At 40.5% G+C, this 72,089-nt stretch overlaps 1 pseudogene; it reads left to right on the forward strand.

The window, feature by feature from the left end:
* The first annotated feature begins 46,821 nt into the window (after positions 1–46,821).
* LOC126945882 (glutaredoxin-related protein 5, mitochondrial-like) lies at positions 46,822–47,754 on the forward strand (annotated as a pseudogene).
* Positions 47,755–72,089: the final 24,335 nt, after the last annotated feature.

Genomic DNA, 72,089 nt, shown 5'->3' on the forward strand with positions numbered 1-72,089 from the left:
AGGTCTCCTGCGTAGAGTCATGGATCATGCATCTCACCCTAAAGCTCAACCAAGCAGCATCTGATGAGAATGTGACAAAGGCTGAACTAGCACAATGAACCACCATCATCCTTGTGCAAAAGCAAAACTGGAGTTGCTGGCACTGTTTTTTCAGGTCCCCTATCAAAATGCCCTTGAGCTGCGTCTGGTTCTGTTTTGGCTTCTCACTTCAAATAGAACCATTAACACAGACACAGCAACTGCTTTTTTTTTTTTTTTTTTTTTACTGTGGTAAAATACGTATGAAATAGACTGCTATTTTAAACTTTTAAAGTGTAAAACTCAATGGCATTAATTACATTCAAAATGTTGTACAACCATTGCCACTATTTCTAAATTTTTTTCACCCCCACAAACGGAAACTATGAATCCAGTAAGCAATAGCTCCTCATTCTTCCCTCCCTCCTACTCCCAGTTTCTGATAACCTTTAATCTACTTTCTGTCTCTATGAATTTACCTATTTAAAATCTTTCATATAAGTGGAGTGACATAGTATTTGTTCTTTTGTGTCTGGCATATTTGACTCAGAATGTTGTAGTATGTGTCAGTGCCTTACTGCTTTTTATGGCCGAGTGATATTTCACTGTATGGATATACCAAATTTTGTTTATTCATTCGTCTATTGATGGACACTTGGGTTGTTTCCACATTTTGGCTGTTGTGAATAATGTTGCTTATGAACATGAATGTACAAGTGTCTGTTTGAGTCTCTGCTTTCAATTCATTTGGGTATATACCCCAAAGCAGAATTGCTGGATCATATAATAATTCTACAATTAAATTTTTGAGTGAGTGCCAAACTGTTTTTCATAGTGGCTGCATCATTTTATATTCCCAACAGCAATGCCCGAGTGTTCCAATTTCTCCAAATCTTCAGCAATGCTTGTTATTGTCTAATTTTTTTATTATAGCCATCCTAGTAGGATAGAAGTGATATCTCATTTTGTATGTGTGTGTGTGTGTGTGTGCGCGTGTGTTTGAGACCAGATCTCACTCTGTCGCCCAGGCTGGAGGGCAGTGGCACAATCTCAGCTCACTGCAACCTCTGCCTCCTGGGTTCAAGTGATCCTCCCACCTCAGCCTCTCGAGTAGCTGGAATTACAGGCGCATGCCACCACATCCAGCTAATTTTTCTATTTTTAGTAGAGATGGGATTTCGCCATGTTGGCCAGGCTGATCTCGAACTCCTGACCCCAAGTGATCCACCTGCCTTGGCCTCTCAAAGTGCTAGGATTACAGGCGTGAGCCACCACACCTGGCCCTCACTGTGGTTTCGATTTGCATTTTCGTAGTGACTAATGATGTTGAGCGTCTTTTCATGTGCTTCTTGCCATTTGCATATCTTATTTGGTAAAATGTCTATTCAAGTCCCTTGCCCATTTTAAAATTGGGTTGTCTTTTTGTTGTTGAGTTGTAAAAGTTCTTTATATATTTTGGATATTAAGCCTTTGTCAGATTTGTAATTTGCATGTATTTTCTCCCATTCTTTGGGTTTTCTTTTCACTCTATTGATAATGTCCTTTGATATACAAAAGTTTATAATTTTAATGAAGTGCAATTAATATATTTTTTCTTTTGTTGCCTGTGCTTTTGGTGTCAGATTTAAGAAACTATGCCCAAATTCAAAGTTGTCAAGATTTGCTCCTCTGTTTTCTTCTACAAGTTTTATAGTTTTAACTCTTAAATTTAGGTATTTGATCCGTTTTGAGTTAATTTTTGTATATCGGGTAAATTAAAGTCTACTGCTTTTGACATTCTCGATTCATAAGTTTTCTTGGCTCTTTATTCAAATTTGGTTTTATAAAATTCCTACCAATTTTTAAAAATTTACACTCTTGGCTTTCCTATGCAGCTAGGACCTTGGACCCATCATGTCTCTGAAACCATGGGTAAGGTTCACTTAACTTATGTGCTCTCTGCCGGTGTGTCAGAGACAGATATCAGACATAAACATAGAGTATGAGATGATTGACCATCAACTCTAGGAGGAAGTTTTCTTACATTATTATGCAGGAGAACCATGTGCTTAGCACATACCTGACTGAATCCAACATAGCAGACTATTGTAATACAGAATTCAAGAGGCTTGAAGAATCACAGGTTGCTTACAAAAGAGCTATAAGAGCTGATATCTGGCTCTCTCCACTTGGCCAGATGATCCTAGCTCTGCTACGTGTTCACCCTTGATAGAAAAAAAACAAAAAAACAAAACAAAAGAAAACCTAATCCTTTAAAGAGTGAAAACTATACTAAGAAGATAAGGCAGCATGACAGGCAACTGTTGGGGGCCACTTTGGACAGGAAGCTCTTTTGGTGCTGTTAGGTGTCCACCATACCATGCTGCCGGTGGTTGACTACAGAATGTTGAAACTGTCTAGAAGTAGTAATGACTTTGTATCTAATGTGAGAGAAAATTACTTGAATGAAAGCCTTGCCATATTCCCATTCATGCTGTAGATGACAGCCTCTCTCAGATTCTTTACTGGCTGATGCTTTGGCATGTGCTAAGGAAGGCTGAGAATTGCTTCTTCCTTCTTGTGTTGTATAATACAATGAAATTTCACTGAGCATCTATTTCAGGCCAGGTCCTGCACTAGACACTGGGGAATGAAACACGAAAAAGACTTGGTTCTGGCTGGGCGTGGTGGCTCATGCCTGTAATCCCAGAACTTTGGGAGGCCGAGGCAGGCAGATCACTTGAGGTCAGGAGTTTGAGACCAGCCTGGCCAACGTGGTGAAACCATGTCTCTACTAAAAATACAAAAATTAGCCAGGTGTGGTGATGCACAACTGTAATCCCAGCTACTCAAGAGGCTGCTGCATGAGAATCGCCTGAACCTGGGAGGTGGAAGTTGCAGTGAACTGAGATTGCGCCATTGCAATCCAGCCTGGGTGACAGAGCAGGACTCCATCTCAAAAAAAAAAAAAAAAAAAAAAAAAAAAAAAAAAAAAAGACTTGGAAGGATTCTCATCATAGTCTTGTTTTGTTGCTGTCTTTATGGAAAGTTGAGTGTTTCAGTTGGTACTGGCCTATGGGGACATTTGAAGGAACTTACATGGTAAATAAACTCAGGATTATATACCCAGGTTTCCATAGTAGAAATGGGCTTTAAGGATGCATGTGAGAAATACTTAGATATTTTTTACAAGTCTCAATAAATTTATTATTTATTTATTTTATTATAAATTGATAATTTATACCTGTATATGTTTATGAGGTACGAAGTGATATTATGATTTATGAATACCATGTGTAATAATTAATTCAAAGTAATTCAAAGTGATTAACATATCCATCACCTCAAATACTTATCATTTTTTGTGATGAGAACATTTGTAATTTACTGTCTTTACAAATTTGAAGTGTACAATACACTATTATTAACTATAGTTACCATGCAGTGCAATAGATGTAAAAAAAAAAAAACAACCCTTATTTCTCCTAAGGAATAAGCTGGTGCTTATGTGTGTGAGTGTGTCTTTTTAAGACAAGGTCTAGCTCTGTTGCCCAGGCTAGTGCAGTGATGTGATCATGGTTCATTGTATCCTCGACCTTCTGGGCTTAAGTGATCCTCCTGCCTCAGCCTCCTGAGTAGCTGGGACCACAAGTGCATGCCACTACACCAAGCTAATTTTTTCATTTTTAGTAGAGATGGGGTTTTGCTATGTTACTCAGGCTGGTCTCTAACTCCTGGCCTCAAGCGATCCTCCCACTTTGGCCTCCCAAAGTGCTGGGGTTATAGGCATGAGCCACTACACCTGGCCTATTTATATTTTTTAACCATCATCTCCCCATGCGCCCCACCCCCAGCCTCTGGTAACTACCATTGTATTCTCTGTTTCCAAGAGTTCAAATTTTTTAGATCCCACATATAATTGAGAACATGCAGTATTTGCCTTTCTGTTCTGGCTTATTTTACTCAGCATAATGCTCTCTAATTCCATCCATGTTGTTGTTGCAAATGACAAAATTTTCTTCCTTTTTTAAAGGAATGGGGTCTTGCTATGTTGCACAGGCTGGACTTGAACTCCTGGGCTCAAGCAATCCTCTCATCTTAGCCTCCCATGTAGCTAGGACTACAGATGCATACCAACATGCGTAGCTAGAATTTCCTTCTTTTCTTTTCTTTCTTTCTTCCCTTCCCTTCCCTTCCCTTCCCTTCCCTCCTTCTTCTCTTCTCTTTCTTTCTTTCTTTCTTTCTTTCTTTCTTTCTTTCTTTCTTTCTTTCTTTCTTTCTTTCTTTCTTTCTTTCTTTCTTTTTTTTTTTTTCTTTCTTTTTTTTTCTTTTCTTTCTTTCTTTCTTTCTTTCTTTCTTTCTCTCTCTCTCTCTCTCTCTCTCTCTCTCTCTCTCTCTCTTTTCTTTCTTTCTTTCTTTTCTTTCTTTCTTTCTTTCTTTCTTTCTTTCTTTCTTTCTTTCTTTCTTTCTTTCTTTCTTTCACAGAGTTTTGCTCTTGTTGCCCAGGCTGGAGTGCAATAGCGTGATCTCCCCTCACTGCAACCTCCGCCTCCTGGGTTCAAGCAATTCTCCTGCCTCAGCCTCAGCAGTAGCTGTGACTACAGGCACCCGCCACCACGCCCGGATAATTTTTGTATTTTTAGTAGAGATGGGGTTTCACCATGTTGGCCAGGTTGATCTCGAACTCCTGACCTTAGGTGATCCACTCGCCTAGGCCTCCCAAAGTGCTGAGATTACAGGTGTGAGCCACCATGCCCAGCCAAATTTCCTTCTTTTGAAAGGCTGAATGATGGAGTTGGGAGCGGAGGGGAGTGTCCAAGATAGCCGACTAGAAGCGGCTACTGTGCATGGCTGTCAGGTAGAGGAAAAGAAGGGGCAAATAAATACAACACCTTCAACTGAAACATCCAGGCATTCACATTGGGATTTATCAAGGAAACAACCTGACCCACAGAGAACGAACAAAAGCAAGACAGGACAACAGCCTACCTAGGAACAACATGGAGCCAGGGGATGCCCCCGCCCCCCAGGGAAGCTGTGAGTGAATGAGCGACCCAGGGAAACCGTGCTTGTCCTACAGATCTTTGCAACCAGGAGATCTCCTTGGGAACCCACTCTGCCAGGGTCTTCAGTCTTCAGTCTGACAGACAGAGCTACCTAAAGTCTTGGCAGAGCCGCCGCTCAGGCATGTGTGAGGAGCCTTGGATATCTGCGCTTTCTGGCAAAAGTAGCTGCTGTTCTGGCAGAATGGGAGTTTAGACTCCTGTACATACCCCTAGGAAAGAGGCTGAATCCAGGGGGCTGAGCTGCAACAGCCCACACACTCCACTTCCACGGCGCCTCACAAGATAAGACCCACTGGCTTGGAATTCCAGCCAGCTACCAGTAGCTGCATTGCACCTCCTTAAGAAGGAGCTCCCAGGGGGAGGGGTGGGCCACCATCTTTGCTGTTTGGATGTCTTGGCCATTTCAGCCTTCAGGCTTTGGAGTCTGAGCTGAAGGCTGAAGGGATCCCCCAACACAGCACAGCTCCTCTACCAAAACATGGCCAGACTGCTGCTTTAAGCAGGTGCCTGATCCCATTCCTCCTTACTGGATGGGACCTCCCAATGGGACCTCTGGCCACCCCTGCCTGAGCTCTCCAGCTGACAAAGATCTTAATTCTCCCTAGGATGGAGCTCCCAGAGGGAGGCGTGGGCTGCTTCTTTGCTGTTTGGGCCACTTAACTATTCCAGTCTTAGGGCTTCAGAGGGTCTGAAGTGATCGGGGGCTGAAGTGCCTCCAGGGGCATCTGAAAGCTTCTCTGCCATGTCCTTGCCACCCTCAGACTAACAAAGGAACAAAGACTCTAAGTGCCTTATCCATACCTCCAAGAAGCAGCAGTCAACCCAAGGAGAGGTGGCCAATCTGTATCCCACGGGTCCCACACACCCACCATGGCTCATCACCAGGCAGGGAACCCCTAGCTTGGGTCCACAGCACAAACCCTCCATCTTGGGCTGACTGCACTGAGCAATTGCTGACCTGCATCTCTCTGGCATAGAGGCTCCAGGAGTTGAACAAATGACCCTGGGCCACAACCATTACTAAGATCTCTTCCTTTGCTGCCTCTAAGCTGGAGAAGGAACACAAACACTGAGATTGCCCCAGAGCTGCAGTGGGCAGCCCAAGAGTGCCAAGTCGTGAACTACAGCCAGCACTTAAGGGGGAGAGGACCCCACACTTTCAGGGCACTGAGAGGGAACACAGCTGCAACTGAGAGGAAACATAGGGGAGCCACACAACCAGACAAGAGTTTACCAACTGACTAATAAGCCTAAGTGTCACCTGCTGGATCACACCCCAAAGCTTCAACACCAAAAATACTTCACTAACATATCTCCCTTTGAAACCAGAGACAAGATGTCAGCTTCAAATAAAGACTCTACACAAAGCCTTGGCCCAGTGAAAACATCCAGAAAAGAAGTCTATTGTCTGTACTCTATCTATACTGCAGTTTCATGTTTCTTACTGTTTCCTTTTCTTTGAAATGCCAAAGAGTTGCACAAATTGAAAATGTCAGGGTTGGAAGTCCCCCTAAATGCTGTCAACTCCAACAGTGCATCTGGCTTTAAATTTCCTATACAGTTTCTCTAAGTGGTTGCCCACATTGTGATTAAACACAGCCAATGTGCAGAAAGCAACCACCTGATAAGTAGCCCATGCCACCTCTCAGCTGCTGGGAAGCTGTCTTCCCCCTTTAGCAGCCATCAAATCACCACCCCTCCACAGCTGACACCAGACCCTGTCCATCTACCCTACAGGACATCTCTTGCAGGGTGTATTGATCTTCCTGGGCATCTTTATTGCTACCAACATGCAGAGATGAGAAAGAACCAATGCAAGAACTCTGGTAACTCAAATGGCCAGAATGCCATATGTCCTCCAAACAACCGCACCTCTTGTTCTCTAACAAGAGCTCTTAACCAGGCCGAACTGGCTAGAATGACAGAAATAAAATTCAAAATATGGATAAGAACAAAGACTATTGAGATTCAGGAGGATGGCAAAACCCAATCAAAGGGAAATAAGAACCATAATAAAGTGATACAGGAGCTGAAGGGTGAAATAGCCAGTTTAAAAAAGAACCTAGGCTGGGCATGGTGGCTTGCACCTATATTCTCAGCACTTTAAGAGGCCAAGGCAGGTGGATCACCTGACGTCAGGAGTTTGAGACCAGCCTGGCCAACATGGTGAAACCCCGTCTCTACTAAAAATACAAAACTTAGCTGGGCATGATGGCAGGCGCCTGTAATCCCAGCTACTCGGGAGGCTGAGACAGGAGAATTGCTTGAACCCAGGCAGTGGAGACTGCAGTGAGCCAAGATTGTGCTACTGCACCCCAGCCTGGGCGACAGAGCAAGACTCTGTCTAAAAAAAAAAGGAGAAGAATAACATAACAGGTCTGACGGAGCTGAATAACACAATACAAGAATTGCACAATACAATCACAGGTATTAACAGCAGAATAAACCAAGCTGAGGAAAGAATCTCAGAACTTGAAATAAGAGAGTCAGACAAAAATAAACAAAAAAGAATAAAAAGAAATAAGCAAAACCTCCGAGAAGTATGGGATTATGTAAAGAGGCCAAATATATGAATCACTGGCATCCCCAAAAGCGAGAGGGAGAAAGCAAATGACCTGGAAAATCCATTTTGGGATATCATCCATGAAAACTTCCCCAACCTTGCTAGAGAGGCCAACAGTCAAATTCAGGAAAACAGAGAACTCCTACAAGATTCTCCATAAGAAGATCATCCCCATGACACATAATTGTCAGATTTTCCAAGGTCAAAATGAAAGAAAGAATGTTAAAGGCAGCTAGAGAGAAATGGCAGGTCACCTATAAGGGGATCCCCATCAGACTAACAGCAGATCTCTCAGCTGAAACCCTATAAGCCAGAAGAGATTGGGGGCCTATATTCAACATTTTTAAAGAAAAAAAACTTCAACCAATAATTTTATATCCAGCCAAACTAAGCTTCCTAAGTGAAAGAGAAATAAGATAAGCAAATATCGAGGGACTTCATTACCACAAGATCTGCCTTACATGAGGTCTTGAAAGGGACACTAAATATAGAAAGAAAAGACCACTGCTAGCTAATACAAAACCACACTTAAACACACAGACCAGTGTCATTGGAAAGCAACCACACAAACAAGCCAACATAATAATCAGCTAATAGCCCAATGACAGGATCAAATCCATACATATCAATACTAACCTTGAATGTAAATGGGCTAAATGTCCCACTTAAAAGGTGCAAAATGGCAAGCTGGATAAAAAATCAAGACCCAATGGCATGCAGTTTTCAAGAGATCCATCTCACAAGTAATGACATTCATAGGCTCAAAATAACAGAATGCTGAAAAATCTACCAAACAAATGGAAAACAGAAAAAAGAAGGGGTTGCAATTCTAATTTCAGACAAAACAGATTTCAAACCAACAAAGGTCAAAAAAGACAAGGAAGGGCATTACATAATGGTAAAGGGGTCAACTCAACAGGAAGATCTAACTATCTTAAATATATATGCACCCAACACAGGAGCACTCAGATTCATAAAGCAAGTTCTTAGAGGCCTACAAAGAGACATAGACTCCCACACAATAATAGTGAGAGACTTCAATACTCCACTGACAGTATTAGATAGATCATCTAAGGAGAAAATTAACAAAGATATTCAGGACCTAAACTCAGCATTGGATCAAACAGATCTGATAAACCTTTACAGAAGTCTCCACCCCAAAACAACACAATATACATTCTTCTCATTGCCACATGGCACATACTCTAAAATCAACTACATAATTGGACATAAAACAATCCTCAACAAGTGTAAAAGAACCAAAATCATACTAGACATACTCTCGGACCACAGTGCAATCAAAATGGAAGTCAACACAATGAAAATTGCTCAAAACCATACACTTACATGGAAATTAAGCAACATGCTCCTGAATGACTTTTGGGTAAATAATGAAATTAAGGCAGACATCAAGAAGTTCTTTGAAAATAATGAGAACAAAGACACAACATACCAGAATCTCTGGGACACAGGTAAGGCAGTGTTAAGAGGGAAAATCACAGCACTAAATGCCCACATTGAAAAGTTAGAAAGATCTCAAATTAACAACCTAACTTCACAACTGAAAGAATTAGAGAAGCAAGAACAAATCAACATGAAAGCTAGCAGAAGATGAGAAATAACAAAAATCAGAGCTGAACTGAAGGAATCAAGACACAAAAAAATTCAGAAGATCAGCAAATCCAGGAATTGGTTTTTTGAAAAAGTTAATAAAAAAATAGGCCACTAGATAGACTAATTAAGAAGAAAAGAGAGAAAAGCCAAATAAACACAATTTGAAATGACAAAGGGAATGTTACTACGGACCCCACAGAAATAAAAACAACCATCAGAAACTACTATGAACGACCTTACACACAGAAACTAGGAAACCTAGAAGAGGTGGATTAATTCCTGGACACGTACACCCTCCTGAGACAGGAAGAAATTGATTCCCTGAACAGACCAGTAATGAGCTCTGAAATTGAATCAGTAATAAATAGCCTACTAACAACAAAAAAAAGTGCCCAGGACTGGATGGATTTACAGTTTAATTCTACCACATGTACAAAGAAGAGCTGGTACTATCCCCTATTGAAACTATTCCAAAAAATTGAGGAGGCAGACTTCTCCCCAACTTATTCTATGAGGGCAGCATCATCTTGATACCAAAACCTGGCAGAGTCACAACAAAAAAGAAAACTCCAGGCCAATATCCTTGATGAACATCAATGCAAAAATCTTAAACAAAATACTTGCAAACTGAATCCAGCAGCACATCAAAAAGCTAATCTACCATGATCAAGTAGACTTCATCCCCAGGATGCAAGGTTGATTCAACATATGCAAATCAATACTTGTGATTCATTACATAAACAGAACTAAAGACAAAAACCATGATTATCTCAATAGATGCAGAAAAGGCTTTTGATAAAATTCAGCATCCTTTCATGTTAAAAACTTTCAATAAACTAGTTATTGAAGGAACATACCTCAAAATAATAAGGGTCATCTATGATAAACCCACAGCCAACATTATACTGAATGGGCATAAGCTGGAAGCATTGCTCTTGAAAACCAGCACAAGATAAGGATGCTATCTTTCACCACTTCTATTCAACATAGTATTGGAAGTCCTAGCCAGAGCAATCAGATAAGAGAATGAAATAAAGGGCATCCTAATAGGAAGAGAGGAAGTCAAACTATCTCTGTTTGCAGATGACATGATTTTATATCTAGAAAACCCCATAGTCTCAGCCCAAAAACTCCTTCAGCTGATAAACAACTTCAGCAAAGTCTCAGGATACATAATCAATGTACAAAAATTACTAGCATTCCTATACACCACCTACAACCAAACTGAGAGCTGACCCAGAAAGGAAATCCCATTCACAATTGCCACAAAAAAAATAAAATAACTAGGAATACAGTTAACCAGGGAGATGAAAGATCTCTACAATGAGAATTACAAAACCCTGCTAAAAAAAAAATCAGAGAAAAACAAATGGAAAAACATCCTGTGCTCATTGATAGGAAGAATTAGTATTATTAAAATGGCTATACTGTGCAAAGCAATTTACAGATTCAATGCTATTCCTATCAAACTACCAAAGACATTCTTCACAGAACTAGAAAAAATTATTTTAAAATTTATATGGAACCAAAAAGATTCTGAATAGCCAAGGCAATCCTAAGCACAAAGGACAAAGCTGGAGGAATCACATTACCCAACTTGAAACTATACTACAAGGTTACAGTGACCAAAATAGCACGGTACTGGTGCAAAAACAGGCAAATAGACTAATGGAAGAGAATAGAGAGCCCAGAAATAAGGCTTCACATTTACTACCATGTGATCTTTGACAAAGCTGACAAAGACAAGCAATGGGGAAAAGACTCCCTATTCAATAAATGATGCTGGGATAACTGGCTAGCCATATGCAGAAGATTGAAGCAGGGCTCCTTCCTTACACCATAAACAAAAATTAACTCAAGATGAATTAAAGACTTAAATGTAAACCCCAAAAGTATAAAAACTCTGGAAGACAACTTAGGCAATACCATCCTGGACATAGGAGTGAGCAAAGATTTCATGATAAAGACACCAAAAGCAATAGCAACAAAAGCAAAAAAAATTGACAAATGAGATCTAATTAAACTTAAGAGCTTCTGCACAGAAAAAGAAACTATCAGCAGAGTAAACAGACAACCTACAGAATGAGAGAAAATATTTGCAAACTATGCATCTGTCAAAGGTCTAATATCCAATAAGTATAAGGAACTTAAGCAAATTTACGAGAGAAAAACAAACAATCCTATTAAAAAGTGGGCAAAGGACATGAATTGACACTTCTCAAAAGAAGACATACATGCGATCAACAAGCATATGAAGAAAAGTTCAACATCACTGATCATTAGAGAAATGCAAATCAAAACCACAGTGAGATACCATCTCATGCCAGTTAGAATGGCTATTATGAAAAAGTCAAAAAATAACAGCTGCTGGTGAGGTTGCAGAGAAAAGGGAACACTTATACACTTTTGGTGGGAGTGTAAATTAGCTCAACCGTTGTGGAAAGCAGTATGGCTATTCCTCAAAGAGCTAAAAGGAGAACTACCATTTGACCCAGCAATCCTGTTCCTGGGTATATACCCAGAGGAATATAAAGCATTCTATCATAAATACACACACACGTGAATGTTCATTGCAGCATTGCTTGCAATAGCAAAGACATGGAATCAACCTTAATGCCCATCAATGACAGATTGGATAAAGAAAATGTGGTACATATACACCATGGAATACTATGCTACCATGAAAAAGAATGAGATAGCATTTTTTTTTTTTTTTTTTTTTGCAGGAACATGAATGGAGCTGGAGGCTATCCTTAGTAAACTAATGAAAGAACAGAAAACTAAATACCACATATTCTCACTTATAAGTGGGAGCTAAATGATAAGAACTTATGAACACAAAGAAGAAAACAAAAAACACTGGTGTCTACTTGAGTGGAAAGGGTCGGAGGAGGGAGAGGAGCAGAAAAGATAACTATTAGGTACTGAGGTTAATACCTGGGTGATATAACATGTACAAGTAACCCTCGTGACACGTGTTTACCTATGTAACACACCTTCACATGTATCTCCAAACCTAAAATAAAACTTAGCATGCACACACACACACACACACGACTGAATAGTATTCCATTATGTATATATACCACATTTTCTTTATCCATTCATCTGATGATGGACACTTGAGTTGATTACATAACCTAGCTAATATGAACAGTGCTGCAATGAACGTGGGAGTGCAGACATCTTTTTGACAAACTGATATAAAATATTTTGGGTAAATACCCAGAAATGAGATTGCTGGATTAGAAATGTATAGATATGAATGACATAAATTAGCTAAGCTCCTAAAAGGAAATCTCTCTGCCAACCGCTATGTGGTTGTATCTTGTTAGATTGTTGGGCTTTGATAATGTATTAATCTAACACTAACCATAATAAATAATGAAAAAAATAGTTAATACTTAATGAGCACTTACTGTTGTTAGAAGCTGTACTCAGCATTTCACATATATGAACTCATTAAATCTTTACCTCAACCATACGAAGTAGGTGCTGTTATCTCCATTTTACAGATGAGGAAACAGGCACAGACTGATACATGGATTTTGCTGTCTGTAAGTTTATATAAATAAAGCAGCATTCTTGGGGATGGATGTTTTCTCTCAAGAGGATGCCAGTCCAGTCAAGCTCTGCCTAAATTGGGGTTGCGTTTATCATCTAAGAATCTCTGGTGGCCGTGTTGATCCTGATGGTGTGGATGAAAGGCTGGAGACTATTTGAACTTTTTAAGGAAACCATTCCCCTTCTGCTTTTACCAGGACTGCCTCTGCTTAAAGGGGCTATCAGAAGTCTTAGAAACATGTTGGTTAATTTTAAAATGTTACCAGAAAGGTGAAGCTAATGTTATCTTTTGGGAGAACAGCCTTAACTCCACAATTTGTTTTAACGGACTTAGCATCAACTAAGAGATCCAGGGCATGAGAATTTTAAGTCATAGATACTAACTCTGGAAACTCTGATTAACCAAGCAAATTTACCTCTAGTTGTGCTTAGAAATTTCTTACTTCAGTCACATTTCTCTGGCTATGAACTTGTTAACTGTTAATGTTGAGTGTTTTTTAATGAAATTAACATTGTAACCTATATAACTATTGGCTAAAGGCTATCCTAGACAGCTCTTGGAGTGGGGATGAGGGGCTGAGTAACAAATTAAAACATCCCTGGGATAGACTGTTTCCTCTTTATCTTACTCCTCCTTATTCTCTCCCGCTTCTTTTCTTTCAAGCAAATGCTCTCAGTCCAAAACTCTTACCAAAATACACAATCAGCTTTGTAACTGGATAGAAAGAAACTCTGTCTGTTTAGATAGCTTCCAATCTCCTTTTTAGTTGCAACGTGAACAGCCAGCTAATGAAAAGTGGGAGACATTTTGCAAATTGTATCAATTGTACAAAAACAAAAGGTACACTTCTTCTTCTTCTTCTTCCTCTTCCTCTTCCTCCTCCTCCTCCTCCTCCTCCTCCTCCTCCTCCTCCTCCTCCTCCTCCTCCTCTTCTTCTTCTTCTTCTTCTTCTTCTTCTTCTTCTTCTTCTTCTTCTTCTTCTTCTTCTTCTTCTTCTTCTTCTTCTTCTTCTTCTTCTTCCTCTTCTTCCTCTTCTTCCTCTTCTTCTTCTTCTTCTTTTTTGACGGAGTTTCGCTGTTGTTGCCCAGGCTGGAGTGCAATGGCGCGATCTCGGCTCACCGCAACTTCCACTTCCCAGGTTCAAGTGGTTCTCCTGCCTCAGCCTCCCAAGTAGTTGGCATTACAGGCATGTGCCACCACGCCTGGCTAATTTTGTATTTTTAGTAGAGACGGTGTTTCTCCATGTTGGGCAGGCTGGTCTCAAACTCCCGACCTCAGGTGATCCACCAACCTCGGCCTCCCAGAGTGCTGGGATTACAGGCGTGGGCCACTGTGCCTGGCCAACACAAGGTAAAATTTTAACGTGGAATAGAAAAAATAATTTTATTAAATCCCTGGGATGGAAATAAAATAGTGACCAAAAGAGTACATCTTTCTCTCACATACAAAGTTTTCTGCTTGATGCTACAGTATAAAACTATAAAGCATGGTTTCAATCTTCCACCAGATGTTTAACCCCAATCCCCACTGTTGTTTTTCGTGAAGCCTCTGGGATCACCTGTTCCACTTAATTCTCACTGCTGAGGGCAGTGTGGTCTGCTATTCCACTATACCTGCTTTGCTGCCAATAGTCTCCTGGCTCAGGTTCATCTCACTTCAAATTCTCTTACACACCTTTGCCAGATCAACCTCCCTAAAATCCTGTTTCTCAACCTGTGCTTTGGGGAACATTAGCCCTGATACATCCTCCTCATTAAAAGGAGGATTTTGTGCTAATGTGAGTTTAAGAACCAGGGCACATTCAAATCCCTCCTGAACATTCACTATGTTTATTACCATGTTAAAGTGTCTGAGAAGTCCTGCAATAAAGAACCATCTCTAACTTTAACCCTACATTCCCCAAACTTAGTTGCCTACATAATTTTTTCATGTAACATCAATTAATATTACATACAACACCTTTTTTTCAGAAATGCTGTACTAAAGCATTGCTTTAGTCACGTTATTTTCCCAGTTATAATGTGTCCAGTGGCTCCTCATTTTCCCATGGTGGAAATATTCACAACAAAAAACCTTACTTCAAGGACCTTTGGAACTTGATCTGAACTTAATCCAGTCCAATTTCATCTCTCTTTGCTTCACTCCATGAACCATTTTTTTTCCCAATTAGATTGCTTTCTTCATCATTCTGTACTCATCAGATGCTGAGGGCCAGGTGAGGAACTCAGACCAAGAATTGTTAGGGACAGAGATCTGAGACTTTAGGTAGGGATCATTTGTTAGTAGGTATGCTTGGAAGGACCACCAGCAGGAACATAGGATTGAGACAACCCAAGTAGGATGAGGTGAAGGTCGAGTTCAGGGTGAGTAGGTGTGAGAATGATGTGGCTGGAAATGACTTATAATATGAGGTATAACCATGGACACATAGTGCAAGGCCTTATAGCCAGAGAAGTAAACATCAAGACAGGGAAGATTCCTAAAGGAAGTGCCAGAAAAAGAAAGAAAGAAAAGAAAGAAAGAAGGAAAAAAGAAATAAAGAAGGGAGGAAAGAGAGAAAGAAAGCAAAGCAAAGCAAAGCAAAGCAAAAGCAAAAGAAAAAGAAAAGAAGTGGTAGGTGAGATCACGTCAACTATTTCTCATGTGCAGAAGCAACTATAGTACCTGCCAGGATGAGATCAGAAACTGAAACATCCCTAAAGACAGGATATGTGTATGTGTGTGTGTGTGTGTGTGTGTGTGTGTGTGTGTGTGTGTGTGTGTGTGTTGCCTTTGTTCAAGGCAGTGATTGTTGATATTCTTTGAGAATCTGATGGAAGTCTTCCTGCTACGGTTCAAATTTGTCCTCCAAGATTTATGTGTGGAAACTTAATCCTCAATTAAGTTTCTTTAATCCTTAATCCTTAATTAAGAGGTGGGGCTTTTGGGAAAGTGATTAAGTCATGAGGGCTACACCCCCTTGAATATGTTAGTGTCTTTTAAAAGGGCTAGAGGGAACTAGCTTAGGCCCCTGGATATACATCGATAATGTTAAAGCTGAGAATCAAATCAAGAATACAATTTCATTTATAATAGCCACAAAAATGTAAATACCTAGGAATACAGCCAACTAGGGAGGTGAAGGAGGCGAAGGATTTCTACTAAAAGAACTACAAAACATGTTGAAAGAAATCAGAGACAACACAAATAAATGGAAAAACATTGCATGGTCATGATTTGGAAAAATCAGTACTGTTAAAATGGCCATACTGCCCAAAGCAATTTGCAGAGTCGATGCTATTCCTATCAAACTACCAACATCATTTTTCACAGAATTAGTAAAAAATTATTGTAAAATTCATATGGAACTGAAAAAGAGCCTGAAGAGCCAAATCAATCCTAAGCAAAAAGAACAAAGCTGGAGACATCGTACTACTTAACTTCAAACTATACTAAAAGACTAGAGTAACCCAAAGAGCATGGTACTGATACAAGAACGGATATATAGACCAATGGAACAGAATAGAGAACTTAGAAATAAAGCTGCACATTTACAGGCATCTGATATTTGACAAAGTCAACAAAAGTAAGCAATGGGAAAGGACTCTTTATTCAATATATTGTGTGGGGATAACTGGCTAGCCATTTGCAGAAGAATGAAACTGGACCCAGAAATTTTACCATATACAAAAATTAACTCAAGATGGATTAAAGATTTAAATGTAAGATCTTAAATTATATGAATCCTAGAAAACCTAGAAAATACCATTCTGGACATTGGCCTTGGGAAATAATTCATGACTAAGTCCTCAAAAGTAATTGCAACAAAAACAAAAATTGACAAGTGGGACCTAAATAAACTAAAGAAACTGTAGTTAAACTAAAGAAACAGGCTGGGCACGGTTGCTCATGCCTGTAATCCCAGCACTTTGGGAGGCAGAGGTGGGTGGATCACCTGATGTCAAGAGTTTAAGACCAGCCTGCTTAACATGGTGAAAACCCGTCTCTACTAAAAATACAAAGATTGGCTGGGTGTCGTGGCGGACGCCTATAATCCCAGCTATTCGGGAGTCTGAGGCAGGAGGATCTCTTGAACCCAGGAGGCGGAGGTGGCGGTGAGCCGAGATCGTGACACTGTACTCCAGCCTGGGTAACAGAGCAAGACTTCATCTCAAAAAAAAAAAAAAAAAAAAAAAAAAAAGACATACAAGTGGCAAAAAAACATATGAACAAATGTGCCACATCACTAACCATCAGAGAAATGCAAATCAAAACCACAATGAGGTATCATCTCACACCAGTCAGAATGGCTATTATTAAAAAAGTCAAAAAGCAACAAATATTAACAAGGCTGCGGAGAAAAGGGAACACTTACATACTGTTGGTGTGAATGTAAATCAGTTCGGCCACTGTGGAAAGCAGTTTGGTGATTTTTCAAATAACTTAGAACTACTGTTTGACCCAGTGGGTCAAATAGTAGTGGGTATATATCCAAAAGAAAATTAATCATTCTATTATACCAAAAAGACACATGCACTTGTATGTTCATCACAGCACAATACACAATAGCAAAAGGTGGAACCAACCTAGATGCCCATCAATGGTGGATTGTATAAAGAAAATATGGTACATATACACAATGATACAAAATGAACAAAATCATGCCCTTTGCAGCAACATGAATGCAGCTGGAGGCGAAGATCCTAAGCAAATTAAAGCAGGACCAGAAAACCAAATACCACATGTTCTCACTTGTAAGTGGGAGTTAAACATTTAGTACACATAGTCATAAAGATGGGAACGATAGACATTGGGGACTAGTAAGAGCAAGGAGGGACAGAGGTGGGCAAGGATTGAAAAACTACCTATTGGGTGCCATGCTCACTACCTGGGTGATGGGATCAATTGTACCCCAAACCTAAGCATCATGCAATATACCAGTGTAACAAACCTGCAAATGTACCCCTGAATGTAAAATAAAAGTTGAAAGTATAAAAAAATCAAAAATCTTATCTATCTATCTATCTATCTATCTATCTATCTATCTATCTATCTATGGAAACTTTAAATTTCACTTATGGAAAAGCCCATGTTCTATCACGAAAGTATATGGTCAAATTCCTCAGACCCTGGGTTTTTTTTTGGTGCGTATACTTTATATTTTCATTATGATACAAAGGTAGACAGACCAGTATAAAGAAATCCCATGTTCCCATCACCCAGATTCAACAACTATTAACTAATGATCAATCCTGTTACATCTATATCCCCACTACTTTCCCAACTCTACCCTACCCTATCCCACACTTGCCATCCACACACTGTTATTGGTTGATACGTCTCTTATATTTACTTTAATTTATAGGTTACCCTCCTATCTCTTTACTTTTGGCAATTTATTTGTTGAAGAAACTGGATGGTTTGTTTAGTCGAGTTTTTCACATCCTGGATTTTGCTGAAAGCTTTCCCATAGTGTTTAACATTTTTCTCTGTCCTCTTTATTTCCTGTAAATTAGTGGTTGACTGTTGATGCTTATTCAGGTTCAGGTTCTTTTTTAATAGCCTCAGTTATTGAACACTCAGATCAACTCATAACCGATAATTGAAAAAAGACCCTTTAATGCATTTAATCAATTCTACTATTATAATTAGTACCCAACAACTCATTAATATACAGAAACATGGAAAAACTATCATCCACCCCTTCTTCATACTAGGAATTTGCCACTCTTGAACAACAGTGTTTACGTCACTGAATCTGAGTAGTTACTTTTCACACCATCTTGAGTGAGGGGATGACTTAAGCTCAAATGCAATATATAAATGTTTCCTTGCAATAAAGTCACAAGTTAAAACAAAACATCTTGCATAATTTACTACTAAACACCATAAAAACTGCCTTAATTTAAGCTCTTTTTCACCATATCAAGCAGGCTAACAGGGCATCCTAAGGCACGTTAGAGACTCTCTCATCACAGGTGACGCACATGTTAAAATCTTCAAATAACAGCACCACGTATGCTTCACCAGTCTTCTGAAGCACTCTGTGGCTGCACTCTGGAAACTGAAATCTATTTTGAAGTCCTGGATGATTTCCCTCATCAACTTCTGCATCAGAAGCCTTATTGCTTTCCAGCCTGTAAGACAAGGCTTTCTAAACCCTTGGCAGCCTTAGTGGCCAGTTAATTTTGTGGGGCTTTCAAGTGGTGGATTTGTGAACAATACAGTGTCACTCATTTTCTTTAACCCAATAATAAAGTCTTTTAGAAATATTTAATAGACTAAGATTTAATATAATCAAAGTGTACAGTGTGATAACTTAATACACATATACATCGTGAAATGTTTCATAATCAAGTTAATTAACACCTCTCTGACCACCCATGGTGTATATTAGAGCCCCAGAACTGGTTCATCTTATAATTGAAAGTTTGTACTCTTTGACCAACTTCTCCCCATTCTTCCCGCACAGGTTGCCCCTGGCAACTGCTGCTGTACTCTCTGCTTCTGCAGTTTTAACTTTTTAAGATTCCACATATAAGAGATCATTCAGCATTTGTCTTTCTATATCTGTCTTATTTCACTTAGCATAATATCCTCCAGGTTCATTCATGTTGTCACAAGTGGCATAATTTCCTTCTTTTATATGGCTGAATAATATTTCTCTCTCTCTCTCTCTGTGTGTGTGTGTTTGTGCGTGTGTGACGTTTTCTTCATCCATTAATCCATTGTTGGACCCTTAGGTTGATTTCATATCTTGGCTAGTGTGAATAGTGCTGCGATAAACATGGGAACACAGATATCTCTTTGACATAGTGATGTCATTTCATTTGGATATATACCTAGAAGTGGTATTGCTGGATTGTATGGTAGTTCATTTTACATTTTTTGAGTGATGTGATGGTTAATATTGAGTGTCAACTTGACTGGATTGAAGGATGCAAAGTATTGTTCCTGGGTGTGTCTGTGAGGGTGTTGCCAAAGAAGATTAACATTTGAGTCAGTGGACTGGGAAAGGCACACCCACCCTCTGTCCAGGTGAGCACAACCTAATCAGCTACCAGCATGGCCAGAATAAAAGCAGACAGAAGAACGTGGAAAGACTAGATTGGCTTAGTCTCTCGGCCTATATCTTTTTCTCCGACTGGATGCTTCCTGCCTTCGAACATTGGACTGTAAGTTCTACTCTTGGATCTTCGACCACAGACTGAAGGCTGTTGCACTGTCAGCTTCCCTACTTTTAAGGTTTTGGGACTCAGACTGGCTTCCTTGCTCCTCAGCTTGCAGACAGCCTATTGTGAGACCTCACCTTGTGATCATGTGAGTCAACAATCCTTAGTAAGTTCCCCTTTATATATACATATATCCTATTAGTTCTGTCCTAATACAAGAGACCACTATACTGTTTTCCATAGGGGCTTAACACATTTACATTTGCACCAACAATGCATAAGGGCTCCTTTTACTCTATACCCTCTCCAACACATGTTACTCCTGTCTTTTTGATAATAGCCATCTGAACAGGTATGAAATGATACCTCATGGTGATTTTTATTTGCATTTTCCTGATGATTAGTGATGTTGAGCATCTTTTTATACACCTCCTGGCCATTTGAATATCTTCTTGGAAAAATGTTTATTCAGATCATTTGCCCATTTTATAATCAGGTTATTATTATTAATTTTTGCTATTGAGTTGTGTGATTTCCTTATATATTTTAGATATTAACTCCTTATCAGATATATGGTTTGTAATATTTTCCCATGCTGAAAGTTGCATTTTCATTTTGTTGATTGTTTCTTTTGCTGTGTAGTCCCATTTGTTTATTTTTGCTTTTATTGCCTGTGTTTTTGGTGTCGTGTCAAAAAAAAAAAATTACTGCCAAGACAAATATTGAGGTTTTCCCCTATGCTTTCTTCAAGGAGTTTTGTGATTTCAGACCTTGTTTCAGATCTATTTAAGTCTTTAATCCATTTTGAGTTAGTTTTTGCACATGGTGTAAGAAAAGGGTCTGATTTCATTCTAGCATTAAAAAGAATAAAATACTTAGGAATAAATTTAGCCAAGGAGGTGAAAGATCTGTACACTGAAAACTATAAGACATTGATGAAAGAAATTGTATTATAAAAATGAATGGAAAATATATTTAAAAAATGGAAAATTATATTACAAAAATAAATGGAAAATATATTCATAAATTGGAAGAATTAATATTGTCAAAATGTCTATACTACCCAAAATGATCTACAGGTTCAATGCCATCAATCCCTATCACATTTCCAATGGCATATTTCACAGAGATAGAAAACACAATTCTAAAGTTCATGTGGAACCACAAAAGACCCTGAATTGCCAAAGCAATCTTGAGAAAAAAGAACAAAGCTGGAGGCATCACACTCCCTGATTTCAAACTATATTACAAAGTTATAGTAATCAAAATAGTATGGTATCTGCATAAAAACAGACACATAGACCAATGGAAAGAAATAGAGACCTCATAAATAAGAAAACCATGCATATATGGTTAGCTAGTTTTTGACAAGGACACCAAGAATACACAATGAGCATAAGAAAGTCTCTTCGATACATGGTATTGGGAAAACTGGATATCCACATACTGAAGAATAAAATTGGACACTTATCTTCTACCATATTCAAAAATTGACTCAAAATGGATTAAAGGCTTAAATGTAAGTTCTCAAACCAAAGGCTTAAGGTGCTTCTGTATCTCTCTCTGCTGCTGCTTAGCAACCTAACTTAGTAACCAAACTAAGAAAACAAAGCTGCTCTTTCAACCAATACCTAACCTTTCCACTCTTAGAATCCATGTATTTGTTTTGCTTTGTTTTGAGACAGAGTCTCACTCTGTTGCTTAGGCTGAAGTGCAGTGGCACAATCTTGGCTCACTGCAACCTCTGCCTCCTGGGTTCAAGTGATTCTCCTGCCTCAGCCTCCTGAGTAACTGGGATTACAGGCACACACCACCACGCCCGGCTAATTTTTTTGTATTTTTAGTAGAGACGGGGTTTTGCCATGTTTGCCAGGCTGGTGTTGAACTCCTGACCTCAAGTGATCCACCCGGCTTGGCCTCCCAAAGTGCTGGGATTACAGGCATGAGCCACCACACCTGGACAAAATCAATGTATTTTTAAAGAAAAAAAAATATAGTGTATATGTGTGTCTGCATGCACATGACTATGTACACATAGACACACATATATAATTTAAATAACTTTCTAAAAATCCAATAAGAAATTAAAAAATATAATCACAATGATATTATCACTTCTATCAAGATCAACGATAATTGACTAATATAATGTAATATGTAGCCGATATTCAAATTTTTCTGTTTTCCTCAAAAATTGTTCATTTGAATTAAGATCCAACTAGGCCACACACATTTTTGTGACTGTGTTTCTTAAGTCTTTTATATTCTATAACAATTTTTCCTTCTCCTTTTCTTCCCATGCTGTTGAATAAATTGGGTCAATTGTCCCTTAAAATGTCCCACTTATTGCATGTAGTTGATTACCAGGTACCATTTAATTTGCTCCTCTTTTTTATTTCTTATAAAGTAGCATTTAGATCTAGACTACAGGATTAATTTGTTTCATTTTCATTTCTTTTGGCAAAAATGCTTTGTAAGTGGTGCTGTGTGCATTCTGTTGCATCAATCAGTAGACACATCATGTCTGGTTGTCTCACTTTTAGTGAAAAAATTGATTTAGTGATAAGATGTAATTGGTCCGTTCCTTATTAAATTTTGTTCCCAATGGGTTTAGCATTCATTGACGACCTTTGCCCAAGTCTATTATTTCCTTAGGAGCTGCAAAATGGTGATTTTGTAATCTCATCATTCCTTTTGCATTGATCAGTAGAATTTTCCATAATGAAGAACTTTCCTCATCAACTATTTAATGAAATAGTATTTAACTAGGAAACACAGAATTAATGTTTAACTCTTTACCTTTGTTTATTAGCTTTTAGTGTAATGAAGTATTTCTCTAGAAACTTCTAATGATGATCAATGAGTATTTTTTCCTTGAGTATCATAATAAACTTGCAGAATTTTATATATTTGATATGTTTTGGTCAATCACAGTCATTATTTATTTTATGTTTTGTGACTTTTTTTTTTTTTTAAGAGCAGTTTTAGATTCACAGCAGCATTGAGCAGAAGGTTCAGAGAGTTCCCAAATACCCCATGTCCCCACATATGCATCGCCTTCCCAATTATCAACATTTGCCACCAGGGTGGTACATGAATACAAATGATAAGCCTACATCAACACATCATTATCACCTATAGTTTACATTAGGGTTCACTCTTGGTGTAGTACATTCTATGGGTTTGGACAAATGTATAATGGCATTTATACACCATTATAGTATCATACAGAGTAGTTCCACTGTCCTAAAAATCCTCTGTGGTCTGCCTATTTATCCCCCCATTAACCCCCATTTTTACTGTCTTCATAGTTTTGCCTTTTCCAGAATGTCATATAGTTGAGATTATACTGTATGTACTCTTTTCACATTGGCCTCTTTTGCTTAGTAATATATATTTATGTTTCCTTTATGTCTTTTTGTGGCTTTCATAGTTGTTTCTTTTTGGCACTGAATAATGTTCCACTGTCTGGACGTACTGCAGATTTCTAATGTAATCACCAACTGAAGGACATCTTGGTTGCTTTCAAATTTTGGCAATTGTGAATAAAGCTGCTATAAATATACGTATGCAGGTTTTGGTGTGGACATGAGTTATCAACTTTTTTGGGTAAATACCAAGGATCTTGTTTGCTGGATTATTATGATAGAAGTATATTTAGTGCAGTTTTTAAATTTTTTTTGAGATAGGGTCTTGCCCTGCCTCCCAGGCTAGAGTGCAGTGGCATGATCATAGCTCACTGCAGCCTTGATTTCCTGGGCTCAAGTGATCCTCCCACCTCAGCCTCCTGAGTAGCTGGAATCACAGGCGCATGCCACCATGCCCCACTAATTCAAAAAATTTTGTTTTGGTAGAGACGGGGGGGTCTCACCTTGTTGCCCAGGATGATCTCGAATTCCTGGGCTTAAGCAATTCTCCCACCTCAACCTCCCAAAAGAGTATGTTCAGTTTTGCAAGAAACTATCAAATTGTCTTCCAAAGTGGCTGTACTATTATGCCACCAGCAATGAATAAGAGTTAGTCATTATTTTTTTAAAATGCTCATGTTGATACTCTTTGGCCAGAAGCCCCTTCAAGTTGGCTCTTGAGTCCTTTTAAAACATCTTCAATAGTCTTTGATTGCTTTGTGGTATGATAATATCCCCAAGCTCATCTCGAACATTTCCTGCCCCAGACTTGGAATCAGCCATTTCTTCAGGGAGCCATGAATCCTTTTAGTGGGAAATGCTATGAGCATAAAATATAGACTTTGTTTTTTAGAGTAGTTTTGGGTGTAAGTATAAACGGAGCAAAAAATACAAAGATTTTCCATATATCACTCTTCCCTACCCCTCCCAAAGTTCCCCCTATTATTAACATCCATTAATTAATTGTGGTAATTAATCCAATGTACCACATTGCATTAATGTGGTACATTTATTATAATTGAAGAACCAATATAGATACATTATTACTAACTAAAGTCCATAGTTTATGTTAAGGTTCACTGTTTGTGTTGTATAGTTCTGTGTTTTGACGAACACATTATGTCATTTGTCCACCATTACAGTATCATAGAGAATAGTTTCACTGCCCTACAAACACCCTGTGCATCACCTATTTATCTCTATGTCCGTCTCTCTGAACTGTTAGCAAGTAGTGATCTTTTCACTGTTTTGTCCATATATATATATATATTTTTTTTTTGAGGCAGACTCTTGCTCTGTCGTCAAGGCTGGAGTGCAGTGATATGATCTCAGCTCACTGCAACCTCCACCTCCCAGGTTCAAGTGATTCTCCTGTCGCAACCTCCCAAGTAGCTGGGACTACAGACGCTTGCCACCAGACCTGGCTAATTTTTGTATTTTTAGTAAAGATGGGGTTTTGCCATGTTGGCGAGGCTGGTCTCAAACTCCTGGCCTCAGGTGATCCACCTGCCTCGGCCTCCCAAAGCCCTGGGATTACAGGTGTGAGCCACCGTGCCCGGGCCTCCATAAATATTTTTTAAAGTTCCATCAGATGAAAGAGGTTGCTGAAAGGTCAAAAGTAAGGATGAATTATTACCCAGAGGAGAAAACCGAAAGAAGCAAATCTCTATGGGCGCAAGAGCAGATGAAATCTAGAAGGGATCAGCCTCTGTTTGAAGCAGCTAAAGGCACCATGAAAGTTGACAAGGATTAAGATGGAGAGGACAATTAAGTCTAGAGGGAAACACTGCCCCAAGCAGAATTTCTACTACTACCTCTGGATTTCAAGTGGGATACAGAACCCAGATTCTCTCAGAACCTGCCTCCCATATCTTTGTGTACCCTGGCTCAGGGGATTTAGCTCTTCTCTCTTCTACCCTCAGAGTCATCAACTTTCCTCCTACTCTTGGAGCCCTCCGTTTTCAGACAATCCAGTTGTAGTACTTATCTCTAGGATAGCTTTGAAGCGTAAATGCAATAATATGCATAATATGCTTTCCACACAGCAAACACTCGTTAATAATCAGCTTTATTGTTGCTGTGTTAAAGTCCCAGGACTTTCAGATCTTGAGGTCCTTCACCCTTTTATCTATCCTCAGATTTAATTAGTGTAATGGCATTTTGGATTTTTTTTTTTTTTTGAGACAGAGTCTCTCTCTGTCGCCCAGGCTGGAGTGCAGTGGTGCGATCTCTGCCCCCTGCAAGCTCTGCCTCCCTGGTTCACATCATTCTCCTGCCTCAGCCTCCCAAGTAGCTGGGAAAACAGGCGCCCATCACCACGCTTGGCTAATTTTTTGTATTTTTAGTACAGATGGGGTTTCACCACGTTAGCCATGATGGTCTCAATCTCCTGACCTCGTGATCCACCTGCCTTGGCCTCCCAAAGTGCTGGGATTACAGGTGTGAGCCATGGAGCCAGGCCCAATTAGTGTAACGTTTTGTTGGATTTTAATTAGAATCAATCTTTTTGATGAAGCTTCACTCAATTCCCCTGCTTATATTTGTCTTTGTACATTAGCCCATATTTGAGGACTCCTTTTGCTTAAGGCCCAGGCCAAATGGCCACTGCCTTCCTACTACTTCCCGGCTTTGCAAAGGACTGATAGAATGCCAAATGCCTTTGTCCATTACTGCAGTATAGGTGAACTTTCTTTTCTACAGAAAGTAGGTCAATGAAACAACCAGGCTGGCAACATATATACCAATCTCACAATTGGCTCAGTTGTATTTGAAAGGCTGTACTTTTGTGTATGTGTGGGCAAAGTTGTAAGTATTCTTCTACTCACTGGTATTTATTTACTTTAAATATATATGCCATCCCTTCAGGATTATCCAGCCGGTTGGAGATGAGGGTATGTGGATACTTGTCCCTTTACTATTACCACTCAGGCTATAAACAGTGGGATAAAAATGGGGCAAATCTGGAGGTTGCTGTTTTATTTTTCTGGCCATGAGAAAGTGTATTTATTTTGAGGAGACTCAGACCAATGGTGCAATTTTATGTTCTTGGGGAAACAATGCCTGAACTTCCATTTCTGAGAATTTACCCAGTAAAGAAGACACAGAACTACTGGAAACAATTAAATCTAGTCGGGGTGGGCTGTGTTGCTGCTATTGCTACAGGCCAGAGGTGGTTTGGACAGAAATAGGCCAAGAGGAAACATACCGCTCTTCGGAGCTCCAGGTTTGGACCTAGAACCAGACATTTAACAGGTGCGAACACAGAAGAAAAGGATAGCAGTTCTGCTTGTTCCTCTACATAGGTGCCTTAGATTTTCAGAAGCAAGATCCAGGTCATGCCAAGTCCCTGCAGACAGTGATGAGATGCTCCCACAGAAGTGCTGTGTGCAGACAATGCTTCTGGGGTTGTTGCTGGAGAGGTGGATATTTGTGTCTATAAGATCTGTCTTTGCCAACTACTTAGTAGACTGATGCCATCAGTCAGAAAGTAGCTTCCTCTCTCAGCTCTTATGATAACTAGGATTAGGAATGACAGCTGCTGCGAACTCTTCCAGGATGATGTGGTTTGAATCTGTATCCCCACAAAATCTCATGTTGAATAGTATTCCCCAGTGTTGGTGGTGTGGCCTGTGGGAGGTCATTGGATCATGGGAGCCGAGTTCTCACGAATAGATTAGCACCACCCCTTTGGTGCTGTTCTTGTGATAACGAATGAGTGAGTTGTCATGAGATTTGGTTGTTTAAAAGTGTGTAGCACCTCCCCACCCCTTCTTCCTGCTCTGGCCATGTAATATGTGCCTGCTTCTCCTTCACCTTCCACCATGATTGCAAGTTTCCGGTGGCCTCCCCAGAAGCAGAAGCTATTATGCTTCCTGTACAGCCTGCAGAACTGTGAGCTAATTAAATCTCTTTTCTTTATAAATTACAAAGCCTCAGATATTTCTTTATAGCAGTGCAAGAATAGACTAATGCATAGGAGGTGTCTCTAGGACAAGTGGTTCATGGACTGATGTCTAGGTCTGGCCAGTGAAAGTGAGGCAGGCTGAGTATGAGAGCTATTTTGGAAGGAAAAACTATGACTAGAAGCATATTGAGGTTAGGTCAGGCTGGAATGGGGAGATACCCTATTAGTGGGATGGAAGGCCAAATATAACACTGGGATACTAATCTGAAAGCCTAGTTTGGACTCTACTTCTGGCCTTAGAGTGGTGCGTTTCTAGTCTTAGGTTTTTATAACTTTTCAGACTAGAGGTTGTGTGTTTTTCCAAAATAGAGAGGGGTTGAAGCTGAAGGTAAAGGGTCCAGGCTACTAGGATTTAGAAATCTGCAGAGGAAAAAGCTAGGTAGGATTGAACCTAATCAGTTTGGGTGTACTTCTAAGAATTGTTTAAGTGTCCCAACTGGCATCTTAAAATCTAGGTTCCCTTCTGCCTTCCCCCTTTTCTGGACAGCTAGTTATTTGCAATTAGCAATGAGTTAATTGTTTGGAAATATTTGCTTGACTGGGCTGATATTTATTTTTATTTAAAAAATTTTTTTATTCCCATAGGTTATTGAGGAACAGGTGGTGTTTGGTTATATTAGTAAGTTCTTTAGTGGTGATTTGTGAGATTTTGGTGCACCCAACACCCTGGGCCAATACTTAAACTTGCTTCCAGGAAAGCACCTTGGAGAGTCAGAAGTCATTAATGGGTAGTTGGCTGCAAAATGGAAATGCAAATGGAGAAGGGATCCTTTTCTATTAATCTCCACTTAGGCAGTGATTAGACTTGTGGATAGAGCTAAGAATTTAATTGCTCAATGTCATCAGGAAGTCAATTACCTTAATCTCTCTTCAATAGTTAGCTATTAATTAACTAGAAATAAAGAGGACAATAATTGGAGATGAATTTGTTCAGCTATCTTGTGCCCTGTAGAGTCAATATTCTTGGCTGTTAATGACATCTTGGACAAAAGAAAGTAGTCACAAAGAGACATTCTAAAAAGAGGCAACTGGCTGGAGGTGATGCTTGGTTAAGAGCAATATGATGGACTAGATAGGCGTAGGGTATCTATCCTTCATTCTCTCCCAACTTTTTCCAGCAATCTTTTTCCCAGGGCCCCACATAACAGTCCCAATCCTGAGACTACCCTGCTTGTAGGCATCAACCCAAGGTTTCATGTGTAATGATCGAGAGTAGAAGCTTCATCTCAAATCTCAGCTAAAACCTTAGAATGGCCACTTACCACCTGTGTGATCTTGCATAAATTAGATAATCTAAGTCTCAATTTCGTCAGGTATAAAATGGCAATAATAACAATAATTAACACTCTAATGTTTTACATGTATTTATTCCTGTAAGGCTGCTACCAAGGAACTCTTACTGAACCATTGGGCCCTCTCGGGGTTGTGACCTGGAGTAGCCCATCTGTCTCTGACAAGCCCATCCCTTCCCTTTCCAATATGGCATCATTTGTTTTTTTTTTTTTGAGTGTGGACTCTGGAGTTAGATCTGGGTTGGAATCCAAGCTCACCTACTTCGTGGCTGTATAACTTTCAGCAAATCATTTAACCCATCTATGTCTCAATTACCTAGACTATCTGTAAAATAAAGTTAATAATATGAAGTTACCTTTTGAGATTATCGAGAGAATCCAATGAGTTGATACATGTAAAAAATTCAGAATAATGTCTGGCACATGGTAAGTGCCCCAAAAGTGGTAGCTATATTATAATCTATATTATTATCTCTATGCCGGCTCCTATTCTCTCAGGGACCTGATGGGTATCAAGTGGCTCATCTGACAAAATCATATAAACAGACACTTAGGTTTAGGTGTCTCCTCCCTACCTGCCCCATAAAACCAAAAGTACCATTAGTACCAGAGTATGGGTACTAAGATCATTTAAAAACGTGATCACCAAATTTTTGACACTCCTCTCATTGACAGTTGATGCCTAGTCCCTTCCCCTTGAATTTGGATTCTGTGAATGTTTGACCAATAGGATATGGTAGAAGTGACACTGTGTCAGTTTCTGGGCCTATATCTCAAGAAACTGGCATCTTCCTGTTCTGAGGGTGTTTGCTCTTGGAATCCAGCCACATGCTGTGAGAAAGCCCATGCAGAGGTTCCTGTGGAGAGGAATCAAGGCTCCTGGCTTTCCACCCTGGCTGGACTCCCACCTGACAGCCAATACCACTTTGCCAGCCAATGTGAGTGAGCCATCTTGGATACAGGTCCTCTGGCTCCCAATTGAGCTGCCCCAGCTGATACCACATGATACTACTGTGACAAACATTGTCCATGTTGTAGATCAGTGACCAACATAAATGTTGTTGTTTTAAGTTACAGGAATAGAAAATCAAAATACAGGCTATGGACATCTGGCCAGTAGATCGGGGGAGATCTTTTGGGGACATGCTGTTCCATGCTCTGCCAACTATACCACGTAAGTGGTAACTGGTTCTATACATTTGTATGACTGATCTTTGGCTGAATTATGAGATGAAATTGTCATGGGATGTAATTATTAAGTGTAATGTTTCAGTTTTTAGAAAAAAACACACAAAGTTTTTTGACCAAATATTTGGACATTGTTAATTAAATATTGATTCCTTCAATGCCAAATCTAATTCCTCCCCCATAACCTATATCTCAGAAATAATATAACAGTCTATTCAGTTACTCAAGTAAAAAAATGTAGGGGTCACCCAGGAATCCTCCCTTTCTCTGAGTCCTCACATTCAGTTCACTAGAAAGTGCTGTTGGCTCTATCTTCAAACTGTACACTAAATCTGTCCTTTTTTTTTCCATCCCCACTGCCACCAACCTAGTCCAAATTACCATTTTGTCTTATTTGGACTAACCTTCTGTTTTGGGCACAAACTTGTGTACCTTCTTAGATTCTTTTCCAAGATGCTATCCGCTTTACAAATTGTGCCGCTACCATTTCAGGTTTTTTTTTTTTTTTTTTTTTTTTTTTTTTGGCATCCCTTGTGAGCTCCCAGAGCTATGTGGTATTCTAAGTTGAAGCCTTGTACCTGAATGGGCTTCATGTTCTACACTCTGAGCCTATCAGTGCCAAGTTATCATTCCACTTCCATACTTCGGTAAAATGCTACACCATGGGTATGGGATTTGGCTTTGTGAGAAGCTGTCAAGGGACCAAATGATGCAACCTAGAAGTGAAGGAGATTCGGCTCTCTGGGGTATGAACCTTAACTCGTGTAACTCAAGAGGCATGAGGGAGCCAGACAGACAGTTCACTTCACCCTTATAAAGCTACCCTAAAATATGTGTGTTTGTGCATGTATGTGTGTGTTTTCCTTTCAATCATTCTGGAAAAAGTCCCATGTGCTGAGCAAACATATCTGGAAAGTGACTTGTGATTTTTTGAAGTAACGGCCAGTGAGGTAATACATTGCATCACATTGGTTTGCATCTTTTTTGCCTGACTTACCCTTTTTCATCACCCCTGTTGCTTTGGGCTTGCACACACTCAAATGATTAGTATTTGAATTATTGCTCAGACTCTGTTTTCTAGAGGACCCTGGCAAAGGCATTTGATATTAGAAGTGGTTCTAGAAAACAGACAGGATAGGATTTGGGAATTGGATTTTTCACTTGCCTAAAAGCAATAGGGACCCTATTGCTGGTGATAAGTGGTATGGCCATAACCCTGGCATGAGGTGACATTGCAAATACTTGAGCTTTCTCCTGTGGTGTGTGCTATTTTATTAGAATGACATGTAGGTGGAGGGAAAGATATGGGGAGGTCAAGTGGCTGTGATGCCTAACTGATATATAAACAATGTTATTAATAAGGATTTTGGAGTAGAATGGCTGATTTGAAGGCAGTAGAGGCTCTGCCTCTATAGCAGCTTTAAAGGAGAGTCTTATCTCCCACAGCTGTAGGGACAGAATGTATTAAACACTAGGCTCCAGATCTGATAATAAGGGTGACAGAATTGTGAAGAGGACTAAATGTCCAACCTTGTCAGGTTCATTAAGCCAAAATCAGATGGGAAAAGAATGGAACATGGAGATCTGGGATATATATGAACCTAAGTGTTATGACCTCTCAAATTTCTCTGAACGTGCTTTTTTTTTTTTTTTTTTTTTCCTAGTAGAAGCAGCTCCTTTTCCTTGCCAGAGAAGAATAACTTTTCATGGAGACCAGGTAATGGTTTCACGAGAAGAAGTTTCCTTGTGAGACGGTATTTTTTTCTCTAGATCCACCCCACCATCCTCATTGTCTCCTGGTAAGTAACCAGAATCCGATCTCAGCACAGCTTGGAGAGAGAAGCAATTATTTTGTGCTCATTAATGAGGAGAGTCAAAAGCAGTTCACAATCTCAAAAACATCTGAATTATTTGCATGCAAGAAGCCAGACATACACACAAAATGCATACTGAATGATTCCATTTATATGACTTTCAAGAACAGTCAATACGAATCTATGGAGGAAGAAATCAGAAAGTGGTTGCCTCTGGGTGGGCATAAGGGGATTAACTAGAAAGGGCATGAGGGAGCTTTCTGGAGTGATGGAAACGTTACATATCTTGTTCTGAGTGGTTACATGGGTACAGAAACTGTCAAAACTAAAGTTTCTGTATTTCTTTGTATATCAATTATACATCAATAAAAATTAAAAATCAGTTTATATGGCAAGGAGACACTCAGTGTCATCTCAGGGGTATTTTAACTCTGCTGATTTCTATAACATTGTATGTAGGAAGCTTGAAATGATTGTCCACAGAATATCACACTAGCCCACTATATTGATGAATATATTCACATTGTGAATTTCTACAGGTTTAGGGGTCTGAGGCAGAGCATCTTTTCTAAGGTAAAAGTAAAAATACTCTACTTTGTGCCTCCTACTGCTAAGAAAGAGGCACAGCACTGGTAGATCTTTTGAGATTTGGGATACAGCATAAACTGTATAGGAGAATACTACTCTGATCCATGTATTCAGTAACCTTTGAAGGCTGCTCCTTTCAAGTGAGGCCCAGAGCAAGAGAGGGCTCTGCAGCAGCTCTGGCTTTTTTGACAGGCTGACTGCCTCATGGGCCATGTGATCTATCAGACCCAATAGATCTTAATCAGATCTAGATTAAGCCTCTGGCAATCCACTAGAAAGTCACAGTGTAGATCTGTAAGGTTCTGGAGCAAGGCCATACCCTTGGTGGCAGAGAACTATTCTTTTAAAAACATTATCTGGTGTGCTAGTAGAGACTGAGTGTCTGATCATGGAGCACCGTGTTAGTTATTTATTACTGAGTTACAATGTTATCACAAACTTAGCACCTAAAAAACTGTATAGATATATATACTATCTCATAATTTCCTCCAGGAATCTGGAGTTGGCTTAGCTGAGTCCCCTGTTTAGGGCTAGAAGGCTGCAATCAAGGTGTTGGCCAGGTTGCATTCCTTTCTGGAGCTTGGGATCCTCTTTCAAGCTTACATGGTTGTTGGTAGAATTAAATTCCTTGCAGCTATAGGACTGAGGTCCCTGTTTTCTTTCTGGTTGTTGGCCAGGGACCTCTCAGTCCTAGAGACTGCCCAGAGTTCCTTGCCACATGTCCCTCTCACAGGTCATTTTACAACATTGAAGTTTAGTTCTTTCTTTTCTTTTTATTTTAGAGACAGAATAGGGTCTTTCTGTGTCTCACTCTGTTGCCCAGGCTGGAGCATAGTGGCACCATCATAGCTCACTGTAACTTCGAACTCCTGGGCTTAAGTGATCCTCCTGCCTCAGCCTCCCCAGTAACTACGACTACAGATGCACCCCACCAGACCTGGCTAATATAGTTTAGTTCTTAAAGGCCAGGAGGAGAAACTCTCACTTCAGCCTGGCAAGATTGAGTCTTATATATAATGTAACATAATCATGGGAGGGATTATTCCATTGCCGTTGCCATACGCCATTGCCTAGAAGCAAGGGGCAAGTTCCACCTATACTCAAGGGGAAGGAATTATACAAGTGTGACTCATGAGGGGGCCTTAGAGTGTCTCCACTACAGGCATCAAATGACTATGCAGTGTGAGCTTCTCATAATAAATTGGGTATAGTCTCATCTACCAAGCTATAAGGATGGGCATGAGCAACAACAATCTGTCGGGGCCTAGGCTTAAGCGGATTTAGTAGGCATGAATAAAATGTAGGAGCAGATGGCCCAGACAGAAGTCACAGTTTCCACTGCACCACCACTCCTCCTTCAGCCCAAATCTATGTTGCATCATGTTGAGGGGTCTGCTGTTGTCATCTGATAGAGAAGGAAAGGATTCAGGCCTAATTCACAGATGGGTCAGTGCAATATGTTGGCACCATGCGGAAGGGAATTGTTGTCTCATTATAGCCCCACTCTACAGTAGCTCTGAAGAACAATGGTGAAGGAAATACTCCTAGTGGGTAGGCTTCCTATCACTAAAACTGACCTAGCACCTGCCACAGCTAAGATCCACAGGTAAGATCTCAACCTGCCAGCAGCCCTCCATCCAGCATCATTCTTTAGGGAGACCAACTGGCTACCTGATGTCAGGTCAGTTACTTAGGTCCTTTCTATCCTGAAGGGGACAGCAATTCTTCTTCAGCAGAATGGTTATCTATTCTAGATATGGATTGGCCTTTTCTGCCCACATGGCCTATGCTGGCACCACTGTCTGAGGGCTTACAGAATGCTTGGTAGAATAAAAGGACAAGCTGTTGGAGGCTCAGCAAAGGTGCCAGAAGGAGGATAAAACTTTGTAGGGCTGGCAGATATATATTAAATGCAGGGATGTGGTATATGCCTTGGTCCCCTGGTCAGTATATAGTACTGAATCCTTTATAGTTAGAATACAGAGATACAGGAATGTGAGTCAGGAAGAAAATTCCTGTAACTACTGTAGGGAATGGGAGTATCCCTGACACCTTGGTGGGATAACAGCAGTGATAGCAGCAGAGACACTGGGTATGTTGATGGCAGCCATAGCTGTTGCCAGAGGCAACCAAGCATTCAAACAAAGAATAGCATTGTCAGAAGCATCTGGAACAGCTTAATAGCAGTTAAGGAGAGTGGAAGAATAAGGTAAATGGAATGAACTTTGGGGTTCTGGGTGCAGTGAAAGGAGCTAGAGCTCCAGAATCATAGAGATCTAACTCTAAATCCTGGCTTTACAACTTACCTGCATGACTTTGGGCAAATGACTTCACCTTCCGATCTTCATTTCCTATACCTATAAAACAGAGATAATAATAGTACCTATCCACAAGGTTATTGTGGGAATTCATAAATATTTGTAGTGATCTTTGTAAGATGCTTAGAACAGTGCCTGGCAAAGATGGAGTTCAACAAAATTATGTATGCAATGAACATACATCTCATTTTAAGATAGACATGGTATGACTTGAACACAATGAGATGAAATTGTTCCAAAAACTACTTGAAGGAGCTTCTTTTTTATTTTTTATTTTTGTTTTATTAGTTTTTAGAGAACAGGTGGTTTTTTGTCACATGAATAAGTTATTTAGCGGTAATCTCTGAGATTTTGGTGTACCCATTACCCCAGCAGTGTACACTGCACCCAATGTGTAGTCTTTAATTCCTCACCCACCTCCCACCCTTCCTCCCAAGTCCCTAAGGTCCATTATATTCCTCCTAAGCTTTTGCATCCTCATAGTTTAGCTCCTGCTTATAAGTGAAACATGCGATGTTTGGTTTTCCATTCCCGAGTTAGTTCACTTAGAATAATGGTCTCCAACTCCATTCAGGTTGCTGCGAATGCCATTATTTCATTTCCTTTTATGGTTGAGTAGTATTCCATGGTGTATATATACCACATTTTCTTAATCCACTAGTTGGTCGATGGGTATTTAGGTTGGTTCCATATTTTTGCAATTGCGAGTTGTGCTGCTACTATAAACATGCGTGTGCAAGTATCTTTTTCATATAATGACTTATTTTCCTCTGGGTAGATTCCCAGTAGTGGGATTGCTGAATCAGATGGTAGTTCTACATTTACTTCTTTAAGGAGTCTCCATACTGTTTTCCATAGTAGTTGTACTAGTTTACATTCCCACCAGCAGTGTAGAAGTGTTCCCTTTTCACCATATCAATGCCAATATCTGTTATTATTTATGTTTAAATTATGGCTATTCTTGCAGGAGCACAGTGGTGTCTCATTGTCATTTTAATTTGCATTTCCTTGATCATTAGTGATGTTGAGCATTTTTTCATATTTGTTGGCTATTTGTACATCTTCTATTGAGAATTGTCTATTAATGCCTTTGCTCACTTTTTGAAGGGGTTATTTTTTTTTCTTGCTAGTTTATTTGAGTTCCTTGTAGATTCTGGGCATTAGTCCTTCCCTGGATGCATAGTTTTGCGAATATTTTCTCCCATTCTGTGGGTTGTCTGTTTACTCTGTTGATTATTTCTTTTTCTGTGCAGAAGCTTTTTAGTTTGATTAGGTTCCATCTACTTATTTTTGTTTTTGTTGCATTTGCTTTTGGGTTCTTGGTCATAAACTCTTTGCCTAAGCCAACGTCTAGAAGAGTTTTACTGATGTTACCTTCTAGAATTTTTATGGATTCAGGTCTTAGATCTAAATCTTTGATTCATCTTGAGTTGATTTTTGTATAAGGTGAGAGACAAGGATCCAGTTTCATTCTTCTACATGTGTCTTGCCAGTTTTCCCAGCACCATTTATTGAATAGGGTGTCCTTTCCCCAATTTATGTTTTTGTATGCTTTGCTGCAGATCAGTTGGCTGTAAGTATTTGACTTTATTCCTGTATTCTCTATTCTGTTCCATTGTTCTACATGCCTATTTTTATACCACTACCATGCCGGTTTGGTAACTATTGCTTTGTGGTATAGTTTGAAGTCAGGTAATGTGATTCCTCCAGATTTGTTCTTTTTGCTTAGTGTTGCTTTGGCTATGCAGGCTCTTTTTTGGTTTCATATGAATTTTAGGGTTGTTTTTACTAGCTCTGTGAAGAATGATGATGGTACTTTGATGGGAATTGCATTAAATTTGTAGATTACTCTTGGCAATATGGTGATTTTTCACAATATTGATTCTTCCCTCCATGAGCATGGGATGTGTTTCCATTTGTTTGTGTTAATTAATGATTTCTTTCAGCAGTGTTTTGTAGTTTTCCTTGTAGAGATCTTTCACCTCCTTGGATATTCCTAATTTTTTTTTTTTTTTTTTTTTTTTTTGCAGCTGCTGTAAAAGTGGTTGAGTTCTTGATTTGATTCTCAACTTGGTCGCTCTTGGTGTATAGCATATAGCAGGGTAAATTTATTTTGTAAAGGAAACTTTACTGAATTCATTTATCAGATCCAGGATTTTTTTGGATGAGTCTTTAGGGTTTCCTAGGTATATGATTATATCACTGGCAAACAGTGACAGTTTGACTTCCTTTTTACTGATTTGGATGGCCTTTATTTCTTTCTCTTGTCTAATTGCTCTGGTTAGGACTTCCAGTACTATTTTGAATAGAAGTGGTGAAAGTAGGCATCCTTGTCTTGTTCCAGTTCTGAGGAATGGAACAACGCTTTCAACTTTTCCCAAATCAGTATAATGTTGGCTGTGGGTTTGTCATAGATGGCTTTTATTACATTAAGGTATGTCACCTGTATGCTGATTTTGCTGAGGGTTTTAATCATAAAGGGATGCTGGATTTTGTCAAATGCTTTTTCTGCTTCTGTTGAAATGATCATATGATTTTTGTTTTTAACTTTGTTTATGTGATGTATCACATTTATTGACTTGCATATATTAAACCCTCTCACCATCCCTGATATGAAACCCACTTGATCATGTTGTGTTCTCTTTTTGATATGCTGTTAGATTCAATTATAGCTAGTATTTTTTGGAGGATTTTTGCATCTATATTCATCAGGGATATTGGTCTGTAGGTTTCTTTTTTTGTTATGTCCTTTCCTGGTTTTGGTATTAGGGTGATACTGGCTTCATAGAATGATTTAGGGAGGATTTCCTCTTTCTCTATCTTTTGGAGTAGTGTCAATAGGATTGGTACCAATTCTTTTAATGTCTGATAGAATTCAGCTGTGAATCCATGTGGTCCATGACTTTTTTTTGGTTGGTAACTTTTTAGTTATCATTTCAATCTCGCTGCTTGTTATCGGCCTGTTCAGATTTTCTATTTCTTCCTGGTTTAATCTAAGAGGGTTGTATATTTCCAAGAATTTATCCCTGTCTTCTGGTTTTCTAGTTTATGCCCATAAAGGTGTTCATAGTAGCCCTGAATGATATTCGTATTTACACCAATCTGAATAGAATTTCTTAAGGCATTTCTGGCTGACTACACCAGATTTTACTATGTAGACACGACATACAACATAATACTTGTACATATGCATAAACACACACACACACACACACATATATATACACACACATTCACATATAATCTTATAACTTTCATTTTAGAATTTTAGCCATGAGATAATAATAAAAACTCATCAGTTTATAAATGGTAATTAGATCCAAATTATACTTCTTAAAAAATGGAACCTATTTATAAGGCTAAACTTTATTTGCCTTAATAGGTAGTCTAATGAAGGCTGTGGACCAAAATTTTGAGTAAAGCAGCTTGTTTTTTTTTTCTTTAAATCCCTTTTGCCTTTTACCCCTTTTTTTTCAGTTTCAAAGAAATGTAACGTTAAAATTTTAATGTGTACATTCTAGGTAGAACTGGATAAAGTGTATGAGGAAACCCAAATCTCCAAGTAGCCTTAAATTTTTATTAACAAATCTGTCTTTCGTTTGTTGGTTTGGTTTGCTTGACAAGTTGATGTGGGCAGGGAAGCATCTTACCAGTTTTTTTTTTTCTGGCTTTTTTTGGCCCCTGCATGGCAGACAAAGCAATTTTTATGTTGGACAAAGATAGCTTATATTATAATTGCTCTGAGCTTAAGATTTTGTCCTATTTGAGTAGAGAGGCTTTTATAGACATTTAGCTAGTTCTATTTCTTATAGAATATTAATTCTTCAATTAACTGTTCCATCACCCTAAGCTATTGTTATTTAGGCAAACCTAAATTTATATTAAAAGGGATGTCTCTTAGGTCTAGGTTGTTGGTTGCCATAGAGATGTTGTAATTTGTAAAGCCGTTAATTTGAAAGCCTTTTAAGACCTTTTATTTCTTGGCTGGAATGCCACAAGTTGTGAGTTAATCTCAATACCAGCAGAAAAGTCAGCAGATTCAAAATACGCAGAAAAACAGTAGAGAGAGAACTTAGAAGGCTCTATATATTAACTCTATAGTTGGTTTCAGTTTTTGTTTTTTTTCTTTTAAATAAGCTCGGACAGTTTATATAATGGCCATTGAGCTCTGAATTTTTCTTTATGTAGTTTATCCATTATTTTAAACGTGTGCACTAGGCCGGGCGTGGTGGCTCACGCCTATAATCCTAGCAGTTTGGGAGGCTGAGGCAGGCGGACCACTTGAAGTCAGGAGTTCGAAAGCATCCTGGCCAACACGGTGAAACCCTTGTCTCTACTAAAAATACAAAAAATTAGGTGGGCGTGGTGGCAGATACCTGTAATCCCAGATACTTGGGAGGCCAAGGCAGGAGAATCGCTTGAACCTGGGAAGCGGAGGTTGCAGTGAGCTGAGATTGCGCCACTGCACTCTAGCCTGGGCGACAGAGCGAGACTCCATCTCAAAACATAAACAAAAACAAAAACAAAAAAACAAAAAAACCAAACCATGTGCACTAGAATCTCTAATATACCTGGCTGGAATCCCAGAAAACCTGGATGCCTTAATGTTTAAGAATCTCATTCCGTTTCTTATTAATCTCTTGAAAGCAAAGAAAATCTTATAAATCCTATTAGAGACTGTCAGGAGTTTGGACTGATGTTTTAGATGGTGGTAATCACCCTAGTGGCTGTTAAATAATTTTAGTTTTATTAGTTTTTTGTTTTTGTTTTTGGAGAGATGGGGGTATCTTGGTTTGTTGCCTAGTCTGGTCTCAAACTCATGGCTTTAAGTGATCCTCCTGTTTTGGCCTCCCAAACTGCTGGGATTACAGGCATGAGCCACCATGCCCAGCCACCCTAGTGGCTTTTGACCAGCCTCCTTGTGCCCACCATTTACAATTTTTTATTTTTGCTCTCAGAAGATTTTTAGAAACAAGCAAGGGAAAAGAGAGAAATCATTTATAGAGATGCAGAACCAAACCAAAATGAAATCAAAATTAGAGTGCTCATAAGAATTTTAAATGAAGCATGGAGATTAAATAAAATATTAAATTGGGTATGTAGAAAGAACCAAAAGTAAATTCACCAGAAAAGACATGTCTCACAGACAGGGTGTAACTTCTAAAGAAGCTAGAGTACTCAAACCAGAAGGATATTGTCTTTATACCAGAAAGACAAAAAGTCTTTTATCATCCTAGGAGGCATGCAAGGTCTTTTATTAAGGTGGTTTTATTACCAAGTCCTGAATAAAGTCAAAATCATCTACCAAAAAGAGGGAGGTTTGGCCTGGCAGAAGACTCACTAGGGCAGAAAATGTAGGCTGCAGAAGCAGAGAGCTCAAAGGGCTCAAGTGAGTACTGTACACTAATTCCAAGAATCACCAATTCCTTCTGATAGAGATCTTTTTCAGGTCCCACTTCTGGACGCCATTTATGTCAACCTAAACAATAAACAGAGAGAGGCCCTCCAAAAGAAAATTATATGTATTCAGGAATAGAGCATTGCAATGATAATATGTGTCATAGTAAACTATGTGCATGTTTGGGGAGGCAGATGAAGACAACGTTTTTAAAAGAAAAATGAGGATTACTTAATTGTTTGGAGTTACTTATCCTTGGCTACAAGGATCAGTAACAAGGGCAGCATCACTCCAAGGCTGGACAGGCAGTTGCTGGGCCAATATCCTTGCAGAAGTATTTTTTGTGTGTGTGAGGTTGTGATGGGCTTTGTGCAAGGTTGTGACTTTTGCAGTCTTTTCCGAAAGTTCTTGTTATCTGTCGTTTATGCATGAGAATCCTCCCTTTGTGGTCTTCCTTGGCTCTATTTGTCAGGTTTTTGTTTTTGTTTTTGTTTTCCACAGTGATGCCATTTTGATTCTGAGAACTTTAACAAGAGTTCCCTACTCCATCATTTTCATAGATGTCACCTGGAATTTTTTCCTTATTTTTTTATGACCTTGACATAAAAAGGGAGTACTGGTTAGGTATTTTTGGGGAGTACTGGTTAGGTATTTTTAGAATGTTCCTCCACTGATATTCGTATTATGTTTTTCTCATAATTATGCTGGGGCTGTGGGATTTGGGAGGAACTCCACAGAAGTAAAAGGCTATTTTGACCACATATATGACTGGTATGTATTAGCAATATGACTTAACACTATTAAGAAAAGTGGAAGTAGAATGTAGTGGTTTAGGGGTTTGGGCTCTCAAGTGAAACACATCTGAATTCAAACCCTAACTTCTCCACTTGCTTGGAGCTTTTCTGAACTTTGGAGCTTTTCTGAGCTTCAGTTTTCTCATATGTAAAACAGATGTAATAATAGTAGCTACCTCATAGGGTTACTGTGGAGAAGCACATGAGAAGATTCATGTGAAGTGATTAACTTGATGTCTGGCACATAGTAAGTACTCAATATAGGTGAACTAGTAGAATAAGAGGATGCGTGTTTATGTGGGTAGGTGGGTATATACAAGAAAGATTTATCAATTAGTATTAGGAGGATCTGAAATGATTTTTATTATTTAAAGCCATAATTTTATTGAAAGATTTGATGGGAAACCCAGAGTTCCATGGGGAGATATTAGATAACATGGGAAATTCCATACAATGGGGCATTACTCTGGAGGACAGGCATAGATGGTTACTGTAGTTTTAGTTCCTAGGTAGATAGGGGCTAGTATAAGGAATGCCTGACATTATATTATATTTGTGGTCAGGGAGGGACCCTAGAAGAAAAGAAAGGGGTGACAACTATGTAGTAGTTAAAAGCACTACTATTGAAATCATACAAACCAGGGATCAAGTCCTAGCTTTCCATTCATAGACTTTGTGGCCTTGGGTAAAGTGACTTAACTTCTTTCGGCTCTGTAAAATGGAGACAATAAATTGAGTATTAAATGAAATAATCCATGTAAATGACCCAGAGCATTTGGTGTCCCATAGTGCTCAGTCGATATTAGCTGCTCTTTACTACTTTACAATTGTGACTTAGTCTGGGGACACCCAATAGAAGTCATAGGTCTTCAGGTCAGAAAGGATTTTGTGCCAAGAACTGGCTTTAGGAAGCTTCGCCTTTCAAGATGGAGGATGTTTTGAGCTCCTCCTCTTTCTAGTCACAGTTTCTGGCTCAGGCCTGCTGCAAGCTGCCCTAGGGGCAGGGTGCTTTGGGGATATTTGCGATGGCTAAAAATCGTTTTCTTAAAAAAAAATACTTTTGATGTACAATAAGAAAGAAAATGGAAACCACATGGAAAATTTAGCCCATTCCAATATGTTCTTAGTCTCCCATTCTACATATTGCTAGGGCCTCTTCTGCAGATGATGGCTGAGAATATCCTCTGTAGAGCAATAAATCACAGGATCATTAAATGCATCCTTGCAGCTGCACCAGGGCTAGTTAGAGGCCTATTCAAGAAAAGGGCTTATGTGGAAGGGATTTTTCCTCCTTCTTTTAAAAAGCCACCTGTACCATTTTTGTCTTGGTTTTTAAGTGGATGATTTAAGACATCATTTTCTTCCTCTACTTCTATTTATGATGTACAAATAGTCCTTTGTTAGTAGGGAAAGAAAAAAACCACAAACTCAAATGCCAAACCTAATTAAGGCTCCTTAGAGAAAGTGTGCCTGTTTAACTTTCCAACTTCCTTTCTGAGTTAGTAATTCAGGGACTGGACAAGACACAGGTGGAAGGAATTGTTTCATCAACAGCTGGTGCAAAATCCCTCACATTCCTGGAAGTGCACCAGTTCAGGGTACAGAACTATCTGAGAGAACTAGGGCTAGTCTGGAAAGAGCACATATTGTAATCTAAATATTTTTCCTGTTGATTGGCAAAATCTCAAAAGTTCTTTGAGGCTAGGAGTGATAGCTTTGAGGAAAAAATTGGAACCAGATCATGTAATCCAGATGTTGAAAACAAGGCCTTGAGAATGAAAAACAAACAAACAAACAAACAAAAAAGCCTTTTGTTATAAATGAAGCCTTGAGGGGAAAATTCAATTTCTTTGTAAACTAGACCTTGAGCAGGAAAAATCCTTTTATTGTAATCATATCAATTCTAGTTAGATTCACATAATGAGGCTAACTGTGCAACTTGGTGAAGATGATGATCAGCCATGTAGAATGATTTAGAGTTCCAGAAGCGCTTTCTCTCTACAATAAAGTCATCCCTACTCAGAGGTCATAGTGCCCGATATCCCTTCATCAGTGGTTCTTAACCCTTTTTTTGTCAAGGACTTGCTTTAGAATCTGGTGAAAGCTACTGACTTTTTCCTCCAGGAAAATGACTGAACATGTGGATACACACATCAGCATACATTTTCCTGAAGTTCACAGATTCCTGTGAACAGCCCTGGGGAGTTTTTGAACAGTCAGCATTTCTCATCATTTTTGTTTGTTTGTTTGTTTTTTTGAGACGGAGTCTTGCTCTGTTGCCCAGGCTGGAGTGCAGTGGCGCGATCTCGGTTCACTGCAACCTCTGCCTCCTGGGTTCAATTTATTCTCCTGTCTCAGCCTCCTGAGTAGCTGAGATTACAGGCATATGCCACCATGCCTGGCTAATTTTTGTGTTTTTAGTAGAGACAGGGTCTCACCATGTTGGCCAGGCTGGTCTCAAACTCTCAACCTCAGGTGATCCAGCCGCCTTGGCCTCCTAAAGTGCTGGAATTACAGACGTGAGCCACTGCACCTGGCCTCATAGTTCATTTTCAAGAGGCACATAATGGGCATCCTGGGCTGGGCATGGTGGCTTATGCCTGTAATCCCAACACTTTGGGAGGCCAAGGTTGGAGGATCACCTGAAGCCAGGAGTTTGAGACCAGCCTGGGCAACATAGAAGACCCCCTCTCAACAAGATACACAAAAAAATTAGTTGAGTGTGGTAGTGCACACCTGTAGTCCCAGTTACTTGGGAAGCTGAGGCAGGAAGATCACTTGAACCCAGAAGTTTGAGGCTGCAGTGAACCATGATTGTACCACTGCACTCCAGCCTGGGTGAAAGAGCATGACTCTGTCTCTGTCTCAGGGAAAAAAGGGCACCCTGCTGACACATACCACCCTTGAGGTAAACTAAAATGAAGCTCCATCATATTTTTCATTTCACCATCACATTAAAGTATTATTTAAAATAATGTACTTAATAATGGTTTTATATTAAGGAAAGAGACGATATATAGGGGCAATAATTCACCAAGGTATATAGGTCTACCTTGGTGACACACAGCTTGATCACAGATCAGCTTCCATGTTGAGTTGATTTCTTTCCTTCCTACTTCTATTAAATTTTAAAAAGTCAAGCTTTACAACACTTTAAAATGCTTTAAATGCTCCACAATATTACAGGATAGGTGAAATAAGAATTCTAAAAATTTTACACTATTTGTCTTAGTTGGATTCCTCCACAGCAGTCTGAGGCAAGGACATGGGTGCAGTTGGTATATTTAGAGTGTTATTCTAGGAAGCAGGAGTGACATAGTAAGGAGAATTAGAGAAAGAAAAAAAGTCAGTGCAAAGGTGCATTATGAGGTTGCTGCATTGGGCAACAAGGGCTGAATTCTGGTTAGACTGCTTGGGGGAAGATATAGAACATCTCCCAGAACTCTCCCTTTGATGGATGAGAGGCTGCAGCTCTCATCCACCAGTTCTTGTCCCCCTCATTTGAGGGTTATCTCCAAGGTTGGGATGTGTTTTCATGTGGATTGGCTTTCGTGAAGGCCTTGAGGGCAGAAGCAGAGGAGAGAAACTTGATTTTGGGGCAGGATACTGTTTGTTAGGATGATGTGAGTCTGACCTTACATAGAACTGTCTATCCCAGCTCTGGCTGAGCAAGGTGGAGAAAGAGGCTGTGATGTAGCGCGCCAGAAGCATTTATTCCACTATTGAATCTGGGTAGCGAATACCTGGACATTCATTATCCTATCTACTCTACTTTTGTACATGTTTGAAGTTTTTCATAATAAAAGTTAAAAATTCTAATTCAGAATCCTAGGTCATTGGGAACTGCCTCAAGTATTTAGTGGCCTTATCAAAACTATAGATATTATACATCCAAAAAGCTAGATATCACAAGGACAGTTCCCTGATAATACTTTGAAGCACTCCATCAGATCCTAAAGTCCCTGAACAAATCACACTCAAAGGCTGGAAGACAGAATAGTTGAACTTGGGAAATATATGGGTGTGCATTCCTAAATTACCACTTTGATTGCACTTGGTTCAAGAAAGTGTGGTTATAAGTTCTACTGAAAAACTTGAACGTGATATTTACATATACCCAATCATATATAGTCAATTTCTTTCTTCAAGAAGGGCATAAAGTCTCCACATGTTGGGACAGAATCAAATTCTTAGTGATAAGACTGTTTGCACCATAGTTCAGTTTTCTTAAAAAATTCTGATTATTTTATCTTTAACATCAAACATGGCAGTATTTCACCACTGAACTAATAATTACAGGTTCTTTAATATTCTGAAAATGTGGCTATAAAATACGTCTTGAGCAAGGCATTTGAATCTGAGAAATGCTCTTTAGTGGCATTATCATTTTCATAAGGTCCCTTTCCCTATCCCTTGTATCAAAAAATTATGGGAGAGCAGCTTCTCTCAACAGCTGGCACGCTTAGTGTGGAAAAGTGGAGATTAGTATTTACTGCTTATTTCTTTGTACAGCATGCTGGGAAGACATCTTCTTAGGGGCCAAAATTTTATTATAGTCACAATCTTTGTTTTTTTCAACACCGAATCGTGATCAGAAGGCATATTGCTGGTCGTTGTTAACCAAGTCGTGAGTGGCTTCACATTTGGGTGCAACCTCTATTATTTGCAGCATATTTCTGGGTGGCAGTCATGGCTAATGCTCTTCAGAATTGGCCGCAGTGCCCCTTTTCCAATCTACTTCATGACTCATTAAGAAAACCACTTGTTAACTAAATTAAAAACCTTTCCTTTTATGAGGAGAAACTAGAGCTCTCCTATATTGCTGGTGGCAATGTAAAATGGTACAGCTACTCTGGAAAAGAGTTGGACAGTTTCTAATGAAACCAAACATGCAACAACCATACAACCCAGCAATTACACTCATGGGCATTTATCCCAGTGATAAGAAAACTTATATTCATACAAGAACCTGTACACAAATGTTCACGGCAATGTATTCCTGATAGCTCCCAACTGGAAACAATCCAAATGTTCTTCAACATGTGAATGGTTAAGCAAACTATGGTATATCCATAGCATAGGACACTACTCACAAATGAAGAGGAACATATTATTGGTATGTACAACAGCTTGAGTGGATCTACAAAAATTGGACTAAGTGAAAAAAGGCAATGGCAAAATTGTATATGATTCCAAATGAATAACATCCTTGAGATGACAAAATTATAAAAATGGAGAACATGTGAGTGGTTGCTAGGGGTTAAGAAGGGGGTGGAGGTGGGGATAGTGGGTGTGGCTATAAAACAGCAACATAAGGGATACTTGCGTGGTGGAACCATTCTGTATCTTGACTGTATCAATGCCAATATCCTGGTTGTGATACTGTATGATGTTGCAAGACACTGTCATTGGGGGAAACCTGGAAAATGGTACATGATTTCTCTTTGCAGTATTTCTTACAACAACTGCATGAAAATCTGTATCTAAGGTAACAAGCATATATTTTTTAAAAAACCCTTTTCTCTTATAGCATGGAATTTCAGGGTCAAAAATGTGGAGCACTTCTCCCGTGTGTGCTTGTGTGTGTGTGTGCGTGTGTGTGTACATACTACTCTTACTACGTCAAGAGTCTGCATATCAGTGTTTTTGCCTGTCTCTAAAGTAGAGTATCTGCTGGTGTCCACATGTGATAATAATTGTTTTTTATATTGTGTGCCATAGATATTACGGATGTCCTATGACTTTATAAAAATTCTGCTGATGACTCACTCTGCTTTCTCTAAGTCATTTTGTCATTGATATTGTGCCTGGTTTTATAAGCTTCTTGGCAATGAAGTGATTTGTACTTGTTTTGCCAAGAGGTCTAATAATGTTGAATGACACCCCCATAGCTTTAGTATCTTCCCTACCTTCGTCACAATATTCATCAACTTCATACAGCAAAGAATTACTTTGTGCTTGCTTTCAAAATATTCAATTGGCTTATCACAGGGTTAACTGTACTTTGATTAATAATTATGTAAAAGTGGCCGCGGGCCGAGGAGAGCTCTGGGTGGCCAGCCAAAGACCTGGGCAGTCGTGGGCTTCCGCGAGCCTGCGGGGATGAGCGGGTCCCTGGGCCGAGCGGCGGGCTCGGGTGCGGGCGGTGGTGGCTCGGCAGAGCAGCTGGACGCGCTGGTGAAGAAGGACAAAGTAGTTGTCTTCACTGAAGGGGACGACGGAGCAACCCCAGTGCGGCTTCAGCAACGCCGTGGTGCAGATCCTGTGGCTGCACGGCGTCCGCGACTACGCGGCCTACGAAGTGCTGGACGAACCCGAGCTGCGACAAGGCATTAAAGACTCTTCCAACTGGCCCACCATCCCGCAAGTGTACCTCAACGGCGAGTTTGTGCGGGGCTGTGACATTCTTTTGCAGATGCACCAGAATGGGGACCTGGTGGAAGAACAGAAAAAGCTGGGGATCCGCTCCGCCCTTTTAGATGAAAAGAAAGACCAAGACCCAAAGTGAGGGCGCCCGGGTCCTCCCTGAACAGAGGGAGCCGTTTGTGTCAGAGACTCACCGCCAGAAAAATCTTACCGATTTTGGTTTTCACTACTGAGACAACGGCCTTGTACTGATCATTTCAGTTCATGAGCAGTCGGGTGATTTTAGTTTGTCTGGTGTTTGGGCTAAGAAGATTTTATTGTGAACTTAATTGCAACCACTGCGCCGTAATAATTCAGTGCTGTATTATGATAGTGCTGTAAACAAAATTTGTTCTTATATTGCCGTTTATTTTTTGCCTGATTCAGGAGTTAAACTAGGAGCTTTGGAATCATTATTCATGACCCCTCTGCAAATACGTCAGTCTGCAAAGACATTATCTTCCCCCAAATTATGTATTGCTTCCTCTGTTATGGAAAACGATGGACAAAGAAGAAATTGTAAGTAAACTGCCAACACAGGAAAAAAGTTATGTAAAAGCTTTGATGACTTCGTGCTACAATTTGATACATTTTATTATAAAGAGCATGCTGGAGACTGGGGCAAATGGATGGCAGGTCTAATAAAATCAAATTTTCAGACATTTATCTTCTTACTTCATATTTGCATTTTCGACTTCTTATATGATATTGTCACTCACACACAGGCTTATTTCTCTTAGGACATAGAGATTCACATTCTGTGTTTGTACTGGAGACCTGTTCACTATTTATGTTTATGGTGTTTACTGAGTTGTAACATTTAAATCATTATTTTTATTGTTACTTTAATATTCAACAAACCTTTTTTTCTTAGTAAACTTTATTTTTCCAACATTAAAGTAATATAAAACTTGGAAAATATAGCAAAATAAAAAAAGGAAAAATCAATGTAATTTTACTGCCCCCAAAATCCCATTGACATTTTTGTCTTCTGATAGAGATTTTGTTCATTTTTTTTATTTGTTTGCTCTGTTGATAGCTTGAGAGACCTTCAAATTTCCATGTACCCGAGTCATCAAAATTTCTAAATCTGGTGGGTTCTTCACCCTAGAGTCCCAAGAGTGCCATAAGATACATCCTGGCTGGGCAGTGGCCAGAAGGACTGGTCTGGAAAGGGCGACAGAGGCCCTGAAGTCTCAGGGAAAAGCACTCAGCATGAGCCAGTATTCTGCACAAGGGTCGACCTAGTCCAGAAGGAACTTTTCCTGGGCTCAGTTCCCACCCTCATGGTCACATCACCGTGACACAGCAGGAAGAGCCCTCCCCAGAGCCCAGGTGTCTCACAGTTAAGTCTTGTCAGAGGCTGCTGCATGGGCCAGGAGTCCATCTCATTGGGTTAGCAGCAGCATTCCAACCCACAGGATTTGTTCACAGGCTGGAATGCTGGCCTCAGGGCTGGTCAGTGGCACTTGCTCCACTTGGTCCTGATGCTTGCGGTGATACCTTGTGGTGGTGCCATAAATCAGCTCTGCTCTGTGCTTTCCCAGAGAGATTTCCAAATGAATTGCCCTCCAAGCAGGCAGCATGAGATACCTCCTTTCAGATGTCATGAACTAGACGGAATTTTGTTCTTAGTAGAGGGGGGTGAATAGCAACGCCAGACTATGGTGTTGGAATCCATTCAGTTTGCCTCACTTGACCCACGTGTCAGTTATGAGCTAATCGGTTATGAGCTAAACCTCACAGCCTGTCTCCTCAGCGTTAGTGGTTATTTTTCCTCAGCTAGAGGGAAGAACAAAGGAATGGGGCCCAGATGCACCAGAATGGGGACCTGCTGGAAGAACTGAAAAAGCTGGGGATCCGCTCCGCCCTTTTAGATGAAAAGAAAGAGCAAGACTCAAAGTGAGGGAGCCCAGGTCCTCCCTGAACAGAGGGAGTCAGAGACTCACTGCCAGAAACTGTCACGGCAGCTGCCGGTTTGCACACCCAGTGCTTGATGTTAGGAAAACCGCCTCATTTCTTGGGGTCTTAGACTTCCTGAAAAGTTTATTCTTTTTTTTTTTGAGACAGAGTCTTGCTTTGTTACCCAGGCTGGAGTGCAGTGGCATGATTTCGGCTCACTGCAACATCTGCTTCCTGGGTTCAAGTGATTCTCTTGCCTCAGCCTCCCGAGTAGATGTGATTACAGGCATGTGCCACCACGCCTGGCTAATTTTTGCATTTTTAGTAGAGATGGGGTTTTACCATGTTGGTCAGGCTGGTCTCAAACTCCTAACCTCAAGCAATCCACCCACCTCGGCCTCCCAAAGCGCTGGAATTACAGGCGTGAGCCGCTGCACCCAGCCGAAAGTTTATTCTCTTAACTGGAGCTCCAGAGTTCAAGACCAGCCTGGGCACCATGGCTAAACCTGGTCTCCACAAAAAAATACCAAAGGTAGCCGGGTGTGGTGGTGAATGCCTGTAGTCCCAGAAAATCAGGAGGCTGAGGTGGGAGGATTGCTTGAGCCTGGGAGGATTGCAGTGAGCCAAGATCGTGCCACTGCACTCCAGTTTGGGTGACACAGCAAGATCCTGTCTCAAAACAAAGCAAAACAAAACAAAACAAAAACAAAACAAAAAAGAAAACATAAGGATTGTTAAGAATGTAATTTGACAAAAAAGAACGTAATGTGATTGCTGTAAAAAATCATAATTAGCCTTACATCTCAAATATGTGGAAGGTATGTAAAGAAATAATATTATTGCTTTTTCCTCTGTCACTGGCTAGGTTTCTGGGAATGATCAGTGGCCCTGGATCACCCAGAGTCCATGCACCACACTTTGAGAAACAGTGCCTAAGGGAAAAGTGTATGCCTTGCTTTAAACACATTTATTAATATATTAAGTTTGATTCTATTTAAATTGGTTGAACTTTATTATACTTGATCATCAAGTTTCTACCTAGGGTAAAAAATTATGACAAAATAAATGCTTTTTTACTGATAGTTTGGCATCTTCCTTAATAATAGACCTGTAGCCGGGGTGAGGATGTCCAGCTAGGTACTTATGTACATTTTCCAGTCCCCCTTGTGGTCTGGTGTGGCTCTATGACCAATGAAATGTAAGTAGGAGTGATGTGTCCTTTTTCTAGGCCCAGCCCTTTAAACTTTGCACATGTGCTCCTCTTTACTTTTTTCCACTAACAGAAGAAATATGGATATGCCTATAACACACATTACTCAGCTTTGTTTATATAGCCTGAAACTGGCAGATAAGGCTGTTGCCTTAGAGAAGGGTAGAGAAACATGAAGGAATCAACCCAAGTCCATGAGTGACTGAATGAGCTGAGTAGGCTACCTATGTGCCCTGGACTGTCAAGTGGAGAGAAACTTGACAAGTGGTGAGTTCTTTGACTCCCTATACTATTAGGTTTTTATATTATAGCGGCTTAGCCCTTTAAGCTGATAAAGCCAGGGAAACTTGGAGGTCTGAAAGCTCTGACTGGTAGCTTGTGGGGAAGAGTGGCTCTTGGTGGCACAGGACAGGTGGGAAGGAAAAGGGAGTCAGGACTTGGCGCAAGACTACCAACCATGGTAGGTGAGTATGGCAAGTAAGTGTCCAGTTGATTTCTAAGGATGATTTTGGTGGTACTGCCAGGCAGGGAGATAAGAAATAAGGAATAAGCTTGGTTGTGAGTCATACAGAAATGTAGTTTTCCTATGAGAAAGAATTACTGAGTCACGGGAACTGGTACCACTTAGTCATCCAGTTTAGGATAAGAGGGAAATCAAATCAAGGGAGCCACATCAGGTATAGGTCATCTCTGGGTGACCTCATACGGGATCCAGGAAAGTGACAGTTCTAAGCTCCCTGAAGGGTCCCTGGGGCTCTTGCTACTTTTCCTACTTTAGTCATGATTAGTATAAAAACTGTGGTGGAACTGTGGTGGCTTCATTAGTGGCTTCAGCTGTAAAGACTTGAAGCCGGCACAAATCAGAGATAAATCTCATTTACCTCACTTATTTACCTTTCATCTACATATGATTTAGTGCCTCAGCCACTGCTAGGGTACCTTTCTGTAAACTGGAAAAAGTGCTCCTTTTTGGGTTGGGGGCATGGCCTAGCAAGCACGCATGTATCAAACTAGGAAAAGAACGCATTACTTGGTGTGTACAGTGCAGTATGGATTTCAGCCCCCATTCACCTCCATGACTGAGTATCCTTTGTGCAGTGAACAACATGCACAACTGTACATGGTGGACTTGCAGACTACCAGAGGCACAGTGAGCATGAAGAGTGAGATTGGAGAGTAAAGAAACAATTCAAATGTGACCTGCTGGCCAGAGGTACTTACAGGAAAGGCAAAAGAGAAGCAAAAGGTGAAGGGTGATTTAAGAACAGTTTTAAACTTAATATCTAAAGGGCCATCCCCAAATAGACAATATACGTTCTTGTGTCTATACCTTTGCTCATGCTGTTCCTCATCTGAAGTATCCTCTCTGATTATATGGTTCCTACACATACTCCAAAGCTTACTTCTAGACTTAACTTTCCAAAAAGCCTTCCTTGAACTCTGTAGCTTACAAAGATCCCTCCCTCTCTCTTTACACTGAACTCTGACCATGCTGTGCTTAAGTTTCTGCCTCACATCATGCTTAGTGATTAACCTGGCCTGCTTTCCTTTTTGGTTGATTACTTCCTTTCTGAAACCATCTCTTGTGCCCCCTCTATAGCTATGGAAGTTTATTGAACTTATGTATTTATACATCAGTCTCTCCTTAGTGGATTCTAAGCTCTGTCAAGGCAGGGACTGTGGGTTTTAAAAAAATTTCTATCCCCACCCAGCACAGGGCTCAACAAGTGTTTGTTGAATAAACAAATAGGCAATCCGTGCTCAAAATGATGTCTATTTGTTTGAGTGACCGAGAGCCTGGAAAATGTCTTCTCCAGTCCCAAGCTATGTTTTTATTCAGGGAACCTCTGCTAAGCTCCCCACAGCAGGGTATGGGGACCACTTGTGGTCAATTAACTCAAAATCTTTCCCCTGTTCAGACACTATTTTAACAAATCCTTGCAGTAGAAAGAGGATTGTGCTCATTGGGTGGTTCTAGTTCAGTTCTGGTACTAACTAGCCATGTGACTTTGAGCAAGTTGAATCACCTGCCTGGCCAGCTTTAGTTTCCTATACTGTAAAATGAAAAAGTAGCTTTAATAGCCTACAATGTTGTAAAGCAACATGATAAGCAATGTGGTAATTGAGCTGACCTGTGAAAATATATCCATATCCATGGCAATACCTAACTCCTAACTCAGCTTGAAGCAATTTTTCTTCCACAGTGAAACATTCATAAGATGTTTTATGTGTCCCATGACCAATAAACAGCTGTAGGAAACTTGGGGAAAATATAACTCTCCCTCTTGGCCTGTATAATTTTACTGTTGTTGTTGTTGTTGTTAATGGGCAGCCACCACTTCATCTCTCTCCTGCATGGGGTTTATGTGTTCATTCTATTTAGGGTTGCCAGGTTCATCAAATAAAAGTCCGATATGATTCCTTCATATTTGTTCAGCACTTCACAGGTTACGAAGAAGCAGGTTAATGTATTAGAATGCAGAATGGCAGAAATAGCCTTGCTATCTAAAGTGTGTCCCCCAACTGATAGCATTAGCATTACCTTGGAGCTTGTTAGAAATTCAAACTCTGAATCCCACCCCAAAACTACTGAGTCAGAATCTGCATTTTAACAAGACCCCCAGGTGATCACGTGCACACTAAAATTTGAGAAGCCCTGGGCTGGTTGCTAACTGCCTTCTCCATTTGCTCAACAGCTGTCCATAAACTTTGGAGTAGGAAAAAGGGAGTAGAGTTGCCCAAAATACGAACTCTTCCATTGGCTTCTATATTGTAGGGACTATCACACATTCAGTGGTCTCACAGGGCAGTGCGTAATAAATAGCAGATAATGTTACGTTTTCTGTCAGGGCCATGAGCTAAAATAAAGTCAGAAACCACATCCAAAAAGAAACCACATCTGTAGTATGATGAAGGCAGTATGTCTAGGCAAGGCTGGACCTGAGTCAAGCTGTCGTCTCTGCCTGGTTGGGATATCTATGCCTGTGAATACTCTTGAACTCTCCCTTTTGGCTACAATTCTTCACTACAAGGTTCTCTCCTTTTTTATTTCAGATACTGAGTGTCCTCCTCAACCAAAGTGAACATTTAGAAAGGCATGTACTGTACTGTAATATTAAGCACAGTAGGTGTTTCTCCTCACTTGGGCTCTATATTCTCAGTTCTTTGCAAACATCCTCTAACGGGAATTTCATTCCCCAAGTAGCTATTGGAATAGGGTATTTTGGAAGGGTCTGGGTCACATACTCCACCTAAGAATAAGGCCAGCTCTGCTTCTAGGTTCTCAGCCTCAGCCCTACCCATATTCCCAAATCTCTCCACTCACTCAGCCTGTCATACAGTTGTCCTTCCTGCCTTCACAAGTCTCTGTCTCTTTCCACTTCTCTCCTCCCAATTCGTGTCAGCCTAGACTGAGGATGGCTAGACCTTAGAGGTCGGCCAGAAATACAGAGACACAGAAGCGATCTGCGGATGTCAAGGAAACCAGAATAGTAAGAAATCCAGAGAAGTAGGCATAGTGTGATACCAGTTGGTCTGATAAGAGGGGACTAGGAACTAGGATTCAGAGGCAAGAAAGACTTTTAGTTTTCATGAGAATTAGGGAGTCAGTCTCAGCTCTGGGAACCTGGAATGCTGACCAGGGATCTAGGGGAAAGGGAGAGTCGTGACTGGGCATGAGTAATTGGCAAGAAACCAGGGACTGGACAGAGGTTCTGAGGTCAGAAAAGGGCCAGAAGCTGGGATAGATTTGGACCTATGGCTGGGGTTGGTGGCTCCAGGAGTGAAGGCTAGAGTCCTGTGCTGAAGTTCCACCATTTGTTTTATTCATTTGATATATAGATTTGACTTTATAGAGTGGAGGTTAAGAATGTTGGCTCTGGAGCTAGATGGCTGGGGTTCAATTCTGGCTTCATCTCTTACCAGAGGCTTGACTTTGGTAAGGCCCTTAATCTCCCTGTGCCTCATCTGAGGGATGCTGTGAGGCTCCAATGAGGCAATGTATGCTAAATGCTTAGCAAAGCACTGGCACACAGGACATCCTAGATAAATGCTATGCATGATGATGGTTACCCTCGAATTCCATGCTTCCATTCCTGTACTCCTCAAACTCCCTTCTGGTCACTGGGACATGTTCCCTTGCTTAAAACAGCTTTTTTCCCCCTTAACTCCTTTTCATTGTTTAGGCCTCAGTTCAGACATCAGTTTCCATGGGGGTCCTTTCGCAGATGCTCTTGGAATGGGTAAGGGGTTCCTCCTTGTGCTCCTATAGTACTTACACTTGTTTTTTTTTTTTTTTTTTTTTTTTTTTTTTAAGACAGAGTCTCACTCTGCTGCCCAGGCTAGAGTACAGAGGTGCGATCTCAGCTCACTGCAACCTCTGCCCCCCGGATTCAAGGGATTCTCCTGCCTCAGCCTCCTGAGTAGCTGGGATCATAGGCGTGCACCACCATGCCCGGCTAATTTTTGTATTTTTAGTAGAGACTGGGTTTCACCATGTTGGCCATAGTGGTCTCGAACTCCTTACCTCAGGTGATCCACCTGCCTTGGCCTTCTAAATTGCTGGGATTACAGGCATGAGCCACCGTGCCCAGCCAGCACTTACACTTATACATCATGTATTGTAATTGCTCATTTCCTTGTCTGTGTCTCCCATTAGTCCCTCAGCTCTACAAGTTTGGGGATTATATCAGTTTTTTCCACTGCTCTCTCAGTTCTGCTGACACACAGTAGAAATTCATTAAATGTTTGTTGATTAAATGAATAAAATGGTGAGAGACTTCAAGCTTAGGTGCCTTGGGGGAGCCATAACCAGACAGGATTCCTCTGTTAAAGCTTAATCTATGAGCTGCTGACAATTGTAGAGCCAGAGCCCCAGGGCCTGCAGTCACTTTCAGATGATGTCCCTTTCAGGAGGTGTCAGTGAAACCCACCTGCCCACCACCTTACCTGTCTCTTTTCTGTGTGCTGTGTGGGCCAAATAGTACTGGGAGGAGCAGCTTTAAATCTGAAAGTGTCCTGTACATTTTCTAAGCCTCTGTAGCAGTCACCATTTTTCCCAAGCTAGTTTGTGTAATAATGCCTGGAGGCTAGTAAACAGTGAACAGTCCAATACTTTTCAAAGCATCCTGGAAGTACAATATTTGTGCTCCTTTTGTGGCATGTAAATATGTCTTATATCATGCAATATGCTGCTTTTCTGAATACTCGTAAACTCTTATCTTAAATTTCTTTTATTTTAATAAAATGAAAATCTCAGTCTGTCTGTGTGAGCAAAATGATGTTTCCACCAACAAAGCTACTGGAGCCAGGCTGGGAATTGCAGGCTGCAGTGGCCTGAAGAGATGGACTTAGAAGTCACAGGGGAAAGGCTGGACAATAGCTCCCTCCTCCTTCCTCCTGAACTCTGCTGATTCCATGGAGAACAATCAGAGAACATTCTTGGAGACCTCTAAGTGACTATCTCCATGCCTAGCCTCATGAAGAGACATTCTACACATTTCTCTAAAACTTGCAGATGGCAGAGTTCACCTGGGAAGAGTTCATTTTGTGTGAGAAAAGTGGATAGTTAACCTAGGGCAAGTGAAAATTGGAGCCAGGGAGATAGCCAGCTGCTCTTAACATAGAAAAACTAGTCATGCGTTTTTATTGCATGTTTGGGGACTGGGGTTAGGGCTGGAGAGTTTCACTCTCATTAGACAATTTGAAAAAAGTAGATTTTAGCTTAGGGGACCCTTATTTCTCACCTCTTTATCAGAGGACAATTTAGAGTTGCATATGGGGTCTCTGGATAGGGTTTTGCTAAATCTGCCAATTTGCCAGATTTTGCAAATACAAATATAGGATGTCCACTTAAATTTGAGTTTCAGATAAACAAGAGATTTTTTTAGCATTTGCATATCCCAAATGTTGCGTCCTGTAATGTATCTGGCAACCCTATTCCCAGGTAATTATCCCTTGGAGCACCATGTTGTTGGTCTGCTTAATAAGGCAAAATGCCTAAGAAGCCTTCTGCTACTGGGACACCCTTAGCGGCTGGAGTTAGATCATCTCCGTCAGTACTGCTGGAAGCTATGAGAAGCCAGTAGACCCCCTAATGAGCTGAATTGTGTGCGGGGGTGGAGGTGGAATGTTGCCTTAAATAAGCCCCTACTGATAGTGTGCATAAAGATGGAGTTGGATGGAACAGCTGGTCTTTCAGGAGCCCTGTCCCCTACTTATCTTTTCTCCTTTTTGTGTGCCTTAGAAAACCCTACTACTTTATTCTACCTTAAACCTCTTTTCCCAACAGCCAACTCAAATCCGTCAAGGCCTTTGAAACTTTCAGCCCAAAGTCAACTTACCCTGATAAACAAAAATGTAGGACCTTTGAAACTTTCAGCCTAAAGTCAACTTATCCTGATAAACAAAAATGTAGGACTCAAAGGAAGCCACTACATGTAGAATATTCAATAGGAGAAAGCAAAAAGGACACTTGCTTACAGGCTTCATGCTTATTCCCATGGAAATAAAGAAACCAAATATGGGAATTAGAGAGGACCACCAGGGCCTCACTTGGCTATTTAAATAAGAGAAATGATGCAGATTCAAGTGAAAGACAGATGGAACCTGAAGCGGCGTCCATGCTTGGCAAAAGTTGCTTTTGGACTAGTGAGCTGAAAGGAGGGGCTGTTTGTTTCCCTGCAGATGTCTTGCAGGCTCCTGTAAGGAAGGAGTTTTTCCCACATCCTCTTTGGAGTTGGACTGGGAAGGCTTAGTGCTAACTTACCTACCCTAGCCTATTCACAGCACAAAAGGGCAAGTTGGCCTACTTGAGAGTGAGGCCCCTGAGAAGAACGCAAACCACCCTCAATAGACTTTAAATAACCTTCCCAGGGTTTTGTGCTCAGGAGTTGTTTGAAAGGCACAGACACCTGTGTGGTTTTATGGGTTAATAAAAAGATGTGGAGAGGGGGTGGGTATGGATCATTTCTGTCCCTCTGTTCTGTTCCCAAGAAACCCTGAAGTACAATGATTCTGAGACACTGTTAGGCCACCTGTGGTAGACATGAGCGGCCTTTTTTCAATTAGTTCCTTTCCCCCCAATCTCAGAAGATATGAGGGCTGGGTCCACAAAAGCATGGTAGAGGCAAGGCTTAAGAAGAGAGGACCAGGCCGGGCGCGGTGGCTCACGCCTGTAATCCCAGCACTTTGGGAGGCCAAGACGGGCGGATCATGAGGTCAGGAGATCGAGACCATCCTGGCTAACACGGTGAAACCCCGTCTCTACTAAAAAATACAAAAAACTAGCCGGGCGAGGTGGCGGGCGCCTATAGTCCCAGCTACTCGGGAGGCTGAGGCAGGAGAATGGTGTGAACCCGGGAGGCGGAGCTTGCAGTGAGCTGAGATCCAGCCACTGCACTCCAGCCTGGGCGACAGAGCGAGACTCCGTCTCAAAAAAAAAAAAAAAAAAAAAAAAAAAAAAAAAAAAAGAGAGGACCAATGGGCTTGAGCCAGAATGTTGGCCAGACCGGGGCTAAAGACTCATCAGCATTGTCAGACTAGGACACTCTGGCATGTGGTTAACCATCTACAGTTCGGGCTGGAGGAGTTTTAGCTGGCATTTGGGCAGCACTTTATAAAATGATCTTCCACACACAACTCTAAAATCAAGTCTGGGGTCTGAGGCCAGCCCTAGATCAGCTCTCACTGAGGTACTTTGCACTGGCTGCCTTTTTCTTCTGGGAGGGACAACTGTAGCCTTTGAGGTGGGTCCTCATAGGCTTTCAGTAGTGTGAAGCTTTGGTCAAATCTGGGTGCCTAGCACTATATTGAAGCACATACATATCTGCTCAACATCACCCAGCTAGTAAGTAGTAGAGTCAGTGCTGGAAACCAGATCTGTCTGACTTCAAAGCTCAAGCTTTAAACCATTACCCCACCATTTCTCAGTCTTCAGCCTCTCAAATACCACCTTCATGATTTTTGCCATATCATGTACTGCCTACACTATTATTTTTAAAAATTTTTTAATTTTTCATTTTTGTGGGGACATAGTAGGTATATATATTTATGGGGTACATTAGATGTTTTGGTACAGGCATGCAATGTGAAATAAGCACATCATGGAGAATGGGATATCCATCCCCTCAAGCATTTATCCTATGTGTTACAAACAATCCAATTATACTCTTTAAGTTATTTAAAACTGTACAATTACGTTATTATTGACTATAGTCACCCTGTGGTGTTATCAAATACTAGGTCTTATTCATTCTTTCTAACTATTTTTTTGTACCCATTAACAATCTCTACCTCCCTCCCTTAGGTTCCCACTACCCTTCCCATCCTCTGGTAACCATTCTATTCTCTATGTCCGTGAGTTCAATAGTTTTAATTTTTAGATCCCACAAATAAGTGAGAACACGTGACGTTTGTCTTTCTGCACCTGTCTTATTTCACTTGACATAATACTCTCCATTTCCATCCATGTTTTTGCAAATGACAGGATCTATTTCTATGTTTTGGCTGAATAGTACTGCATTGTGTCTACACTATTATTTCCTTAATATTTTTGAATCAACTTTTAAACTTTCATTAAAAGGAAAATCTCTGTCACTGCCATAAATTGAAATCCAGTATCAAGTACCCTAAATAGAAGAAAATTATAATAATATACCTGTAACTGCTTATTAAAAATGTTCATCTGGGTGTGACTAATAATCATCTCATATCTCCCTGGTGGTTTGCCTACCACACTTTGGAAAATACCGCACTGTTCTAAGCAGCAGGATTATAACAGGCCTTGAAGGCTACTCTGGACTAAATGTTTGTGTCTCCTCCCTGCCCTCCCAATATGGTTTGGCTCTGTGTCCCCACCCAAATATCATGTTAAGTTATAATTTCCAGTGTTGGGGAAGGGATCTGGGTAGGAGGCAATTGGATCATGGGGGAGATTTCTCCCTTGCTATTATCATGATAGTGAGTGAGTTCTCATGAGATTGGATAGTTTAAAAGTGTGCGGCACTTTTCCCTTCTCTCTTTCTCTTTCTCTCTTTCTCTCTCTCTCTCTCTCTCCTGCCACGATGTGAAGATGTGCCTGCTTCCCCATTGCCCTTCTGCCATAATTGTAAGTTTCCTGAAGGCTCCCCAGCCATGTCTCCTCTATAGCCTGTGGAACTGTGAGTCAATTAAATATCTTTTCTTCATAAATTACCCCGTCTCAGGTAGTTCTTTATAGCAGTATGAGAATTGACTAATATAACACCCCCCGCCACTTGCATACATTGGAGCCCTAATCTCTGATGTGATGGTGTCTTATTCTGTTTTCTGTGGCTACAGCAGAATACCTGAGGCTGGGTAATTTATAAAGTTAAGAAATTTATTTAGCTCACAGTTCTGGTGGCGGGGAGGTCCAAGATTGGGCAGTTGCATCTGGTTGGCTTCTGGTGAGGGCTTTATCAAAACATGTCAGAGAATGGAAGGGGAAATTAGTACATGCAAAAAGGAAAAAACACAAGAGGCAAGCTAAGAATGAATCCATTTCCACAAGAACTAACCCAGTCTCATGAGAAATACATTAATCCATCTCAATGAACTAATCACCTCTTAAAGGCACCACCTCCCAAAGCTGCCATATTGGAAACCAATCCTTAATATGAGTTTTGGTGGGAACAAACAATATTTAAAGCATTGCAGATGGGATTTGGAAGTGAGGCTTTTAGGAGGTAATTATGCCATGAAAGTAGAGCCCTCATAAATGGGATTAGTGTCCTTATAAGAAGTGACACAAAGAGATGATCTCTCCCTCCACCATGTGAGGGCACAGTAAGAAGGCAGCCATCTGCAAACCAGGAAGAGAACCCTCACCGAGAACCTTGATCTTGGATTTTCCAGCCTCCACAAGTGTGAGCAGCAAATGTCTATGGTTTAAGCCACCCAGTCTATGGTATTTTTGTTATAGCAGCCCAAAGTGAACAAAACAAAGGCCATCTAATGAACCTTCCTCCCTTATTCAATTTCAAAATAGCCTATGCAATCTTTTAATTAATATCCTCTTGCCTGAGCTTGAACTTCTCCTGTGAGGAGACAGAAAACATTTTGCTTCTGACCAGAAACTGCTATCACACATGTTTCTTTGTTCTTTGATGTTTACACAAGTATATAGCCTTTGAAGAACTTTTACTACTATGGCAAACTAGACGTAAGGCCACTTGTGTGCCCTCGCCTTTGCACTCTCTTTTTCTCATCTTTTAAAACTTAGCTCTTGTGGAGAGAGGGACAAAGAAGTGAACAGGTGATGTTGGTGCGTTGGAGTATATACAGGATTGAAGTCTGATTTATGTACTTCACTCTGAGGGAAACACAAACCAAGCACAGAAAGTTGGATCCAGTAAGAAATCCTTAGTATTTGGAGGGAAGGGGAAATTCTGAATGCAGATGTATATGTCTTCTGGTCCAGCTGCCTTTGAAATAATTTCAAAATCTTCTGAGAAAAAGGAGGTGGAAGAGAAGAGGCATCTCTTTAAAAAACCTTAGTAGGACATCAGCACATAAGCATGCCGGTTTGGCTGTGCCTCTAACAAAAAGTATTACAAAGTGAAGAGAGACACTTCCCCCCTATCCATAATAATACATTGCCTAGCTTTGGCATTTCAAGGGCCCCAGTGCCTCAGCTGTAGCAGCAGATAGCAGTGCCCAGTGGATGCAGGGTTGCTTAGCACAGGCACCAAGAGATAAATAGAAGAGCAGCAAGAGCAGCCCCTGGCAGGAAGCAGACATCCCTTGGGGACTCTAATATTATTAAGGGGTCCTTTGTTAGAGGCCAAATTCTGCATAAGAGATAAAGGCAAGAGCTGGCAAAATTTAGAAGAGTGAGAGATTGTGTGACCTTTTTATACCTGCAGGCTGGCAAGGTCTGGGGAAGCTCAAAGTACACACAGTTCAGAGAAAAATCTTGGACCGAGACCAGCTACCCCAGTTCCAGACATCACAGAAAAAGGGGCACATGTCCATATAATAAAGGTCTCTTTCAAAAGTCTCAGGAAGGCTTTTCAAATACGTACAGCCAACTGATCTTTGACAAAGCATACAAAAACATAAACTGGGGAATGGACACCCTATTTAATAAATGGTACTGGGAAAACTTGCAAGCCACATGTAGAAGAATGAAACTGAATCTTCATCTCTCATGTTACACAAAAATCAACTTAAGATTGATTAAAGACTTAAATCTAGTACCTGAAACTATAAAACTTTTAGAAGATAACATCGAAAAAACCATTGTAGACATTATCCTAGGCAAAGAATTCATGACCAAGACCCCAAAAGCAAATGCAACAAAAACAAAAATAAATAATTGGAACCTAATTAAACTGAAAAACTTCTGCACAGCACAAGAAATAATCAGCAGAATAAACAGACAACCCACAGAATGGGAGAAAATCTTTGCAAACTGCATATCTGAAAAAGGACTAGTATCCGGAACCTACAAGAAACTCAAACAAATCAGCAAGAAAAAAAAATCCCATTAAAAGGTGGGCAAATGACATGAGTAGACATTTCTCAAAAGAAGATATACAAATAGGCCAGGTGTAGTGGCTTACACCTGTAATCCTAGCACTTTGGGAGGCCGAAGTGGTGGATCACTTGAGGCCAGGAGTTCAAGACCAGCCTGGCCAACATGGCAAAACTCCATCTGTCCTAAAAATACAAAAATTAGCTGGGCATGCCTGTAGTCTCAGTTACTCAGGAGGCTGAGGCACGAGAATTGCTGGAACCCAGGAGGCAGAGGTTGCATTGAGATGAGATGGAGCCACTGCACTCCAGCCTGGCTAATAGAACGAGACTGTCTCAGAAAAAAAAAAAAAAAAAAAAAAAAAACCAAACAAAAACAAAAACAACCCCCCCCAAAAAACAAAAACAAAAACAAAAAACAAACAAACAAAAATGGCTGAAAATCACTGATCATCAGGGAAATGTAAATTAAAACCACAATGAGATATCACTGTACTCCTGTAAGAATGGCAATTATTAAAAAGTCAAAAACCAATAGATGTTGGCATGGATGTGGGGAAAAAGGAATGCTTCTACACTGCTGGTGGGAATATAAATTAGCACAACCTCTATGGAAAACAGTATGGAGATTCCTTAAAGAGCTAAAAGTAGATCTACCATTTGATCCAGCAATCTTACTACTGTATATCTACCCAAGGGAAAGTAAGTCACTACATGAAAAAGACACTTGTATACATAGATTTATACCAGCATAGTTCACGATTGCAAAGATGTGGAACCAACTTAAGTGTCCATTGACCAATGAGTGGATAAAAATAATGTGGGGGTGTGTGTGTGTGTGTGTGTGTGTGTGTATATATATATATATATATAAAAATGTGGTGTGTGTGTGTATATATATATAAAAATAAATGTGGTGTGTGTGTGTGTATATATATATATACACACATACACATACACCATGAAATGCTACTCAACCATTAAAAGGAATGAAATAATCTTTTGCAGCAACTTGGATGAAGCTGGAGGCCATTATTCTAAGTGAAGTAACACGGGAGTGGAAAACCAAAAACTACATGTTCTCATTTATAAGTGGGAGCTAAGCTATGAGTACACTAAAGCATACAGAGTGATATAATGGACTTTAGAGACTCAGAAGGGGGAGGTTGGGAGGGGAGCCAGGGATAAAAAACTACACATTAGGTACAATCTACACTACTCGGGTGATGGGTGGACTAAAATCTCAGAATTAACCACTACATAATTCATCCATGTAACCAAAAGCCACTTGCAGCCCAAAAGCTATTGAAATAAAAATTTTAAAAAATATTAAAGAATTAAAAAACCAAAAAACAAAATCCAAAATTCTCAGAAAGGCTTTTAAAATATGATACATGGGAGTAAACCCTGCAACAAAGACATGAGGTCCCATCATTATTGTGAATTAGCCACTTGATCACCAACCATCACTTGAACATACACAGACTGCAACAGCAAATGGGTTAGAAAAATGGGAGGCTAGCTATTTGTTCTTTAGGGAGACAGAGCTATTAGGGTGATGTCTGGGTGAGTTATTGAAGGAGAGGGATGTATTCAAGGCACAAAATGGGTCCTTGAAATAGTTTCTCATATGATGGCTCAGAGAGAAAAATAGGACTCCAGCCCTTCACATGACAGCAATCACCATTTGTTACTGTCTGCTGCATCTAGACTGGAATGGGGTCAGTCAGTGAACTTCATGTTGACACAGGTGCTGGGGAGAGGTTGAAGAGGGGGAAGTTAGCTGGAGACACTGCTGTCAGGATCAGCACTGGGGCAGAGAGGAAGCAGTTGCGTTTCGGTGGTAGAAGTGAGAAGGAAAGGAAGAGGGGTCTGCAAGGGTTCTGTACATCCTGCACTGACAGAACTCAACGGCCCAGCCCTGCCTGGCTGGCCCTGGACAAGATAGGCCCCAGGCAGCAACTGGGAGAAGGGAAAAGGAGAAGGGGAGCTCCTGGGGCCAGAATCATTCAGCAGAGGCTGTGGTTTCAGTGCATACCTTTGCGTGAAAGGAGTGCACTAAGTCATCGAGTTGGGCTGTAATTCCAAGGGCTATAATTGTAATTCCAATTCTTTTTTGTTTATAATATTTCAAATTCTTGGTTCCCAGATATTGATCTGCAAAAAATTCCTCAGATGGCAATAAGCCTCTTTTCTCCTGCAGCTCTCTCCCCACCCTTAGCCCTTGCAAAGTAGAGCAGGAAGCTATTTTCTTTCCTCATTTCCATGGGAGAAGGAAAAAAGAAATAATAATAAAAGCCCATATTTGTTGAAGACTTTCCATGAGCTGGGCACTCACAACAATCCTGAGAGGTAGGTATTAATATTGGCCCCATTTTACAGACGAGGATGCTGAGGGTCATTTACTAAAGCCTGCTTATTTCCTTCACAATGCTGATCACAATCTCTAATCATCTTATTTATTTGTGCCCTTGTCTGTTTGCCCCCATAGAGTGTGCAGTCTATGAGAGAGGACTTTTGTCTGTTTTGTTCGCTATATATATGTAGTGGTAAAAGTGGGTGTGTGGCACATCACAGATTCTCAATAGCGTGTATTTCTGTCAGCTTTTGGATTTGATTTTACCCCACTTACAAGCAAATAATTTAGCTTGTTACTGTTTTATGATTGCTGGAAGAAAACAACACAAGACTTCTAGATCAGAGACAGACTGTATTACTTACAACACATCAAACAGCATGAGCATCAGCAGGTTTGTGTCACTTGCCCTTGTCCCCAAGTCCCATAGGGATGACACAGAGGGACCCAAATTCATGCTTTATATGTAGTCGGTTTACATCACAGCTGTGGGACAATGACACTAAGCTTGGGGAGCCCAGAATTTTGTAGCAAGCAGTAAGGATGCTCACTCTTTGTCTCAGAGGCCACATTACCTCACCTGTGAAAATTGCTTACTGCAACTATTAATATAACCCTGAGAAATGTCCCTGGAAAACAGTGGCCAGGGCCTTGCATTCTTGGCCTGCCCAACAAGAAGTGTAGGAGCATAAGAGACCCAGGGAGGAGTGTCTCCCAATATCCTACCCCACTTACCCCACTTAATTACTTCATGTGGAAAATGGGGATGACAGTATCTACTTGATATAGTGGCTATTAAATGAGTTATGTGCTCAAATGTCACTTTTTCAGTGACACATTGCCTGATCATCCTATTTAAAATAGAAGTCACACCTCCAGCATTCTCTGAAAATACTACTTTATTGCTTTATTTTACTTCACAGCACTTATCACTATTGAATATACTCAACATTTCACTCATTTATCTCTCTCATTATCTGTCTTCCATGAAATGGAATGCAATGCAGGGATATCTTTCATATCTCTCTGTCCTGTTTATGACTCTGGATCATCAGTGCCAAATTCAGGGCCTGGCACATTTTAGGCATAAATAATAAAATACTTGTTGAATGGGTGAAAGCACCCAGCCCAGTGCTTGGCACAAAAAGGGGCTTCATATACACTAGCTTCTCTTCCACCCTGCTCATGCCTCTCTCCCTTTTCTTCAAAGTGCCCATAAATCCGTCAATTCCGTAACCATACTCAGTCTTCCCAGCTGAATCCAGGAGAAGAAGGTTTGCAGATATAGCAAGGCTGCTCAGAATGGCTACTCCTGTTGGAGAGGAAGCTCTTTGCCTTCACCTCCAGCTCTGCAGCACTTGGGCTCCAGTCCACCCTCCCACCTGCTCTATCATCCCAAGCCCCTGCTAAGTTGCCCGTGCACATCCAAGAACCCACCCTCCCTCTTCTCCTTTTTTTCCTTCCATTTGGCCAGTGGGGGTGGGAATTACTACCTTCTAAATCTGAATCTGAGAGCACACAGGAAATAAGATGATGGGGGTCCCACTTTCCATGGGAGCAGTAAAAAAAGATAATCATAAATGCTCCCATGTTATTGAGTGCTGAATATGTGCTGTATGATTTACATGTGTTTTCTCAAGTAGTCTTCACGGGAACACTGGAGGGGGAAGTATTGTTATTGTCCTCACTTGACAGATAAGGAAAATAAAGCTCATAGGGGCTAGATGACTTACCCCACCCTATAGCTGGGAACAGAACCCATCCAGTATAACTCTAAAGTCCATGGTCCATTGAAGGGCCCAGGAACTGAAGGTAAGTCTATTGAAGACAGAAGATATTAAATGAGCCAAGGGTATGTAATTTCTAACCTCTCCATGGACTTCCTGCTTCCTCCCTGAACTTCTGAGCTACTCAGTGGGCACTTGTATTAGCTTCTCTTTAATGCAGAGGTCTTATCTCCATATCTGGTCTAGACTGCAGACTTATTGTGGACAAGCCCATTGTTATTACCGTCTGTGGCACTCATAACTTTCACATAGCAGGCTCTCAGTAAACAACAAAAGCAATGACCTTAGCATCAGCAGCAGGTGTTGGAGTCACAGAACTAGGTTTGAATTTCAGCTTTGATTTGAACTCGTTTTGTGACCATGGGCACTTTGCTCCACCCCTCTGAACCTGTTTCCTTTTCTGTAGAATGGGCATAATACAAATACTTATTTCAGAGGGTTGTAATTTACATGTGAATTCAAATGTAGTGATTAAAATAGTGCTTGGCATGTAATAAATATTCAATAAATGTTAGCTATTTATTGTTGCTATTATTAGAATCCCTATGTGCCAGTCACTTTAATATTCAGTTTAAAAATATAATCTTATCACGCTTGAACATAATAGGTGTTATTACTATTTTATACACGTCTCAGAAAGATTAACGTAACTTTTACTCAAAGTGGCAGAGTGAAGTTTTGAATCCTCCATGCTATTTCTGCTACGTGAATTGAATGGTTTCATCTTTTCTGAAGGAGTGGAATGGTGGGCTTCCTTACTTAAGCCATTTCTTTAATGAAATTCTTGACCAAGACCTTCACAGACACCAAGCTGTGGAGGATCTTACTTAATTATCTCCAGAAACCTGGCCAGGGGGAATGGGGTGAGGGAGAAGCTGAAGGCAAGGTGATGGGGCATGTGTGCTGGCTTTTTGAGAAGCTTAGGGTTAGAACAGGGAGTTGAGGAAGGGCCGAAGTAGAATCAAATTCAAATGCAGGTGATTTCACTGAGGCCAAGAAAATGATACTCCCCTTCCCCCTCCACCCCTCACAGCTGCAGTGGGGCCTAGCTTGCAGCTGGGAAGGCTTTTGCACTTACTACTCAGACAGTTCTCTGGGAGTCAATGTTTGCTTCCCTTTCTCCAGGGACTTGTGCAGGGAGAGGTGCAGAGCAACAATCAGAGACCAAATAACCTAATTCAAGGCCAAACAGATGCTTTTTTTCTTGAAGGTATCCAGGGGTATGATCTGCAACAGAGCCGCTCATCACCGCTAATTCTGGGGCCTCTTGTAGGGAAAGAGCTCATTCGCTTCTCTTGGGATGTGAGCCAGCTGGGATAGATGCTTCGTTAAAAGACATGTGTGCACTTTGTCCTGATCTGAGCTCACTGTGAAGGGCCTTTGAACTCATCAAGCAATTCCAGGAAGTAGAAGATGATCAAAGAACACAAGAGAATCATGGTTTAAGCTTCTTTTAAAGTCGAGTTTGGGTGTGCTGTGAAGAGGGAGGAGGCAGCTTTCTTGTTCCACGGGCATCACATAAAGAGAAGAGCTGTGAATCCCCACAAAGAACCACTTGCATCATAAGTACCAGGGCAGGGGAGGTGTGCGGCTTGTAACATTAGATTATTGGGCCCTCCTCACACCCTCCAAATCAGAATTTGGTGGGGTAGGGGGCGGGGGGAGGACGGTGAGAGTAGGTCCCAGCAGTCAGCAATTCAAACAAGCTCCCAGGTGACTCTAATGTACTAGAAAGTTTGAGGACAACTGAGTTAAAGCACGGGCCTTGGAGAGTTCCAACCTTGCTTCTACTACTTACCAACTCTGTGATCTTTGGCAAGCTATTTAACCTGTCTGAGCTTTAGATTCTTCCTTATAGAATGGAATAATAATAGCACCTCCCTCACAGTGCTGTGGGGAGGATTAAATGAGATAACATGTTCCCAATTAGAAATGGTAGTTATTAAATTTCGTCTCCCATTATGCATTATTTTTGCTTCCCCTTTTGAGTAGGAAACGCAAATTTATTTTTTCTCCACTTGAAGCACACCCCACGCCCCCTTTCCTTTCACCATCAGGTGTTTGGTACCGCTAAACACTTGTTTAAAACACTGTTAAAAACCTAGGCAAAGCAGAGGCTCCATACAGTGACCAAAGATGTTTGTCACATGGATGGCACATCTCTCTGAGAAGTGCCTACCTGAGCAGTGCCCCTTTCAGATTATCTTCTCCCAACTTCCTACCTCCCTCTCCTAAATTAAAACCTTTGCATCCAGTGTACCGTCTCTGTATGGTTCTTCTCCATGTCAGGGCTAGAGCACCAATGAGTTAGTCATGCAGTTGCATAATTATGCAGTGTTATCAATCTCTTGTGTGTTTGGTGAATGGGAGTCATGAAGAAGATCCCACCTCGCACCTGTGGGCTGATAAAATACAGTTTTTTCACCTCTAAAATGAAAAGCCAGCTCCTGGAGCTAAGTTGGCCCCAGGAAAGCACAGCTATTTGTAGACACTGCCTCTCTGTCTTACCTCTTAATCATAGCGCACTGAATACTGCCTCACAACTCTGCTAGCTGTTCCTTTTGGTTTTTTCCCCTTGATGATCATTGGAACCTAATTTCACCTAGATCCTTTCATTTAACAAACAAGTATTGAGCTAAGAAGGGTAATCCCAGAGATGGCTGTTATTAAGAAGAGCTATTTGGCTTTTTAAGCCAGGATTTACCTCTGGCTACACCTTAGGATCACCTATATAGCTTCGAAGAAAGATTCCTGGGTCCTACTCTTGGAGATTCTGAATTATTTGGTATCAATATATTTAAAAAGCCCTCTGCCCAGATGATTCTAATGTATAGTCAGGGTTGAAGGCCACTTCTTTATTTAAAAAAAAAAATATATATTTTTTCTAAACATTATGCCGTAAGGGGTAAGGCCATTACTTTAGGTGAATTCACTCATTCCATAAATATTGAGTACTTATCATGTGCCAGGCATTGTTATACACCCTGGGAATACATCCATGAACAAAAGAGACAAATATCCCTACCATCATGGAGTACGATGTTTTAATGGTAAAGACAATCAGGTAATATGATATGTGAATTAGGGTGGTCAAGGAAAGCTTCACAGAGAAGGGGACAATGAGGAAAACCTGAAAAAGGTTTCTGGTGTGAGCCATGCAAAAATCCGGAGAAAGAGATTCTTGGCAGAGGTCACAGCCAGGACAAAGAGCTTGATTCAGGAGTGCGTTTGGTGTGTTCTAGGAAAAGAAGTCTAGTGTGGCTGGAGGGAAGTGAGTGAGGGGAAGAGAGGTAGAAGATGAGGTTAGAGAGTTCATGGGGTTAGTGATACCAGATAAGCAAGTTGCTTTAGGTCTTGTAGGCCATTGTAAGGATTAGGACTTCTAATTTGAGTGAGATGAAAAGACATTGGATGGGTTTAAGCAGAGGAGTGGTGTGATCTGAATTACAAAGGATTACACTGGCTGCTGGGGGGAGGATAGATTATAGAGTAGCAAGCATGGAAAAAGGGAGGCTATGTCAGGGGTTGGGGAAGTATTATTTGTCCTAGTGTTCTTGAACTCTCCTATTCTTTCGCCTTGTTGGGTTAGGGGGAGAGGTGTGTGGGGGGGTTTGTGACCTACGATTTTGTGCCTTTTGAAAAAAGGAAGTAACTAACATGTGACAGTGTGTGTAACATTTGCAGATGTGTCTTCTCTGGATCAACAATCAAACAAACATGCCATGGCAATTTGAATTTCTTCCTCTTAAGCCTCTTATTCCACTTCAGATACCCCTCCCGCCCTATTCTTTGAGGATTCTTAGATACATTTCCATCCCCCCATAGTGACCTAGGTCTCTTATCCAGCTTTATTTCCTGCTTTTGACAGAGGAAAAAGATAAAGACTTTTGAATTGATGTGAGTGGAGATCTGATTATAGTAGCCACCTGTAAAATAGCAGGAGGTAGAGATGTTTAATGTGTAAAATGGTTGTTGTCCTGGAAAAAATCAATACCATAAATGTGAATTTAATGGGACCCCTTGGGGAATGGGAGTCTGGGCAATGTAACATTTTAGTTAATTGAAAGGTAACCCACTTCTCACCTTTGTTTTTTTCCCCCTTTTCTTTAAATTGGCTCTTGTTTCTGAGTATGACAGTCAAAGTGTTTACTGTGTGCATATAATGTGCCAGGCACTGTGCTAGGTGTTTTACACACATAACCTTATTGCAATCCCTGTAACAACTGATGATGTAGATGTTTTCTTTATTCCCATTTTAAAGTTGAGGAAACCAAGGCTTGGAGAAATTAAACCGCTCATCTGAGGTGTCTTAGCTGATAAATGCCCAAGTTAGTCTGTCTGATGCTGAGACTCATTCTCAGTGATCAGTGTCTTGCTCATTATGGACTCTATTGTGTTTAATTCCTGGACTTCAGACAGGGCTTTAGCATTATCCTGCTAGCCATCTTGGAAGACTGTTCTAGGTTAGAAATGGAGGCAGAGAGAGAGGGTCAGGAGTCTGTGCTGTGTGATGGCAGCCTGTGAATGGGGTCCATTTACTGTTATTAACTTTTTAAAGTAAAAGCTTTAATATCAACCTGTTTTCTTGTTACTAGGTTCTTCTAATGGACTGCAGAAAAGCAGTGTTTAGTTAACTGATAAGAGTGTTACGATGTTACTTTAAGCACTGAAGCTCCTTAATTTGATATGCCCAGTTTTTATTTTTGGTGGGGGGCAGGGTGCAAGGAAATCAATCAGAATTAGCTATAAATCTGAAATCCAGACTGTTTTAAGTAAGTGCAGTCTCGTTTCATTTTTTTCAGTCACATTTAGTAACATAATCTAATGCTAACGAAGTGTCAAAGTGAGACCTATTTTAATAAATAAGAAAAAGTCATTCACTGTTCTATGCAAATGAGTTCTTTCATAGTTTAAAAATGAGCCTACTCATTTGCTTAACAAAGCTGATTTTCCCAGATCAATGAGCATTACCTTGATCTCAGCCCTGGTCTGAATTACTGTAAAATTTGAATGAGAAGTTCTGCACTGGATAGTTTTTGTCTGCCTCTTCAGGTCCTCACTCCATTCTTCCCTCCTGCACTCTACTCTGGGAGGGTGACCTGTAGGGATGACATCAAAAGTCTCCCTTTTCTTAGGCCATGATGGTGAAAGTATCTCCAAATCCTCTTCCTAGCCCTGGGTTACCCTGCCTGCACCTTTATAAATAGTCCATTTATTAATATTAACCCTTACCCCTCTCCAAAATAGCCATTTTGAGTGTGGGACACTGCCGGGACACTGATTGATACAGGTTTTGAATTATGTCTATATCTTTATTTCATGTACAGGTCTGAGGTAATATGACCATAGTACTAATTTGAATGTACAGAGCACCATACAAGTCCAGTGGTTTACTGGGGAGTATCTGGGAACACAAAGGACAAAGGAACAATCACAGACCATCAGATTCCTGTGATGTGGGTTTTAATAATCTGAGTATGGATGGATAGATAATGACTGGGCAAAAGATAGGACTAGATTAAGGAGCGATATTGACTTGTCTGGTTTTTTTACTTTCCTATCAAGATGCTCTGATTGGATGGGGTTAAGGCAGAAGACCCCTATGGACTGGATTTAATGCCTACAACTCGTCCAAGGAGGAGAGTAGAAACACCTGGTACAGATAAGAGGCTTAGGAAAGGAGTATGAGTCAAGAATATAACAATGTGACCCAGGAAAACACCAGATTATAAACTCTTTGAGGGAAGACATTGTGACTATCTTGCTTGATGCTATTCTCTAATTAGTACCCAGCTAACAGACTGGCATATAGTAGGCATTCTATAAATATTTGAGTGAATAAATGAATGCAGGAAGACAAAAGAACATACAGACTTTGATGCACAATGAAGTTACAGGACTTCCCTAGGGAGAATCCCAGCCCAGGTATCAGGGCCAATGTTTAGGAATGAGAGTGATAATTTATTTCCCATGGATAGAAAAGCCCAAGCTGTGCACTGCCCATAATCCTTTGGGCAAATAAGATTATTAGAACCAAGGACTAAAACCAGTGGTCAGTTTGCCCACTGCTAATTTTAAACAGAGAAGACTTTGAGCAAATGGGGATCTAATTTGAGGAAGGTTTTCTTGGTGCTTAAGTAGCTGTTTGAAAACATGGGGATTTTTTTCTACTGAAAAAAAAGTGCTCATATGGTCTCTGCTGTGGTCTGAATATTTG

Source organism: Macaca thibetana, chromosome X (assembly GCF_024542745.1).
Source record: "Macaca thibetana thibetana isolate TM-01 chromosome X, ASM2454274v1, whole genome shotgun sequence".
Classification (NCBI taxonomy): domain Eukaryota; kingdom Metazoa; phylum Chordata; class Mammalia; order Primates; family Cercopithecidae; genus Macaca; species Macaca thibetana.